The sequence below is a fragment of the Gossypium arboreum genome, chromosome 2, assembly GCF_025698485.1.
Source record: "Gossypium arboreum isolate Shixiya-1 chromosome 2, ASM2569848v2, whole genome shotgun sequence".
Lineage (NCBI taxonomy): Eukaryota > Viridiplantae > Streptophyta > Magnoliopsida > Malvales > Malvaceae > Gossypium > Gossypium arboreum.
Genome location: NC_069071.1, coordinates 33,143,224 through 33,215,312, shown reverse-complemented (window position 1 = coordinate 33,215,312; position 72,089 = coordinate 33,143,224). Strand labels below are relative to the sequence as shown.

Sequence of the window (72,089 nt, the reverse complement as noted above, 5' to 3'; positions counted from 1 at the left end):
TTTGGGTATCTTGGTTGAGAGTACTACAAGTGAGGTAACTATGTTGAGTCCATTGGGGCAGTTAGTGAGGTTAGATAAACTATTTTTGGGAATAGACTTGCTGGTTAAACATTGAGTGAGCTTGGGTTGTGCTACGAAACCGATGGTACTAAGAACTGCGAAAGACATTGAGGTAGTTGTAATTGAGGAGCATCAGAATTACTTGTCAAATGTGATTTCTGCATTAAGGGCCGAGAAAATGGTTCGTAAGGGTTGTGAGGCATACTTGGCCTACATTAGTGTTCCAGATTCTGGATTTTCTACGGTGAAGGATATTAGAATAGTTAAGACTTTTTGGATGTTTCTCCTAATGAGCTACCTGGATTACCGCCAAACCGTGAAGTTGAGTTTGTGATTGAGCTCTTTCCTGGTACAACACCGGTGTCTCTCGCCCCTTATAGAATGGCACCAAAGGAGTTTGTGGAGCTTAAGGCTCAGATTTAGGAGTTATTGGATCGTGGTTTCATCTGACCTAGTGTGTCTCTATGGCGAGCACCGGTTTTGTTTGTAAAAAAGAAGGATGGATCCATGCGTATGTGCATTAATTACCGGTAATTAAATAAATTGACCGTTAAGAATAAGTATCCCCTACCGAGGATTGATGATCTGTTCAACCAGTTTCTTGGAGCTTTGATTTTCTCTAAGATTGATCTCCGATCGGGGTACCATCAACTGAGGGTTAAAGAGACTGATGTTTATAAGATAATGGTTAGGACTCATTATGGTCACTACGAGTTTCTAGTGATGCCGTTTGGACTGACGAATACAGCAGTGGCTTTTATGGATCTGGTGAACCGAGTGTTCCTGCCCTATCTAGATCGGTTCGTAGTTGTTTTTATTGATGACATTCTGGTGTATTCAAGAACTAAAGATGAACATGATGCACATCTCCGTGTGGTTCTACAGATTCTGAGGGAGAAACAACTGTACGCCAAGTTCAGTAAGTGCAAGTTCTGGTTATGAGAGGTAACATTTCTGGGCCATGTGGTATCTACTGAAGGGATTAGGGTTGGTCCTCGAAAAGTTGAAGCTATTCTGGATTGGAAGCCACCTAAGATTGTATCCGAGATTCATAGTTTTTTGGGACTGCCAGGGTATTACCGATGATCTATTGAGGGGTTTTCATTAATTACGGCACCACTGATTAAGTTGTTGCATAAGGGTGTGTCGTTTAACTAGAACGGGGTATAGCAAGAGAGTTTTGAGAAGCTTAAGAAAGTTCTGACTGAGGCCCCTGTCTTAGTACAGCCAGAGTCTAGGAAAGAGTTCACTGTCTACAGTGATGCATCATATGTTGGGTTGGGATGTGTGTTGATGCAAGAGGGTAAGGTGATTGTATATGCGTCAAGTCAGCTTAAGACTCATAAGGAAAATTATCCGATGCATGATTTGGAGTTGGCTGCGATGGTATTCACACTGAAGATTTGAAGGCATTACCTGTACAGTGAGAAGTGTATCATTCACACTGATCACAAGAGCCTCAAGTATCTCTTCACTCAGAAGGAGCTAAATCTTAGGATGCGTAGATGGATTGAGCTGCTAAAAGACTATGACTGCATGATCGAATACTATCTTGGAAAGGTCAATGTGGTGGCGGATGCGCTAAGTCATAGAGTTATGACTGATCTGTGGACAATGTTTGCTCACCTCAGTTTATTTGATGATGGCAGTTAGTTGGCCGAGCTTCAAGTTAAACCGACGTGGGTTAAGCAGATTAAGTGTAAATAGTTGGAAGATGAGTCACTGGGTCTTCGTTTTCGATAGGTTAAGAGTGGAAATACTGTAGATTTTGGACTGAATAGCGAAGAGGTGCTCTGTTTCCGTGGGAGAATCTGCTTATCAAAGGATACTAATTTGAGGCAGTCTATACTACGAGAGGCGTATAGTAGCCCTTATGCTATGCATCCTGGTGGAAACAAGATGTATCGTGACCTTCGTGAGTTGTATTGGTGGCTGGGTCTTAAGCGTGAAGTTACCGACTTTGTGGGTAAATGTCTAACTTGTCAACAAGTTAAGGCTGAACATCAGTTACCTTCAGGGTTACTTCAGCCAGTTAAGATTCCACTTTGGAAGTGAGAGAGAGTGACTATGGACTTCGTTAGTGGGCTATCCTTAACGTATACTAAAAAGGATTCAGTATGGGCCATCGTGGATCGATTGACCAAATCTGCCCATTTCATTCCAGTTCGTACTAATTACTCCTTGCAGAAGCTGGCTAAACTGTATATGTCTAAGATAGTGAGACTGCATGGGGTACTGGTTTCCGTAATTCCTGATAAGGATCCTCGCTTCACTCTCAATTCTAGAAGAAGCTGCATGAAGCTCTGGGTATAAGGTTGGACTTCAGTACTGCGTTCCATCTTCAGACAAATGGTCAGTCAGAGAGGGTGATTCAGATACTGGAGGACATGTTGAGGAGTTGTATGTTGATTTCTAAGGTAGTTGGGAGGCTTACTTGCCGTTAGCACAGGTTGCTTATAATAATAGCTATCAGTCTAGCATACAGATGGCACCTTACGAGGCATTATATGGTCGTAGGTGTCGTATTCCTTCGTGTTGGACTGAATTGGGCAAGCGGTGTGTTCTGAACCCTGAATTGGTTTCTGATACCGAGGATAAAGGTAGACTAATTCGAGATTGACTGAAGGCTGCATCAGATAGATAGAAGCCGTATTCAGATATGAAGCATAAGGAGATTGAGTATTCTGTGGGGGACTTCGTTTTTCTCAAGGTCTCGCCATAAAAGAAGGTACTAAGGTTTGGACGAAAGGGCAAGTTGAGCCCTAGCTTTATTGGGCCTTACCGCATACTGAAACGTGTAAGGCTAATTACAAATCAGTTAGAGTTACCTCCTGAGTTAGATCGAATTCACGATGTATTTCACGTCTCTATGCTGAAGCGCTACCGCTCTGATCCCACACATGTTATTTCAGTTGAGGAGATTGAGGTTAAGCCAGATCTAACTTTTGAGGAAGAGCCGGTTCAGATATTAGATCGCAATGTAAAGATTTTAAAAAAGAAGTCTATTCCACTGGTTAAAGTTCTTTGGCATAATCATAGCTCTCTAAGGAGGCCACATGGGAACCCGATGAGGCGATGTGACAACAATACCCTCATCTGTTCTGATCAGGTAAATTTCGACGCCGAAATTTTTTTTGAGGGGGTAGAATTGTAACGCCCCAAAATCCTAAATATTTATTTTTTTATGGTGGACACAAGTGTGTATATGCTTCATTGGTTAAGTGTTCTGTGAAGAGTTTGAGAAGTCTTGGGTTCAAGCCTTGGCTTGTGCGAAATTTTTGTTTTTAATTTGAATAAGTCTTGTCTCTAGTCAGTAGGTTCTTAAATAAATGTGGGTATTTTATGTCAGAAAGGGCCTGTTGGTCTAAGGGATAAGTGGCGTGTTACTCTTACTGAGGGTCTTGAGTTCGAGTCCTACTTTGAGCAAGGATTGTTTTATTTTGCTACCCTTGCCATGTGGGAAGTGGAGGTTGACCGAAACACTACTGAGTTGAGTGGAGTTTGAATTTGGTGGTTTAGGAGATTATGATGGAAGGATTTTATGAGGAAAATGGGGGATTTTGAAGTGTGGGAGAGTTAGTGCCGAATTGGTACGCTAGATACTCAATAATTTTGGCTGAGGTGGGTTATCTCTCTAGTTTTCGGTTTCTGGCAATTTTGTTTTCACTTTTGGTGGCCGAGTTAAGGTAGGGTTGTGCTTGTATCGCTCGTTTTTGTTTTTGTTTTGTCTTGCTTTGTATGGCTCTTCTTTTCATTTATCTATTCCCTATTCTTCCTTTACTCTTCTTTCAAGTGTACCTCCCTTGTTACCTTTGGCTGAATATTGCATAAGATCATTCGGGCATTCTCATGTTTTTGTTTCTTTGCTTTGGCTGAATAGTCATCCTTCCTTTTTCCCCCAATCGATTTTCCTCTTGACCGATTACTTCTTCTCCTCCTCTCTCTCAAGCTTTGACCGAATACTCTCCCTCTCTTTTCTTTCTCTCAATTCTCTTCTCCTTTCACCTTTTGTGTTAGCCAAATACTCTATCTTAGGTTTGAGTGCACAGTTATTTTTTTCCCTCTCTTTCTACTGTAATAGTCTTATACTTGACACACTTCTTTGCTACTGATTTTTGCTAGGGGTGTGGTTGTGCTAGCCGTTGCTTCTGTCTAATAGTGTGCTTTCAGGTTTTGTTGGGGGTGTGGGCCAATTGCTTTTTCTCCTATTATAAGTTTGGCACTTTTCGGCAAGTGGTTATGTAGTTGATGCAAACCATTGGTATAATCAATAAATTGTTTAGGTTATTAAGTCTCGGTTGTGTTGCAGGATATCTCTAAAAGGGATCAGTCTCATGTAACGGATTAAGTGTGCGATCCTCAGTCATTCGACCAAGGTAAGTATTAATGAATATTTTGGGATAAATGTTAAGAGGGGTTGTTTAACCCTATTGTCAAATGACTAATAGAATGTCTTGTTGAATATAGGTTTTGGCGCTCGTAGGCTTTTCGCACATCTTCGTAAACGAGGTGTGTAATCACCACTCCAACTATGGAAATCGACAAAAAGCCGAAATAAATGAATGATGATACTACACGAGCGTACGTTCGCTTGTGTTGTAGTCTATATGACTAAGTTTGGGCGTAAGATCGTTGAGACCGGCCATGTGAGATTTCATGGGCCGAGTTTGTATTGGGCCATGTTGGGCTGAAATTGGCTGTGTAGGCCCCACAGGTATGTGGGTCCCACATAGACGTGTGGAAGTTATTGGGCCAAGCTATGTAATCCACACGAACAAGGCCATTTTTGGGCTATGTGGGCCACACGGATGTGTGGGCCTACATAGGCCCGTATTATGGGCCTTGGGCCTATTTTCACTATTTGACTGTTAAGGTTGCATAGGTCACCCGAGACGACTGTGGACCTACTGTTGGGCCAGTAAGTGTACCTGTAACACCCCGAACCGAGACCGTCGCCGGAGTCGAACACGAGGTGTTAACAGACTTCAAACCACTTATTGAAAAGTTCCAGACAAGCTGCCAATCTGTGTACTAGTCGCTTCAAAAATCATAACTCGAGTTTTAGAACTCGAAAATCAGTTTCGTAAATTTTTTCTGAAACTAGACTCACATTTCCGTCTACATATTTTTTTCTAGAATTTTTGGTTGGGCCAATTGGTACAGTTTATTAGTTAAAGTCACCCATGTTACAGGGTCCGACTACACTGACCTTCACGCGTTACAACTCAAATAACTCCCTGTGCGGGACTTCAATACTGGTACCGTTTGTTTCTATAGAAACTAGACTCAAAGAGGAATTCATACATATATGGTATGACTCCTAATTATTTCTGGTTAATTTATAATGAATTTTCAAAGTCCGAGCAGGGAATCCAGAAACCGTTCTGGCCCCGTTCCACTAAAACCCAAATATCTCTCAACATACAACTCATATAACCGTTTCGTTTCCTCCATACGAAAATAGACTCATCAAGGTTCATTTACATAATTTATTCGCTATTTAATTCTCTTCCTACTATTTTTAGTGATTTTTCACATCCACGTCACTGTTGCTGCCAGCATCATATTCTAGGATAGACTTTCTCTAACACATAGTCTCTATGATTCAACCACCCCTTTTTCATATATGGTCCAAAATATAAGCATGATGACCCATTCTAATGGCTGGTCATTGCCAAACACTTCCATGCCTCTTAATGAGCATATACATACCAAATAATTATAACATTATGCTCAAAACATTCATAAGCCATTTTCGCATGGCTAGGCAATATTTTACATACCGAGTTCAAACAAAACATAATAGCCTATACATGCCGAAATGTTTTCTTAAACCATCTAAGAAGAAGATACCAAAAAGTCGCTAGACGGTGTGATGACTTCGATGACAGTCCCGAGCACGCAAAATGGATCAAGAACCTAAATAAACAACAAATAAGCACACCAAATGAGTACATAACTCAGTAAGTCGTAAGCACTACTCTACCATCAACAATAACAATCATAAGTGAATAATCAAATAATACAAAATAGATGTTTCCAGCCATATCAAACTATACTGCAATTTCTAAAATTTTGGTTCGATCTCATGCCCAATCCTTCAACCAAATCAAACGACAAGTCAGCCCAATCGATTTGAACCCGCTTTCCTCAAGTTGGAACAACAATGCACTAGATAATTTTATGCGTACACCGTACAATCCCAATTTCGATATTTAGCTAGTAACTCAATCACTTACCTCGTTCATGCACAATTTATTTCCACAATCGAATGTGACTATAGCAAATCGCACACATAGTGCTATAGCAAATCGCACACATAGTGCCATAGTAAATCGCACACACAGTGCCATAGTAAATCGCACACATAGTGCCATAGTAAATCGCACACATAGTGCCATAGTGAATCGCACACATAGTGCCATAGTGAATCGCACACATAGTGCCATAGTAAATCGCACACATAGTGCCATAGTAAATCGCACACACAGTGCCATAGTGAATCGCACACATAGTGCCATATGGTCTTTGCACACATTGTGCCTTATGTCAATTCATCATGGTAAAGCAACTTACTAAATTCAATTTGTACATATAATCATAATAATAAATAGGAGAATCACTCCAAAAATATCTATCCAAGGAGTTCTCACAACAAGTGCTTAAGGACTTACCTTGTGTTGAGTATAACGGTTTCGACCCGGCTACTCGATGTCCTTGGCTTTGCCCTTGCTTGTTTCTCCTTCTTTAACTTCTCGGCTTAATAGATAAATAAACTAGTTTAATCATCTTGCTATACATTTTATAGTTCAATTACACATGCATATGTATATTTGTATATTCGCAACCATCCTCACTTATTACCCATTTGGTCAACAATCTAAGCCAAGATAAGGCTTCAATATGGTTGCCTCTAACCGAATACATGCACACCAATCTACTTCCTTTGGCCGAATATGCATGTCTATGTGGAGGCAAATTTTACACCTTATACTACACAAAAAAACAGCATACATTTTCCTAATTAACGATTACATATTGTAGTTCTATACACATCTCTCATTTATTTCATAACCAAACAACATCACAAGCAAATAGACACCTCAAAATAGTATACATGTCATACCAATTCATCATGTGCAAACATATATTCATGTAGGTGCAATGGCGAATTCTCAAGTGGCTTATATCCAAATATACACACATATCCAAAGCTTAAATCTTACTCACCATGCAACATGCATGAATCATATTTATGGATACAACATGGCCGAATACCACAACACCATACCGTTTCAATTTGGTCATGGTTAAACAAAGAACTTAGTATCTCATTCAAAAATGCTAAAAGAAAATCTAAGAACCCTCAATCTACCATCACATGAATCATTATCAAGCTTGATATTTAGCATGCAATGGCATTAACACCATAACAACTTTGGCCAAATACCATTTCCATGGCATAACAAAGATTTGAGCCATGGCTAACATGCACATCAAGTTAGCAACCAAGACATGCATGAAACCCCTAACACAACCTCATACATACCTTAATCTTGATGCAAACTTAGCCAAATCTCCTTCTAGATCTCTTCCAAACCAAGCATGAAGCAAAAATCCTCCCCCTTTTTCCTTAGTATTTTCGGCCAAGAAGTGAAAATGGATGAGCAAAATTTTTCTTTTCTTTCCTTAGGACATTCGGCCAAGAGCAATGGTGAAAGATGAACACTTTTTTTTCCTTTTTTTTTTTTCATACTCTTATTTTATTATTTCTAACATGCACCACTAGCAAAACATGTTTGAAACATGTTTTCTTTTGCCCATATTCATCACCATGGCCGCCACTATAGTCAAATTTGGGAATTTGACATGCAAGGACAACATTTCCTAGTGTGCATCAATAGGCCACTTCCACATTTGCCTATCTCAATTCTAAATTTTCTCACACAAGTCCTTTCTAGTGAAATTCACCTTTATAACACTAAATCAATCATCAAAAAATGTCATACATGAATACTCACATATTATAGGCATCGAAATAAATTTTAAATTATTGTTATGCCTCGGTTTTGTGGTCCCGAAACCACATTCCGGCTAGGGTCTATTTTGGGCTGTCACAGTACCTGGACCTTTAATCGATAAAATGACTGTTATGCCCCTATGAGATGTATGATTATATTTGAGCATGCCACTTTAAACCTATTAAATACACGTATGTTATTATGACATGACATGACATGTTGCATGATATGTAGCATGGGGATGGGTTATATTATGATCAGAGGAAGTGTGCTATACTAGCAGCTCTACTGCAAATACTGTTTCGTGCCGCAACCGGTACTATTTTGGAGTGTAGGGATGGGTGGGTTGATTATATCCCCACATGGAGTGCAGGGTTGGACGGAGATAGAGTGTAAAGGTTGGTTGGGTAGGATCTATGATTGCATATCGGTACTGTACTGTCTCTGAAATGGGCTCTAACCCAACTGATACTGATACTGTAATGGGTTAAGGCCCTAACTGATACTGAATTGTCACAGGATTGGGCTTAGGCCCAGACTGTATATGCTTTTTGTTTGATTATTTGATATGGGATTAGACACTGAGCTTTTCATAACTCACCCATCCGTTTATCTGTACAGGTAATCTCCGGACTTAGGCGGATCGGTGTTGCGAGGGACTCAAAGGTGGCCACATAACCACACGTACTTCCGTATTTAATTTGAAAATTATAAGTAATTTTATTTATGGGTATTTTTAATGTAATAAGGCCTCTTTGGAATATATTTTTAATTTGGGATTTTAATTTGATTTGGTTATAACTGCTAGTATTAGGAACTCGAGTTTTAAAAAGAAACAATGTTTTTCAAAGTAAATGCAAGAACGTAATTGATTTAGAAAGCTTCCGCTATAAAACAATGTCTTGACATTCAAATAGTTTTTAAAATAAATACCTTTTGATTGGGTCACAAGTTTAATGACTCGTTTTAAAAATCATCATTAAGAGAACACACCAAAGATAAATATGGAAAGGGTTTTTTTTCAATGATATCACACTTTGTGAAAAACATTTCAATGTGACATCGCCAGATAAGGCCATAACGTCTAGGCCGAGTTTTGGGGTGTTACAAGATCAAGCAAGATCTTATTAGATCTGTAAGGTTGAAGTGTGGAGGATAAGATCTAGTGTCATGAGACCTTTATTCCAGGTGTGAGTTTTAACCTACTGAAGTTTTGTATGACTTGTCCATTAATATTATATAATTATATTTAATAAAAAATTATTTAAATCTACTCCAAATATTGGCTAAATGAATACATTAAGTATTTTTTGTGATTGATAAATCCTTTATTAGGATTGATTTCAATTAAGTGCATTTAACATCCCTAACCCAGCCTAGATGTTATGGCCGAATTTTGAAGGTTACATTGTTTTTTAAATATCAATTTAAGCAGTTTAAAACTTAATGTCTTGCAAATCAAAATAATAATCTCCAAAATAAAGTATCATACTACAATCCAAATAAAAATTAATATAGTCCCAAAATAATTATTAAAATTGAGTTTTAAGTACTTAAAAAGTAAAAAACAAAATTCGAGAAACTCCTCCGATAGATGTATCTAAGTCCTAACCTCAGGGTTACCTATAAAAATAGTAAACTAAGGGGGTGAGCCAAAAACCTTAGTGTGAGCCTTAACTCAAATATACAGTAATAAATAGTAAAAATAAACATCAAGCCAGTCAATAACAGAGAATTTTAAAATAATACAGAATCACAATTTTAGCATGCATGAACATGTCAATGAAATATTTTTGTGAGGTTCCTTCCCAACTCCGTAACACACCATAAAAAGAGTTCCCCAAAACTCATTTATCGAATAACACGCCAGTTTGTGGACACGCCAATAACTTAGCCTCAAAATCTGTTATCCCTCTTTTCAAATCGACCACCACACTTCTACTGCGCAACTTGATTCTAATGCAATTCTAGACAACACTTCTCCTTAAACCTTTAAAAAACTTCTCTTGAAGATCTAATTCACTATTGTGTACTATCCCAAAGGACTGACTACAATAACTTCACTAACAGTTTTCTCTACCCCAAATTTCCAGTTTAAAAGAAACACTACTAACAACAAACAATTGGGTAAAACCAGTCTCAGTCAATGCAAGGTACAAATTAGAATGTGTCGCAAAAGTACTTGCAACAACGTCAAATGCATCTCAAAACTCTTGACACCTATCTGTATAAACCAATGCCAGGTGTCCAGCCTTAGTTCTGACCATACCCCTTAGAGGTAGCTATCCAGCTCTCTAATTTTGAGTCTAACCTCGAGTTCGCATTAGACCAGGGGGATGATGTGGACAATCCTTCATAGGATGGTCAGTAGACCCACATCTCAAACACGCAGTAGACTTTTTTCAACACTTATCCGGATGGTGCTTACTACAATACTTACAAACCAGAACTCTCCCTAATCTAATAGAACTTCCATTATTAGCTTCTTCAATATTTTCTTGTGGTCCACCCTCTTTAGTCTATTTCAAAGATTGCGAATCCAAGGTAATAGACCATAACCTCTCTTAATATGTACTTTATTCTTGTCCTTCTTCTCACAATCCAAGCGCTTACTCCCTTCCATTATCTTGTTCTTCTCGTCCATAATCTCAAAAACCCTTTCTAAAATTTTCAACCTTGCTTGGGACACTACATCTTCCCTAATCTTTTCATTTCTGCCTTTAGCAGTAGGCACATCCGTGGTGTCATTTGTCTTAAGGCCATGCATACATCCCTGAGAAGCAAATGACTCAGCTTGAGTTGCCTGACGTTGCGCTTCTCGATGTACGCATACCTCAAGTATTCATGTCGTTACCTTGAGTCTAAAGTTTTATGTATTTATCTATAATTCAGAAATAAGTTCTTATTACTAATTTATGTAAGTTCAGTCTAATAGTTTCAACTAAAATCTATAGTTTATCTATAATTTCAATAGTAAGAGTACTTATCTAGGATCAATTTTAGAGTCTTGAATTTTTGTTTTTGTAAAAAAAAACTTATAAAATAAAATATATTTCTAGCATGGTTCCCAAAATACCCCTTTAAAACATGCATGCAGATTTTAAGTAAAAACCATGGTCTGAGTTTTGAACTAGGGCTCTAGTACCACTAAGTGTAACATTCCTAACTCAACCTAAACGTTATGGTCGAATTCTGAAGGTAGCATTGGCCACCAGATTGGCAAAAAAAAAACTTCCATAATTTCAAACATTTTTTAAAACCATTTGCCTTTCTATTTAAAACTAATGAAATTGGATGTTTGTCTTTATTTCACAAAAAATATGTTAATTTTAAAAGTGAAGTGTCTTTAAAATTTCATTTGTAGAGATTAATCATTTCAAAAACAAAGTTGTATTTTATTAAAACTTATTTTCAATATGGCAGCAAAAATTAGTGATAATATCATATTATTGTTAAAACCAATTTTTCATGTATTGTCATTTAAATATCAATTTAAGTAGTTTAAAACTTAAAGTCGGAAAACCAAAATAATAATTCCCAAAATAAAGTCCCATACCATAGTCTAAATAAAAACTAATATAGTCCTAAAATAATTATTACAATTGAGTTTTAAGTACTTAAAAAAAAATCTGAGAAGCTCCTCCGATAGTCGTATCCAAGTCTTAACTTTGAGGGTTATTTGTACAAACAGTAAACTACGGGGGTGAGATAAAAACTTCAGTGTGAGGCTTAACTCAAATATATAGTAATAAATAGTAAAAATAATAGTAAAGCCAGTCAACTATAGAGAATTTTAAAATAGTACAGAATCACAATTTCAGTATGTGTGAATATGTCAATGCAATATTTTTTGTGAGATTCCTATCCAACTCCATTACATACCATTAAAATATTCCAAAGCTCATCCATCCAATAACACACCAGTTTGTGGACAAGCCACTAGTATTGCTGATAAACTGCCAGTATTGTAGACAAGTTGCCAGTTTTGTGGACAAGCCACCAGTAATACAGATAAACTACCAATATTGTGGACAAGCCACCAATAATGCAAATAAACAACTAGTACTTCCTCCTTACAAATTTATCCCAACCTTAATGCAGTATCACATGCTTAATAAATAACGGAAAACAATATAGTAGGCATGATTCAAACATTCAATCAGTACCAGATATAGTAGGCATGATTTATTTGGTAGTTTCACTACATTATTGATTATTGGTGGTTTTACCACATTGAGTATTGCTCACATACGTTGGAGTTTGGAACACGGGTTCTGGGCAACTGTGGTGCATAGCGGATGGTATGGGTAGGATCTCACATGTGCATTTTTCAAGATCATGTGCAATTGGAAATTATTATTAATAATGTTTCATTGTGTTATTGGTACCTCTATAAATTGCCTGTATGAATGCTTAATACTTGTTTAGTCTCACACTGAGCTTGTTAAGCTCACCCCATTATCTCAACTTCTCAGGTAATATCGAACTTAGGATTGGAATTGGCATGTGGATGTACTTCAAATTTTACTTTGTCATATTATTTTAATTTAATTATACTTTTTGGTTATTTTATTATTAATTCTATGTTTTTTATTGTAAAGTTTCTTTAAATTGTGGTTTGGGACTGTTTGAGATTTTGGGGTTTTTCATGCATGCATGACACACATATTTGATATAGATACATGGTTTTTATAAATATGTTGAAATGGACTATGCATGATATATGGCTAAATTAATAATTTGACTAGTAATGTTACATTTCCGCTCTAAGATGATAACAAAATGATTTTTCAAAGGCAACACCATCAGTAAGGTTTTACAAAAACTCACCTAATCCACTAATTTGACCTAAGCATGGTTGGACTACATAAATGGACATTTTCTAAAGCAAGCAATAGAAACCACGATTTTATAAAAAGAAGTTGTAACAGTTTGATTTTGGGTCTAGTCGAAACAGTAGTTTCGGGACCACGAATCTAACAAAGAAAGATTTATTTTTATTATATTTTTATGGTCTACTATTTCATGGAATTGTATCATGAAAATTTCATTTGAAAATTTTATCATTTGGGCACTCAATTTAGTTAAAAGGGCTAAATTGCAATAGGTGCAAAATATGTGTTCTAGAAGCTAGAGGTATCTAATTGCAACGAAATTTTAAATTGAAGGTCCTTAAATAGTAACTAGACATTTTACTTTAAGTTAGACAATAATGGACATGGTAGAGTAAAATTGCAAAGTTTTAAGTGAAGGGCATTTTAGTCATTTGTCAAATAAAGACAAAATTTACTAAATAAAACATCTCCGTCTTCTTCAATTTCATCCCTTGGCCGAAATTTACAAGAGGACGACATAGCTAGGGTTTGTTAAGCTTCCAAGCTCGATTATAAGTCTGTTCTAGCCCCATTTTTAATGATTTTCATGTTTTTGATATCCTTGTAACCTAATTTAGCTATTTTAAGGACTAATTTGAAAGAAAGATGAAGTTTAAAATTTTACCCATGTTAGATATTTGTGTATTTTGATGTCTAATAGTAGAAGATGTATGTTAGTTATAAGATAAACAACTTTTGCTAAGTGATTTCGGTAAAACTATCAAAAAGGATGTATTTGTAAAAGTTATAAAATAAGTAGTAAAAGTGTGATTAAGTGGAAAATTTGGGCTGGTATAAATATGAAAATAGTTTGGCTAGGCTTAGGTTTTGAAGACATTGAATACATTTTAATTTATGAGCCTAGGGACTAAATTGTAAAAATGTGAAACATTAGGGGCAAGAATGTAATTTTGCCATAATATGATTTTTGGGCTAAATTGAATAATGTGAGTATTAAATGAGTCAAATTTGTTATTATAGATCCAGAAAAATGAGTTTTGGACCTAGATCGGGGGAAAACAATGTGTTTGACGATTAGGAATAATTCTACTATTTTTGTATCGAGGTAAGTTCGTATGTAAATAATACATTGTTATATTTATGTTTTAAATGCTTTAATATTGTATGAATTGTGATTGAATCTTTGGATGTATTTGACAAAGTTTTGACAAGCGAAAAATCTCGGTTGAACCTTAGGAATAGAATAGGATACGAGTGACATGTCACTAGGAACCCATGTCTATTATGAGATATGAGGTAGCTTCAGCTACATATATGAAACTTATGTGCAAGATTTTCGAGCATCCATTAATATTCTGAGTGTTCTACGAGAATGTCAAAGTTGTGAAAAGATATGGTTATGTTGCAAGTTGGTACAGGTATGTACGTAAAACTCATAAGTAATGAGCTAGATATGTGATGAACTTTTGGTAAGATTGTGACTGAGTAAGTTATGATTATGAGATTTTAATAACGTTTATGCTAATCTGCAGCATATTAATTGTAACACCCCTATCCCGTAACCGTTGCCAGAATAGGATGAGGTGTTACTAGAAAATTTGGAAGCAGATCAAAACAGTAAAATTTTGAACATTTTTTTTTCTTTCTCGTGAATAAAGATTGTTCATTTAATTAAATTCTAAACACAAACAAAGATCAAACTTATAACTTATAAAAGTAGACTTCCAAAGGATGTCATATTCACATGGCTTATAAACAATAGTTATGATATCATTCTAGTATAATATATCCTATACATGCCATAAGCTAAATCCAAATCACAAGGTTTCCATAATAGTAGATAGTGTGATGAAGTGCTGACGATCCCCGAGCTGGTAATCAGAGTCCACAATCTATAAAACAAAGACAAAAGACAAACGGAGTAAGCTTACATAAGCTTAGTAAGTCTTAAGTAAAACGATAATTTTGCAGAATCAAATTCAATTATCATTTATCGCTCGATTTTTTTTCTAATCAATGAAGTCAATCTAGAGCTCCATAACGAACTATAATTTCAATAACCACATCATTTAGTTACCACAAATTATTTCATGATAATGACCAAAATGGTCAAATATTCGTATGCTCACAAGGTACACTTAGCTCATAAATACACTCCAATCTAAATGCCTCTATTATAGTTTAATCGAATACATTCTTATGGCATAACACATTGGCCAAATGTATCATAGTCACATGGACTGTGGTCACATTTGCATTCATACACTTATTCACATATGCATCGCTTTGTATACTTTTGATCTAATCCGAATTGAAAATCACATACGAGTACCTGATACATACCTGGCCAACTTAATGTATTGAACATCTTTAACTGTCGTTTCATTACTAAGCCTCATCGTCTTAGACCTTGCGAAACCCCTGTTTAACAATATCAAGAGATCTCACCATTCCGTCAAATAGTTCAAACCTCATGCACGCATATATAGTTTATCTATTTCTTCCAAATTTGATTCACATAGTCTTTCGCATCTAGAAACCTCATATCTACTTCTAATTCAATCAATCAAACTAAAACATAATACTTTTACCACGCTTAGTTTCCATATTTAGAAGCACATAGTAATATCATAATCTATCATGAATAGATTCATAGAGTCACTACTCATTTAGCATAACATATACTCTTTCAATAATCATAATCACTTGCTCAAACGTACTCGTTTCATGCACATACATGAATATATATATATATAAAAAAACTTAATTCCTTATTTCATAATCGCATCAAAACTTTCGAGTATTTCAACGTGGCATGTATTGAATTACAGTATGGGTACGCAAAGAACCAGACATAAACCTTATCACATATACGTAGGTTGACAAAATACAATCCTTCCCTTGCATTTGTACATCTAGCCGAATACAATTTATTCTCAATTTATAAGGCCTTTTTGGCCGAATATGCACAATTACATATATAAATCTCAGCACATACTTTTCTTTACTTAAAGCTCATACGATAAATTTAAATCGAATACTTTGTCATACTAACAACCTTTGACCGAATAGATTATTCCCTTATTCAAAGATATAATAATCATTCCCACATATGTATCGTTCTTTAATACTAATAATTCACCGAATCGTTGGTAATGTACACGTACATACATGAAAGCTTAGTATATACTACATTATACAAGCATACCAAGATCGATTAGGTCATCCTCATTTTCGCAATATAATAATCAATCACATATCGTTTTCTTGAATGCTAGTGATTCACTTTAGGTAAACTTACAAATGAGGAGGTAATATGTATCGAACATCTTAAATGTATAGTACTTACTTGATGGTAGCTCATTGCGAACATTCAAGATCATAATCTTACTTAATTCACCAAAGATTAAGCTCGGGACTTTAAACCGGATACAATCCCAAAGATAAAGCCGTGGTCTCTAACCCGGATGCAATCTCAAAGACAATTCATTTAATATATATTTATATTTTTACTAACTTTGGCCTCATTAAATATCTAATATTGCACACTTTTCACAATTGGTCATTCGGCCTTATCACATATTCACTTACACATATATCACATTGGCCATTCGCCTTATCACATATACACACTTTCACATTCATCACATTGGCCATTCGATCTTAAGCTAGATATTACGCCTTGTCATTTTATTTCGTCTTAGGTAAAAATCACATTAGTAAATTGATTCAAATACGTAAAATTTTCCATTCGCCTTAGAACATATCATGGCCACGTCATATTTTTCAATTTAGCCATTTCTATAATAGTATCCATTAATCAAAACTCAAAATAAGTTTAATTACTTAGAGACTTACCTCGAATGTCGTCGAACGATTACGGATCGGCTATTTGGTTAGTTTAGCTTTTCCCTTATCCGAATTAGGCTCCTTAAGCTCTTGAGCTTAATCTAAAACAAATTTAACTTATTAAAATCCCATTGTGCTTGCTTATGGCCGAATACCACAAGAAATTTAATAGGCCATATAACTACTTTTAGCTTAATATAAAATAATCGTACACATCTTTAATCACCTTAAACAAATTACTAAGTATTATAGAAAATCAAAGCATACTCATCGTTAGCCTTATTCGCCATCTCAATACGTTCTAAGTGACCATATGTATATCGTCTATACTAAAGTGCTTTACATTAATAGCACCATATCAACAATGTATAATGCCAACCCTTTAAACCAATTATCCATACAAGTATTATTTGTACACATTTCCTTACCTAAATTTCACATTCGGCAACCACTTAATCAACTTAACAAATTTTCTATACTTCAAAACCACAAGTAAATATCATAATTTGTATCATTACATCGATTAAACTAAATCATGCATTAGCTTTTATCACATTCGGCCATTAAAGAGACAACCCAATTAACATTCAAACCTTTTTAAGCTTAGATTTCCCAAGGCCGAATATCACATAAAAACCTTTAATACACATGCAAAGTTTACACTTTAACTAATTATACATATACTAATAAACCGAATTTATTTAAACAACCATTTAAATTGTAACTCCCCGCACCCGAGACCGTTGCCAGAGTCGAACACGAGGTGTTAACGAACTTAATTCATTTATTTTCACAGTTAATTTTAAAATTTCCAGACAAGCTGGCTAACTGCGTCACTGTCACCTTAAAAATCATATCTTGAGTTCCAAAACTCGAAAACTGATTCTGTAAATTTTCCCTGAAACTAGACTCATATATTCATCTAAAAATTTTTTTCTAGAATTTTTGGTCTGGCCAATTAGTACAGTTTATTAGTTAAAGTCTCCCCTGTTTCAGGGTTCGACTACTCTGACCTTCATGCATTATGACTTAGATATCTCCCTGTACAGGGCTTCAATACTTATGCCATTTGTCTCTAATGAAACTAGACTCAGAAAGGAATCTGTGCATATAAAGCATGACTTCTAATTATTTCTGGTTAATTAATGGTAAATTTCCAAAGTCAGAACAGGGGATCCAGTAACCGTTCTGGCCCTGTTTCACGAAAACTTAAACATCTCATAAAATACGGCTCATATGGTCGTTTCGCTTCTTCCATATGGAAATAGACTCATCAAGGTTCAATTACATAATTTATTAATTATTTAATTAAATTCCTACTATTTTTAGTGATTTTTCCAACTTACATCACTGCTGCTGTCAGCATCTATTTTAAGGTAGATTTTACCTATTTCATAATTTTCCATGAATCAACTAGCAAATTGACATACATTATTTTCAAGGGAAATCCCGATTAGCCATGACGTACGTAGCACCAATAGGACCATGATTGGCCATTCCAATGGCTAGTCATTACCAAACATTTCCATACCACTTAGCAACCATATCACAAGACCATCTTAACTCATTTCTCATCTTGTTAACAAAAACATAGTAAAGCAAATCTTTATACACAATTATTATCAATTCATCCATCCACTAGGGACTTAGCCTAACGTTCAATAACAAACTCCTCCTTTATCAATTACATATTCGGCAAGAACATGGTAACTTATACTACATCAATTTTAAGTACATAAATTACTCAAACATAATCAAATTCACATTCGGTCTTGGTACATAATAAGGTAGCCGATTCTTTTCCCTTAGCACCCAATGCTCACATATGCTCATTTGTATAGTTCAAACACTCATCTACCATTGTTCATCTAAATTTATCATGAAACAACAACCATCACCCTTATTAATTACCATAGCCGAAAGCCCTACTCATTCCCACAATCAAAAATTCAACATGGGTTACTAAAATAACTTGATACCTCATTCAAGATTAACCAAAATTTCAAGAATTAACATAACTTCTTACCTTAATGCTCACTTAAGATGACCGAATGTCTTTCTCCCATCTTCCTCTTTACATTCGGCCAAGAAGAAAGAAACTCAAGCTTTGTTTTCATCACCCTTCATTTCCTTATTTCAATTACTTTTTCCTTTTTTATTTATTTATTTATGTTATAATATAAAGCTACTAACTAATAATTAATACATATTGCATGTATATAACCCATCATGGCCGGCCACTACTTGTCATAGGTGGAAATTTGACATGCAAACCCATTATTTTCATAACATGCACTAATAGATCCTTATAGATTAACCTATCACATTTCAAAAGTGTCACACATAAGTCCTATTAACTAAATTCACATGCAATTCACTAAATTCAAACATGAAATTTTCACACATGCATATATACACATAATAAGCATCAAATATGACGGTTAATTATTTTTGTGACTCGGTTTTGTGGTCCCGAAACCACTTTCCGACTAGAGTCAATTTAGGGCTGTCACATTAATTATATGTTAAATGTGTATTTATGATGCTTATTATTTGTATAGGAACTTACTAAGCTATATAGCTTACTCCCCTTACATTCCCTTATCTTATAGTGTCACCAAGCTAGCTCGAGATCCGGAGACCGTCAGAGACCCACTCACACTATCAACAATTATTTTGGTATCAATCAATTCAACATTTTGAGTTATGGCATGTATATGGGACTTGGTTATTTTGTTATGTGTCATATTGATTTGGCCAAATGTGTTGGTTTATGTTGGTTAGATGTTCTTTTTGTATAAAGCCATTGGAAATGGGATAAAATTGGCTATAAGTATATTTATAAAATGATGCCTTTCATGAATAAAGTTTAGATGTCTTAGTTGTGGATGTTAGTAATATGTATATGCTTGGATTGGTGTTATGTTATGTTGTGTAGATGTGTGCATTAAAGGGTGGCAAAATGGCTTGGTAAATAGCCTTGTTTTTGTCCACACGGATAAACATACAGGTGTGTGTCTAGGCAATGTGCAACACACGACTTTCCCCACGGGCATGTGTTTAGGCTGTGTGTCCCCTGCACCTTAGTTTTGGAGAAATAGAATGCTCAGAATCTAGCACATGAGTAGAGACATGGGCATGTGTCTTAACCGTATGGACAGCACAGCCTCAAACATGGGCGTGTGCCCTGGCCGTGTGAAGTTTGCACCTATTTAATGAAAACTCATAAATTTTAAATGGACTACAAGGCCTAGCACATGGGCGTGTGACTTGGCCCAGTGTCTTCAATTTGTTCTTGGGTGACAAACAGAGAGTTACACAGGTTTGAGACACAGGCGGGTCCTATATCCACACGAGCGTGTGACCCCTATTTAGTGAAAAAATTTCTAAGTATTTGTAAAATTTTCTAAAGTTCTCGGTTTAGTCCCAAACCACTTCCAAAGCATGTTTTGGGCCTCACAGACTTTTATTAGGGACTTTATCATTAAATGCAAATGATTTTAAATTGGGCGCAAATTTATAAATCTGAAATTGTATGTTTAACAATGTGACAAGTCCAGTAATGCCTCGTACCCTATTTCGGTGTTGAATACAGGTAAGGGGTGTTACATTTAGTGGTATCAAAGTACGGTTTAGTCGATTCTTGGGCTAGCGTAGCATGTGTAAGAGTCTAGCTATACATGCCATATATAAACTGTGATAGTGTGATGACTCTTGAAAATTTTAAACTAAGTTTTCATATAGTAAATGGATCCTGACCAAGCTGTAACGAAAGATGTAGAAACTAATGCGCCAGCTCACGCTCAAGGGGTAACGTCATCAAAAAATAGACCTCCCACGGTCAGTCAGGGAGGAGGGGCTAGGGAAGCCTTCCTCCACATGATGAACGATGGTATTCGGAGTTTGTTCGAACAAATCTAAATGCTCAACATCCTCCACCCCCTCCGTATCCCCAACCGATTCCTGTAGTTCCTCAATATGTGGATTTGCAAGACTAAATAAGCCTCCGGTTGATAAGATTCGAAAGCAAAGAGCGGAGGACTTCAGGGCTAATGTAGATGATGACTCCGAAAGAACCGAGTTTTGGCTTGAGAATACTATCAAGGTATTTGATGAGTTATCATGTACACCCGAAGAATGCATGAAATGTGCTATTTCATTATTGAGGGACACATCATATCACTGGTGGAAGACACTAGTATCTGTGGTACCGAGAGAGAGGATTACATGGGAATTCTTTCAAGGGGAATTCTGAAAGAAATATATCAGTCAGCAGTTCATCGATCAAAAACGTAAAGAATTTCTTGAGCTGAAACAGGGTCAAATGTCAATCACAGAGTATGAGCGAGAATTTGTCAGGCTCAGTAAGTATGCCTGAGAGTGTGTTTCCTCCGAGGCTATTATGTGTAAAAGGTTCGAAGATGGGCCGAATGAGGACATCTGACTATTAGTTGCAATCTTAGAACTAAATGAATTTATTGTATTGGTTGAACGAGCTCGCAAAGCCGAAGAGCTAAGCAAAGAGAAAAGAAAGTCTAGTATGAGGCTAGAGATGCAAAAAAAAGGGCGATGAGTAAGTCATTTCAATATCAGCCAAAGAAATCTATAGAAATGTATTCTCGTTCAAATGTTTCAGCTGGGTATTCATACAGAGACCACAAGAAACAATATTCGGGTCCAAAAACTCAAGCTACTTCAATGGCAAGTGTGGGTGTTGTTAGGTCTAACAGACTTGAATGTTAGCATTATGGAAGAAGACACCCCGGCGAGTATAGGATGAATGACCAAGCTTGTTTCAAGTGTGGTCCTCGAGATCATTTTATCTGAGATTGCCTTTAGATGGCCAAGAAAGAATAATATTAGAGTGCAAGGTCGAGTAATACTACCAATAGTGGTAGGCCACCGAGAAATACCAAGAATAGAACTAGCAGTAAAGGTGTGACAAAGATATAGCCGTGAGATCTGAGGCCAAGGCACCTTCTAGAGCTTACGCCATTCATGCTCGTGAGGATGCGTCATCTCTCGATGTGATTACTAGTACAGTTTCTCTTTATGATACTAATGTTATTGCATTGATTGATCCTGGATCGACTCATTCTTATGTTTGTGTGAATTTGGTATCTAGTAAGAATTTTCCTGTTGAGTTTACTGAGATTGTGATTAAAGTGTCAAACCCCTTAAGCAAGTATGTGCTAGTTGATAAAGTTTGCAAGAATTGTCCATTGACGATTCGACGTTACTGTTTTCTGACTGACTTAATGTTGTTTCCATTTGACGAATTCGATGTTATTTGTGGTATGGACTGGTTGACATTACGTGATGCCATAGTAAATTCCAGACAAAAAACTATTGAATTGAAATGTAAAAATGGTGAAGTTTTTCAGGTTGAAATTGATGAATCAAGTGAATTGCCTATTGTGATTTCGTCTATGTCTGCTCAGAGGTACGTAAGGAAAGGTTGTGAAACTTATCTTGCTTATGTGTTAATACAAAAATGTCAGAATTGAAAATTGAATTAGTGTCAGTAATTTGTGAATATCCGGATGTGTTTCCAGAGGAGTTACTTAGGTTACCTCCGATTAGAGATGTTGAGTTTGCTATTGATTTAGTACCTGGGACTTCACCAATATCGATTGCTCTGTATAGGATGGCTCTGACTGAATTGAAAGAATTGAAAGCTCAGTTGCAAGAGTTGACAGATAAGGGTTTTGCGAGACCGAGTTTTTCTCCCTAGGGTGCTCCAGTGTTATTTGTAAAGAAGAAAAAAGGTTTGATGAGACTTTGTTTCAATTACCGACATATCAACAAAGTGACTATAAAAAACAAGTATCCTTTGCCAAGGATTGATGACTTGTTCGATCAGTTGAAAAGAGCAACGATATTCTCGAAAATTGATTCGAGATCTGGATACTATCAATTGAGAGTTAAAGAGTTGGATGTGCCAAAAACTGCCTTCAGGACAAGGTATGGGCATTATGAATTTCTTGTTATGCCTTTCGGACTAACTAAAGCAGCTGCCCTTTTTATGGACTTAATGAATGAAATTTTCTGACCGTATTTGATAGGTTTGTGGTTGCGTTCATCGATGATATTCTAATTTATTCTCGAAATGATTCTGAGCATGCGGAGCATTTGAGAACTATATTGCAGACGTTGAGAGATAAGAAATTTTTTGTTAAATTCAGTAAAAGTGAGTTTTGGATCTGAGAAGTTAGATTTTTGGGACATATCGTTTCAGGTGATGGTATTCGAGTTGATCCAAGTAAGATTTCAGTAATTGTTGAATGGAAATCGCCAAGGAATGTATATGAAGTTAGAAGCTTTTTGGGTTTAGCTAGTTATTACCGACGTTTTGTCAAAGGATTTTTGATCATTAGGACTCCTATGACCAAGTTGCTGCAAAAAAATGTTAAACTTGAATGGTTTGAAAAATGTCAGTGAAGTTTTGAGAAATTGGAAGCATTACTGACTGAGGCACCTGTTTTAGTACAACCTAAATCGGGAACAAAATTTGTAATTTTTAGCGACGCTTCATTGAATGGTTTGGGTTGTGTGTTGATGCAAGAAGGCAAAGTGATAGCTTATGCCTTGAGATAGTTGAAACCGCATGAGAAGAATTATTCGACGCATGATTTGGGATTGGCCACCATTGTTTGCTTTGAAAATTTGGCGTCATCATTTGTATGGTGAGAAACGTCATATCTTTACTGATCACAAGAGTTTAAAATACTTGATGACTTAGAAAAATCTAAACTTATGACAACGAAGATAGCTCGAGTTACTAAAGGATTATGAACTAGTGATTGACTATCATCCGGAAAAGGCAAATGTAGTCACAGATGCTTTGAGTAGAAAGTCCTTGTTTGCTTTGAGAGCTATGAATACGAAATTGACTTTGTCTAATGATGGTTCAATTTTGGCTGAGTTGAGAGCTAGACCGATATTTCATCAGTAAATTTGTGAAGCTCAAGAAAATTATAGTGAATAGAAAGCCAAAAGAGCTCAGTGTGAATTGGGTATTGAATCAAACTTTTGGATCAGTTCAAATGATTGTTTGATGTTTCGAGATAGAGTATGTGTATTGAAAAATGATGAGCTTATTCAGAAACTTTTGTACGAGGCATACAATGGTTGTTTATCAGTTCATCCAGGTAGTACGAAAATGTATAATGATTTGAAGAAATTGTATCAGTGGTCAGGTATGAAATGACATATTTCAGAGTTTGTTTCGAACTGTTTGATTTGTCAACAAGTAAAAGCCGAACATCAAATGCCTTCGGGTTTACTTCAGCCAGTGATGGTACTTGAGTGGAAATGGGATAGGCTTACGATGGACTTCGTAACGGGTTTTCCTTTAACACTGAAAAAGAAAGATGTCGTCTAGGTTGTTGTTGATAGATTGACAAAATCAACTCATTTTATTCCAGTACGTACTGACTATTCACTTGATAAGCTAGCTGAATTGTACATTGCTGAAATTGTTAGATTGCACGGAGTGCCTATTTCTATTATTTTGGATAGAGATCCAACATTTACTTTGAGATTTTGGAATAAATTACAAGAAGCTTTGGGTACGAAGTTAAATTTTAGTACCCCTTTTCATCTGCAAACTGACAGTCAATTCGGAAGAGTAATCCAATCTCTTGAAGATATGCTTCGATGTTGTGTTCTAGAATTCGAAGGTAGTTGGGAGAAATATCTACCATTGGTCGAATTTGCTTATAACAACAATTTTCAATCGAGTATAAAGATGGCACTGTATGAAGCACTGTATGGCTGCAAGTGTCAAACTCCGTTGTATTAGACAAAAATTAGAGAGAAACAAATTCATAAGGTTGACTTGGTTAGAGAAACTGAAGAAAAAGTAAAGGCAATTTCTGACTATTTGAAAGTCGCTTCTGATCGACAAAAGTCGTATACAGATTTGAAAAGAAAAAGAGATTGAATTTCAGATTGGTGGTAAGGTATTTCTGAAAGTATCTCTGTGGAAGAAGATTATAAGATTTGGCCGTAAATGCAAGTTAAGTCCACGTTTCATTGCACTGTATAAGATTACTGAAAGACTAGGGCCAGTGGCATATCGATTAACTTTACCGATAGAGTTAGAAAGGATTCATAATGTGTTTCATGTTTCGATGTTGTGATAATACCGTTCAGATCCCTCACATGTGATTTCACCAATAGAGATTAAAATTTGACCTGATATGACTTATGGTGAGGAACCGATCAAGATTTTAGCTCGGGAAGTTAAACAGTTGAAAAATAAAAGTATAGCCCTAGTGAAAGTTTTGTGGCAAAGGAATGGGGTCAAAGAAGCTACGTGGGAACCCGAGGAAGCTATGAGAAAACAGTACCCAAACCTATTTTCCGGTAAGATTTTCAGGGACGAAAATCCCTAAGGGGGAGAGTGGTAACAGTCCGATTTTGGGTCTAGTCGGAACAGTGGTGTTGAGACCATGAACCTGATGAAGAAAGATTTCTTTTTATTATATTTTTATGGTCTACTGTTTCATGGAATTATTTCGTGAAAATTTCATTTGAAAATTTTATTCTTTGGGCACCCAATTTATTTAAAAGCACTAAATTGCAATAGGTGCAAAATGTGTGTTCTAAAAGCTAGAGGTGTCTAATTGCTATGAAATTTTAAATTAGGGGACCTTAAATAGTAACTAGACCATTTTACTTTAAGTTGGACAATAATGGACATGGTAGGGTAAAATTGCAAAGTTTTAAATGAAGGCCATTTTAATCATTTGTCAAATAAAGACAAAATTTACTAAATAAAGCATCTCCATCTTCTTCAATTTCATCCCTTAGCTGAAATTTACAAGAGGAAGACATAGGTAGGGTTTTTCAAGCTTCCAAGCTCGATTGTAAGTCCATTCTAGCCACATTTTTAATGATTTTCATGTTTTTTAGATCTTTGTAACCTAATTTAGCTATTTCAAGGACTAATTTGAAAGAAAGATGAAGTTTAAAATTTTATCCATGTTAGATATTTGTTTATATTGATGTCTAATGGTAGAAAATGTATGTTAGTTGTAAGATAAACAACTTTTGCAAAGTGATTTTCGGTAAAATTGTTAAAAAGGAATTATTTGTAAAAGTTATAAAATAAGTAGTAAAAGTGTGATTAAGTGGAAAATGTGGGATGGTATAAGTATGAAAATGGTTCGGCTAAGCTTGGGTTTTGAAGAAATTGAATACATTTTAATTTACGAGCCTAGGGACTAAATTGTAAAAATGTGAAACATTAGGGGCAAGAATGTAATTTTTCCATAATATGATTTTTGGGCTAAATTGAATAAGTGAGTATTAAATGAGTTAAATTTGTTATTATAGATCAAGAAAAATGAGGTTCAGACCTAGACCGGGGGAAAAATAAAGTGTTTGACGATTAGGTCCAATTCTACTATTTTTTGTACCGAGGTAAGTTCGTATGTAAATAATGCATTGTTATATTTATATTTTAAATGCTTTAATGTTGTTTGAATTGTGATTGACTCTTTGGATGTATTAGACAAAGTTTTGACAAGCGAGAAATCTCTTTGAACATTAGGAATAGAAAAGGATACGAGTGACATGTCACTAAGAACCCATGTGTATATGTGATTATGTAATCGAGATGCTTGTCTCTTACGTCCTACCAATGACTGAGTAGTCCAGCATGTGTTATGGATACCTGACAGCTTGTGTGAGCAGCACTGTGTAGCTTCGTCCTAATTGACTGCTTGTGTGAGTAGACCCGTGAATAGCTCGAAAACGAGCCCATATGTATTATGAGATATGAGGTAGCCTCGGCTACATATATGGCACTTATGTGCAAGATTTCTAAGTATCCGTTAATATTTCGAGTGTTCAATGGGAATGTCAAAGTTGTAAAAAGATATGGTTATGTTGCGAGTTGGTACATGTATGTACGTAAAACTCATAAGTAATGAGCTCGATATGTGATGAACTTTTTGTAAGATTGTGATTGAGTAAGTTATGATTATGAGATTTTAATAACGTTTATGCTCTTCTACAGCATGTTAGTTATATGTTAAATGTGTTGTTATAATGCTTATTTTTTGCATAGGAACTTACTAAGCTATATAGCTTACTCCCCTTCCTTTCCTTTGTCTTATAGTGTCACCAAGCTAGCTCGGGGTTCAGGGACCATCAGAGATCCACTCACACTATCAACAATTATTTTGGTATCAATAAATTCAACATTTTGAGTTATGGCATGTATAGGGGACTTGGTTATTTTGTTGATTTGGCCAAATGTATTGGCTTATGTTGGTTAGATGTTCATTTTGTATATGGCCATTGGAAATGGGCTAAAATTGGCTATAAGTATATTTATAAAATGATGCCTCTCATGAATGATGTTTAGATGTCTTAGTTGTGGATGTTAGTAGTATGTATATGCTTGGATTGGTGCTATGTTATGTTGTGTAGGTGTGGGCATTAAAAGGTGGCAAAATGGCTTGGCAAATAGCCTTGTTTTTGTCCACATGGTTAGACACACGGGCGGTGTCTAGGTTGTATGTGACACACGACTTGGCCCATGGGCATCTGTTTAGGCCGTGTGTCCCCTGCACCTTAGTTTTGGAGAAATAGAATGCTCATAATTGAGACATGGGTGTGTATTTCAGCTACGTGGACGGCACGACCTCAAGCACGAGCGTGTGCCTGGCCGTGTGAAGTTTGCACCTATTTAATGAAAAATCATAAATTTTAAATCGAAGACACGGCGTAGCACATAGGCGTGTGACTTGGCTCTGTGTCTTCAATTTGTTCTTGGGTGACAAACAAAGAGTTACATAGTAGGTTCGGGACATGGACGTGTGTGACCACATAGCCTACCCACACGGGCGTGTCCCATATTGTAACACCCCTTACCCATATTCGATTTCGGAACAAGGTATGAGGTGCTACCGGACATAAACTCACACAATCATACAAAATCGAGACCTGAATTTTCGTCCAAATTTAAAAATTTTCATTCACATACATATCGTGCCTTATATGGGCCTTCGAGGCCGAAAACATACATTGGGTGTGATTCGGGACTAAATCAAGAACTCTCGGAACCTACAACATTTAGAAAATTTTCCTATTTTGGAGGGTCACATGCCCGTGTAGGTAGGTCGTGTGGTCACACACGTCCGTGTCTTCAGCCTGTGTAACTCTCTGTTTATGATGTCATCAACTAAATTGAGGTCACATGGCCAATTCACATGCCCGTGTGCTTAGGCCGTGTCCTCCACACGGCTGAGACACACGACCATGTCTCTGCCCATGTGTTTACTACTGATCATTCTGTTTTACCTAATTAGGGTGCAGGGGACACACGGTCAAATTACACGCCCATGAGGCAGACCATGTGTCACACACGGCTTAGAAACATGTCCGTGTGTCTACCCATGCGGACAACTTTGAGGCTATTTTCCAAGCCTTTTGTCGTCCTTAATAACACATGTACACTTGCACATCTCCATGACATCCTACATGGCACAAATGAGCCCTTACACATTCATAAACATGACTCATACATGTCAACTTCTTATCAATTTATACTTGCGTACCAAATCATATGCTATATGTAAAATCAATTTACTTCCATTTTATACATTCATGCCTTAGATGTTATTATGCCATTTACTCACAATTCCATCATCAAACATCCATTATCATATCCACAATTCATCCATGCCAAATGGATTTAACCACAACATGAGTGACCTTAGTACATGCATGCATATATGAATAGGATTACATCCCTATAATTTATATGAGCCATATCTCATGGCCTTATACAAATTGGACGGTAAACCATTCTTGGCCAACACATTTGGCCACATTAACAATGACACAATTTAATCAAAAGACAAAGTCCCTATACATGCCACAAACTTAAAATACTTGCATTCACTTATACCCACATGATAGCTTGATAGTGTGATGGCATCTTCGGCGATCTCCAACCCGAGCTAGCTAAATTAACCTATAAGAGATGGGAAAGCAAAAGGGGGAGTTAGCTTAAAGCTTAGTAAGTTCATATGAAAATAATGAGCAACTCATGCTAGTCATATACTATGCTTGACAATATAAGCACAAGTTAATATAATAACAGCTATAAATCTCAAGGTTGTAATATAACCTATTCACATGTTTACTCTCTTTTGATTTATCAAAATAATTTAACATTACTCAACTTTCAGTCTAGCAGCCATAATTTCTCCATTGTAGCATGTTTCATAATTAGCAAATAATTTTAAACATTTAGTAAAAGTACACGTTACGTATATATATTCATGTTTTCATGCATATAGCTCAACATATTTCAAATTGTATAAACTCTTTCTTTCCATACTTTCTTAACCATTTTAATAGGCAATGAGGCCAATATTTCCTTTCACTCATAACCGATCAATCACAATTCAAATGAACAACATTTACTATCTCACCAATCAATTAGGCCTCCAAGGCCTAAATATAGTCATCAACCGTGTTTACATACATTTATACATCATGTCCATAAATCAAAAATTATAGGGCTATCTCAAAGTCACTTTCATAGTGATCATAACTTACAATATCATGAAGTCAATACTTAAAATCTTTACATACGTACCTGTACCATCTCGTAACATAACCACTTACTTTGTCATTTTGGCATACTTGTTGAACACTTGGAATACTAATGGATACATGAAAAGTCTTTGCAAATAAGTGCCACATATGTAGCTAAAGCTATCTTATATCTTATATCACATAAATTCTCGCTCTCGAGCAAATCTCGGGCCTGCTCACATAAGCTGATGGTCAAGATGCAACTACGGAGTGCTGCTCACACAAGTTGTCAGGTATCTGCAACACATGCCAGACTATCTTGCCACTAGTAGACGTACGAGAACAGTACCCGAATCATATAATCACACATACATCACAAATATCCTTAGTGATGTGTCACTCGTATCCTATTCTATTCTTAAGGTTCAAACGGGATTTTTCTCACTTATCTGAACATCATCAAATACAACCATAGAAGCAATCATTTATTTCATACATTATCACAGCATTTATAATATTTAAAACACAAACATAACATAACATTATTTACATACGAACTTACGTCGACACCAAAATGGCAAAGAGGGACCTAACCGTCAATTACTCGTTTTCCCTCGTTCTAGGCCCGAATCTCATTTTCTTTGATCTATAACATCACATTTAGCCCACTTATTAATCACATTACTCAATGTGACCCAAAAATCATACAGTGGAAAAATTACATTTTTGCCCCTAAAGTTTATCACAAATACACTTTTGCCCCTAGGCTCGTAAAATGAAATTTATTCAATTTCTTTAACATGCAAGCCTATCCGAATCATTTTCATAACTATAGCAGCCCAAAATTTCTATTAAAACACACTTTTACTACACATTTTATAACTTTTACAATTTAGTCCTTTTGGACTTTTTCACCGAAAATCACTTAGTAAAAGTTGTTTCTCTAACCATAAACATGCATAATCCACCATTAAACATCAAAATATAAATTTCTAACTTGGTTCAAAACTTATACCTTCATCATATCTCAAATTAATGGTAGAAATAGCTAGATCGTGCTACAAGGATTTCAAAAACGTGAAAATCATTAAAATTGGGGATAGAACAGACTTACAATCGAGCTTGAAAGCTTGAAAAACTCTATCCATGGATTCCTCTTGCAAATTTCGGCCAAGGAGGAAGATGGACAAATTTTTGGGCCTTTATTTTTGTTTTTAATTCATTTTAATAACTAAATAACCAAAATGCCCTTAATGAAAAACTTTGGAAACATGCCTAACCATGTCCATTTTTGTCCACCAACTTAACCAATGGTCTAATTACCATATAAGGATCTTCAATTTAAAATTTCATAACAATTGGACACCTCTAGCATGTAGAACTCAACTTTTTCACTTTTTACTATTTAGTCCTTTTGACTAATTTGAGTGCCCAAACGTCAAAATTTTCAAACGAAATTTTCACGAAATCATTTAGTGAAATCGTAGACCATAAAAATATAATAAAAATTGGGCTGTTACACATATCCACCCGAGCGTGGGTGTAATATCCTGATTTTGGGCCTAGTCGAAATAGTGGTTTCGTGACCACAAAATCCGAGATATAAATAATTATTTTATGATTATTTTAAGGTCTATGATATGATTGCATGATTGTGAAAATTTCGATAAGAAATTTTATGCATAAAGTGCTTAATTTGAAATTTGGGACTAAATTGAATAAATTGCAAAACTTGTGTTCTAGAAGTATTTTGCATAAAATTGAATTAGATTATTAATTAGAGGTCCTTAAAGAGTAATTTTACCAATTTCTAAGTCTATGGACAAAAATTAGGACATGGAAGGAATTTTGGAAAGTTTAGTAGTAAGGGCATTTTGGTCATTTAGGGTAAAATGAATTAAAATAAAAATTAAAAGCCAATTTTGCTCATCTTCAACCCCATGGCCGAATATAGCAAGGAGAAACCATGGCTAGGGTTTTCAAGCTTCCAAGCTCGATTGTAAGTCCGTTCTAGCCTCGTTTTTAATGATTTTTACGCTTTTGGAGTCCCTAGCTCGATTTAGCTTATGCTAGCAATAATTTAACCTAGGGTTTATATTTGGAAAAATACCCATAGGTGAAATTTGTGTATTTTGGTGTTTTATGATAGGATGTGAGGTTTTAAATTATGTTAGACAACTTGTGCTACTCGGTTTTAAGTGAAAACGAGCAAAAGGGCTTAATCGGTAAAAATACCTAATAGTCATAAGTACATGTTAGAGTGAGAATTTGATGTTGCCATAGAAGGAAAAATGATCAGCATGTCATAAAACATAAGAAAATAGGCTGAATTTTAATTTACGAGCTTTGGGGAAAAAGTGTAAATATGCAAAAGTTTAGGGGCAAAATTGTAATTTTTCCAAAATATGATTTTGGGTCAATTTGAATAATGTGAGTCCTAATTAGACTATATTTTAAATGATAGAGCAAGGAAAACTGAAATTGGGCTAAAATGGGAAAATACCAAGTTGTGGACGAAATGGTAAAAATAGCCATTTTAGCATACGAGGTAAGTTCATATGTAAATGTTGGTAACATAGTTATTATTTTAAATGTTTTAATGTTTTTAAATGATATGATAATTACTATGAAATATTATACTTGTGATAATTGTTTGATAATATGTCAAATTATGTGATATACTTGGAAAATGTGAAATACTACCGAGTATCGATATCGGCATTCCGTAGAAGATGGTTGAGACACATGATTGGGAAAAAGGTCCGTTGAACCTCGGGAATGGATTAGGATACAAGTGACATGTCACTGGGATATTTGGGCATCCGAACTCGTTGAGTTGAGTCCGAGTTCACTTATGGATGCGAGCGTCCAACTCGTTGAGTTGAGTCCGAGTTCGTGAGATGTAACTAGGCATCCGAACTCGTTGAGTTGAGTCCGAGTTCACTTATGGATGCGAACGCCCGAGCTCGTTGAGTTGAGTCCGAGTTCACTTATGGGCGGGTTACATGGTAGCTTGGCTACATATGTGGCACTTATGTGCAAGTTATCCATGTATCCGAATTATATTCGATGTGTTCAACGGGTAAAGTTCTACTCAAATGGAGGAATACTCAAGATGAAAGGGACGTATTGGTAAGTGTTGTGAAATGGATACTTTGAACAGGTATGTACTTAACCCTCGGGTTGAAAACTCGATATAACAACAATATGGTAAGATGATAAATGAAAAGGTGATATGAATGTCTTGGTGATGATTATGCAAATGATGTTTTATGTTTGCTTATATGGTTATGTTACTTGCTATTTGCATGTGAGCTTACTAAGCATTTATGCTTACTCCTCCTTTTCATTCCTTGTAGTGTTGACAAGCCAGCTCGAAAATCGGAAACGGTTTGAGGCACGCTCACACTATCCGTATACCATCTTGGCATAATGGCTTGTATATTTTGAGTATGGCATGTATAGCATTATAATCATTTTATATATATGGTCTTATGATATGGTTATTGAGTGGTATGGAAATAGAAATGCTTGGTAATGATTAGCCATTGGAATGGCTAATCATGATCATATTTGGTATTATGTATGTCAAATTGCTAGCTAATCCATGGAAACCATGAAATAGGTAAAATTTACCATAAAATAGATTCAGACAGCAGCAGTGACGTGAGTTTGAAAAATCACTAAAAATAGTAGAAATGGAATTAAATAATGAATAAGTTATGGAATCAAAGCTTGATGAGTCTATTTTCATATGGAATAAGCGACACAGGTATATGAGCTATATTTTATGAGATGTTTAAATTTTTATGAAACAGGGCCAGAGCGATTTCTGGATCCCCTGTTATGACTTTGGAAATTCACCATAAATTTTACAAAGATAATTAGAAGTCACGCTTTATATGTACAGATTCCTTATTGAGTCTAGTTTTATTAGAGACAAACGGCATAGTCATTGAAGGTCTGTATAGGGAGATATCTGATTCGTAATACACAGAGGTCAGAGTAGTTGAACCCTGAAACAGGGGAGACTTTAACTAATAAACTGTACTAATTGGCCCAACCAAAAATTCTAGAAAAAAATTAGTAGATATATATATGAGTCTAGTTTCAGGAAAAATTTACGGAATTGGATTTCGAGTTTTGTAACTCGAGATATGATTTTTAAAGCGACTGTGATGCAGTTAGCCAGCTTGTCTGGAAATTTTAAAATGAATTGTATGAGCTGTTTAATTAATGAATTAAGTCCGTTAACACCTCGTGTTCGACTCCGGAAACGGTCTCGGGTACGGGGTGTTACATTTAGTGGTATCAGAGCAGGTTTAGTCGGTTCTCGGACTAACCTAGCATGTGTAAAAGTTTAGCTATACATGCCACTGATCTGTGATAGTGTGATGTCTTCCGACGCGTATAAGTACCGTCTTATTTAGACAGGGTACTCTCCAACCGAGCTGTGCCGACCATGTTCAATGTTATGTGAAGGTATTTGAGTAAAATTATGATTATGATAAGTCTCGGTTCAGAAAAGTATGAATAAAGGTTTATGATACATATGTGATAATATGTGAGATGAAAGTTCATGTTGTGATAAATATTCATATTTGCTTAATGCTCATATGATGTAGTGTATGTGGCTTACTTGATAAGATGAACGGAATAAATAGAAAGTAGTAGAGGTATGAATAAAGGTCATAATATTATGATACAAATGAAAATGTCCTTGTCTTGATTGGATGTCGAATGTTGATGAATGTTAATGGTATATAATTTTTATGAGGTAAAGGATTATAATGAAATGAACTTATTTATGTTAAATTGTTGGACTGAATTATATGATTGTAATGATATGTACATGATGATGCACGAAATGAAAGTTGTGATTGTGATGCAAATATTTATGTTTGTTTGGCCTTATATAATGTCATGAGCATGAATTAATTTAATTAAATGAATGGATAAGTAAAGCTATCTAGAAAACATAGAATGTATGCATAAGTATATTGTCTAAATGGGACAATAGGAAAATTGGTGTAAGCCAACATGAATGAATGACATGATTTTGATGATGTTACTATGATGATGGAAGTTGTGTCATATGTGTATGTATAAGAAAGTCGAGTCGAGGTCCTACAACCCTCCCCTTACCAAAGTGGTACTTATAATGGAATTTCATGAGATTTGTATTGAATAAGTTTCTGTTGAAAACCCAAAGAGTTCAATGATAGAATAATTATAAGTATGATCCGAGATTGAAAATGAGCTGATAAGTAAAGTCGAGCGAAAGTATCGATTGATATAAAGATTATTGGAATTATGCACCTTCCCAGTTAGAGAAGGAATTCTCTTTGGTAAATCGAATTACTCAAGTGCAAGGTCGAGAAAAGTGTAAATCGAAATTTATTCGAACCCACATTCTTTAGTGAATGATTTAATATGAAATTTGTGACGGCAGAACTAGTTGGGGAAATGATATTTCAAATGTGAATTATCTGAGTGTGACAGATTATGACCGGATGATTTAGCGATCTCTTTTGAGATGTTCTATGTGTTCACCCGTTCTCGTAAATATTTCTATGGCTATTGATCTTCGAAGAAATTCTTGTTATATGGGAATGTCTTCTAATTCGGTGTTGGATGAAAGCATTGGTAGTCCTGATGGTTTATAATTTATATTGCTCTATTTTATCGGGTATTCTATTTCATTTCGTCGATAAGAATTGATGAGAGAATTCATATGATATTATGATTATGTTTCTTCTACTTGATGCTTCATCGATATATATGTATGGGAAGATATATTGATCTTGTTATATTTGATTTCGATGGGATTAAATGATGTTTTCTTTTGGACTTTCTTTCTTTGAAGAATTATCGTGGTATTCTGTATTTTCTTTATGAATTTGGTTTTCGATTCTCCGGCATAGTATCGTATCTTGGGTTTCTTTATCTTGGATCTCTTTATTCTGGATTTCTTTATTCCGGGTTTCTCTATCTTGGATTTCTTTATTCGGTTTTCTTGTTATCTTTGTTCCATAATTTGTCAATTACGACTCATGTTCGAAGTACGTTCTTCAGCTCGTGATAATCATGTCAAATATGACTATACTTCTAATTTGATCTTGGTAATGTGGTGATTTTAGTATTGGGATTTTTTCTAATTTCTATGTAAGGATTTGACATCAGTAAAGGCATAGGTGATAAAAGCGCGAGTTTTAGTCGGTATGGTAAATTATTTATTTGAAAGATTTCATGTGACAATTATGTCGGGATTATTTTCCCAAGTTTGATAATAGAATTTCATTTTGTACAGATCAAAGAGTAAATAGTTTGAACGAGAAGTCTATATTTATTAGAAAGAGTTGAATATTAGTTTAAGTCACTACGAATGATAAGGTTTCCATCTTGTGAAAGCTGAAAAGTTTATTACATGTTGACAGAGTTCGGATAGATGAGAATATTGGTAACCAAGCGTCCGAACTAGACTAGTCTACATTGAGCAAAGACTTCGACTTTCAAGAATGTATTGTTGTATGAATTGTGATGTGTTTCAAGACGGTGAGGTAATGTGATAGTTTAGAGCATCCGATGTTACATAAAATCGGAGTTGTTAAAGGGGTTAAAGCCGAGCATTGGGATCTATCAAAATTATCCTTGTCAATGTTGATATTGGGATGGAAATGAGAAGGATTATTCTTGAGGCCATATCGTAATTATTTCTATGGTGGAAAGAGGAAAATGTGATGTATCCTATTGTTAAATGTTTGGCGAGATCTATAAATCACATCAGTATTGAATGAATTCCTACTCATCGATTCATGGAATTTCGTGTCTCTTTGATTGTTGGATTTCTTGGAATTCGGTCTCCATTAAATCAAGTTGAGATCCGGGTTTTATGTCATGATATCATGGGAAATTAAGAAGGGTTGAAAATTTAAGAACAGTTGAGAGTTGAGACGTAAGCTTTTAGATCATATGAGAAATTGAAGAGATGTATTGGAGGTACAGTCTAAGTGCAAGTTCTTGACACCAAATATGAGATTAAAAGTGAAGACCACTTTTCGGTAAGATTTTGGGACGAAAATCCCTGAAGGGGGGAGAGTTGTAATATCCTAATTTTGGGCCTAGTCAAAATAGTGGTTTCGTGACCACAAAATCCGAGATATAAATAATAATTTTATGATTATTTTAAGGTCTATGATATGATTGCATGATTGTGTGAAAATTTCGTGAAGAAATTTTATGCATAAAGTGCTTAATTTGAAATTTGGGACTAAATTGAATAAATTGCAAAACTTGTGTTCTAGAAGTATTTTGCATAAAATTGAATTAGATTATTAATTAGAGGTCCTTAAAGAGTAATTTTACCAATTTATAAGTCTATGGACAAAAATTAGGACATGGAAGGAATTTTTGGAAAGTTTAGTAGTAAGGGCATTTTGGTCATTTAGGGTAAAATGAATTAAAATACAAAATTAAAAGCCAATTTTGCTCATCTTCAACCCCATGGCCGAATATAGCAAGGAGAAACCATGGCTAGGGTTTTCAAGCTTCCAAGCTCGATTGTAAGTCCGTTCTAGCCTCGCTTTTAATGATTTTTACGTTTTTGGAGTCCCTAGCTCGATTTAGCTTATGCTAGCAATAATTTAACCTAGGGTTTATATTTGGAAAAATACCCATAGGTGAAATTTGTGTATTTTGTGTTTTATGATAGAATATGAGGTTTTAAATTATGTTAGACAACTTGTGCTACTCGGTTTTAAGTGAAAACGAGCAAAAGGGCTTAATCGGTAAAAATACCTAATAGTCATAAGTACATGTTAGAGTGAGAATTTGATGTTGCCATAGAAGGAAAAATGATCAGCATGTCATAAAACATAAGAAAATAGGCTGAATTTTAATTTACGAGCTTTGGGGCAAAAGTGTAAATATGCAAAAGTTTAGGGGCAAAATTGTAATTTTTCCAAAATATGATTTTGGGTCAAATTGAATAATGTGAGTCCTAATTAGACTATATTTTAAATGATAGAGTAAGGAAAACTGAAATTGGGCTAAAATGGGGAAAATACCAAGTTGTGGACGAAATGGTAAAAATAGCCATTTTCAGCATACGAGGTAAGTTCATATGTAAATGTTGGTAACATAGTTATTATTTTAAATGTTTTAATGTTTTTAAATGATATGATAATTATTATGAAATATTATACTTGTGATAATTGTTTGATAATATGTCAAATTATGTGATATACTTGGAAAATGTGAAATACTACCGAGTATCGATATCGGCATTCCGTAGAAGATGGTTGAGACACATGATTGGGAAAAGGTCCGTTGAACCTCGTGAATGGATTAGGATACAAGTGACATGTCACTGGGATATTTGGGCATCCGAACTCGTTGAGTTGAGTCCGAGTTCACTTATGGATGCGAGCGTCCAACTCGTTGAGTTGAGTCCGAGTTCGTGAGATGTAACTAGGCATCCGAACTCGTTGAGTTGAGTCCGAGTTCACTTATGGATGCGAACTCCCGAGCTCATTGAGTTGAGTCCGAGTTCACTTATGGGCGGGTTACATGGTAGCTTGGCTACATATGTGGCACTTATGTGCAAGTTATCCATGTATCCGAATTATATTCCGATGTGTTCAACGGGTAAAGTTCTACTCAAATGGAGGAATACTCAAGATGAAAGGGACGTATTGGTAAGTGTTGTGAAATGGATACTTTGAACAGGTATGTACTTAACCCTCGGGTTGAAAACTCGATATAACAACAATATGGTAAGATGATAAATGAAAAGGTGATATGAATGTCTTGGTGATGATTATGCAAATGATGTTTTATGTTTGCTTATATGGTTATGTTACTTGCTATTTGCATGTGAGCTTACTAAGCATTTATGCTTACTCCCTCCTTTTCATTCCTTGTAGTGTTGACAAGCCAGCTCGGAAATCGGAAACGGTCGGAGGCACGCTCACACTATCCGTATACCATCTTGGCATAATGGCTTGTATATTTTGAGTATGGCATGTATAGCATTATAATCATTTTATATGTATGGTCTTATGATATGGTTATTGAGTGGTATGAAAATAGAAATGCTTGGTAATGATTAGCCATTGGAATGGCTAATCATGATCATATTTGGTATTATGTATGTCAAATTGCTAGCTAATCCATGGAAACCATGAAATAGGTAAAATTTACCATAAATAGATTCAGACAGCAGCAATGACATGAGTTTGAAAAATCACTAAAAATAGTAGAAATGTAATTAAATAATGAATAAGTTATGGAATCGAAGCTTGATGAGTCTATTTTCATATGGAATAAGCGAAACAGGTATATGAGCTATATTTTATGAGATGTTTAAATTTTTGTGAAACAGGGCCAGAGCGATTTCTGGATCCCCTGTTATGACTTTGGAAATTCACCATAAATTTTACAAAGATAATTAGAAGTCACGCTTTATATGTACAGATTCCTTATTGAGTCTAGTTTTATTAGAGACAAACGGCATAGTCATTGAAGGTCTGTATAGGGAGATATCTGATTCGTAATACACAGAGGTCAGAGTAGTTGAACCCTGAAACAGGGGAGACTTTAACTAATAAACTTTACTAATTGGCCCAACCAAAAATTCTAGAAAAAAATTAGTAGATATATATATGAGTCTAGTTTCAGGAAAAATTTACGGAATTGGATTTCAAGTTTCGTAACTCGAGATATGATTTTTAAAACGACTGTGATGCAGTTAGCCAGCTTGTCTGGAAATTTTAAAATGAATTGTATGAGCTGTTTAATTAATGAATTAAGTCCGTTAACACCTCGTGTTCGACTCCGGAAACGGTCTCGGGTACGGGGTGTTACAGTGTGACCCCTATTTAGTGAAAAATTTTCTAAGTTTCTGTAAAATTTTCTAAAGTTTTTGGTTTAGTCCCGAACCACTTCCAAAGCATGTTTTGGGCCTCATAGGCTCGTATTAGGGACTTTATGATTAAATGCAAATAGTTTTAACTTGGGAGTAAATTTATGTAAGTTTAATCTATGATAAGTCTGGTAATACCTCGTACCTTATTCCGGCATTTAATACGGGTAAGGGGTGTTACAGGAGTACTTAAAGGTTTTTAACTGTCATTAGGGTAGGTTCGACACAAAGGTGTCCAATGTGGCCTTCCTAATTCGATCATAACATCTAGGCCAGGTTTGAGAGGTTACATTTAATGGTATTAGAGCCTTAGTTCAAAACCTCGGACTGAGATTTTAAATCTACTTAAGTTAGTCTGCATGTATCAGTACATGAAAAGGGAAAATTTAAGGGAAAACAAACCACAATGGATTTGGAAAATGTTTTATACAAGAAACAATGAAGTTCGAAGGTCCGATGCCAAGTCGATAGTAATAGTACTAAAAATCTATTAAGACTATAGAGATTATTGCAAAAAAATTTTATAAAAGAAATATAAAATGTGAGTGCATAAAAGACTAAAACAAGGTAATAAAAGCTCTTACTTGTAAAATTGTAGATCCATAAAACACCGAAATGAATGTACGTGGAATGATAACTCATGGTAGGAGGGGCCGTAGGGGGTGACCTCTGAGGGCTCCAATTGAGTCAGATGCATCGTTAGGGCCGGAACTGGATAATGAATAGAATGTGGTTAATAATGAACCCACTACTGAGGGTGGGAATATGAAAAATAGGAATATTAATTATGACCATGTTGGGAATGACCCAGTAACTCAGGCTTTATTGAGAACTTTGAATAGGGTTGCTGGGGTTCCAATAGGAGGTGTTGGTCGTGGGACGATCGGTGAAAGGCTCCGCTCTAGTTGGGTAGAATTGTTTAAGGGCATTGCTGAAACTACTCCTACTATGGCTGAGTAGCGGATGGAAACCACTGAACAAATTTGGAGGATTTGGAATGCACTCTTGAGTAAAAACTTAAGGGTATCGTATCTCTGTTGAAAGATGAGACATATCGGTGGTGGGCATCAATGGTTAGAGGAACACTACCAGATTATATTGATTGGGCTTATTTTCAAGAGGCCTTTTAGGGTAAGTATGTGGGCCCTCACTGTGTGGAGGCCCGAAGGTTGGAATTTATTGAACTTAAACAAGTGGACAAGATAGTTTCTGAGTATGAAGTAGAATTTCTAAGGTTAAGCCGCTATGCACCTAGTATGATGGCATCTGAACAGGAAAAGAGTTTTTGTTTTTAGGAAGGTCTAAGGTATGACCTCAAGGTTCAGGTAGCTCCACGCCAAGAGCGTGTGTTTGAAGCTTTGGTCAAGAAGACCAAGATTATTGAGGAGATTAAACGCGTGGAGCACGAAAGGAAAAGGAAATAGAGGGTTAGCCTAAAAGAGAAAGGGGCCCTACTGGCCCAAATTTACAACCTGTTAAGCGAACCAAAGAGGCTAGGCTACCACAGAATAGGGAAGCAGTGGACCCTACAAAATAGAAAATTCAGGTTTTCCAGTATTGTCAGAAGCGCTCTCTAGGCGAGTGTTAGAGGATGATGGGTGATTGTTTGGTATGTCTCTATGGAGCATAAGATTAGGGATTGTCTTCGTCGTCAGTATTAGGTGCAAGCTCAGGATCTAAATCAAGGACCAACTGGGGGTTAAAATCAGAGAGGTAATCAGGGTGCTTAGAAGGGTCGTAATCTGAATCAAAATGGGAATGGTAATCAATGTCAGAGAGCACCAACTCAAGGTGTAAATCGAGTTGAGACGAGACAACCTGCCTTGGTTTATGTAGCTAGGCACTGAGAGGATAAAGATGCGATTGATGTCATAGCAGGTACCTCTACTATTTACTCAATACCCTATTTTTCTTTAACTGACATAGGATTACCCATTTGTAAATTGCTTGTAATGTGGCTGTAAAATTGGGGATTGGGATAGAGGAAATTGAAAACATTGTAACTGTAGTTAGTCTCTTAGGATCCTCTACACTTGTGAATAAAAGATGCCCTTTAGAGGTTTAAGGAGAAGTATTACTTGCTAATTTGATAGAACTTCCTTTCAATGAATTTAATTTGATTTTGGGGGTGGGCTAGTTGGTTGAGCATCAAGTTTGATTAGATTATGCATTGAAGAGGATGACTTTTGTGACTGAGTCTGGGAAAGAAGTTATTATGGTAGGGGAACATTGGAATTATCTATCCAATGTAATCTCTGCTTTAGTAGCAGAAAAGATGGTGTGAAAAGGGTGCAAAGTTTTTTTGGCTTATGCTCGAGATGCAAGCTTCGTTGACCCTGTAGCTGATGGTATTTGTATAGTGAGGGAATTTCCCAATGTATTTCCCAATGAATTGCTAGTGTTACCTTCGAAGAGGGAACTGGAATTCGGAATTGAGTTGTTGCCAGGAACAACACTGGTGTCCATCGCTTCCTACCACATGGCACTGAAAAAGTTTAAGGAATTCAAGGTGCAGTTGCAAGAAATATTGGATAGGGGTTTTATTAGGCCTTATGTTTTTCCATAGAGTGCATCAGCTTTATTTGTGAAGAAGAATGATGGAACCTTACGGTTATGAATTGATTATCGACAACTAAATAAATTAACTATCCTGAATAAGTACCCTCTACCAAGGATTGATGACCTATTCAATCAGTTCAGAGGTGCAACTGTCTTTTCCAAAATTGACTTAAGATCTGGATATTACCAACTCAAAGTGAAAGAATATGATATTCCCAAAACTACTTCTAGGACTCGTTATGGACATTACAAGTTCCTTATCATGCCTTTTTGGTTGACTAATGCACCAGCAACCTTCATGGATCTTATGAATCGTGTCTTCCAACCTTTCCTGATCAGTTCATCATGGTTTTCATTGACAAAATCCTTGTTTACACCAAGTCAGAAATCGAGCATGATAAGCATTTAAAAGTGGCTTTACAGATACTCCATAAAAACAACTTTTTGCTAAACTTAGTAAATGTGAATTTTGCTTGAAGGAAGTGATGCTTTTGGTTCACATGGTGTCAGCTGATGATATTCACGTAGAGCCCAGGAAGGTTGAAGCTATCTTAGATTGGAAGCAACCGAATAACATTTTGGAAATTTAGAGTTTTCTTGTAATAGCCCAATTTAGACCCTAATCAGAATAGTAGTTTCAGGACCACAAATCCGATTCAGAAAAATATTTTAAAATTATTTTTGGTGTTTATAGTATGTGAAGATATGTGTGATAGTTTCGTGTGAAAATTTTATCGTTTGTGTGCTCGATTAAATAAAAGGACTTTATCGCGTAAAATGTAAAAGTTATGGTTTAATTGATTATGTGCTGAATTGATGTGTTCTTTTAATGTGGGGTCCTTATGTTTATAATATACCATTCAAATTATGGATGGACATAGAAACCTAAGGTTAGTGGATTTTAAATGAAATTAAGAAGGCTAATTTTGGTAGTTATGAAAATAAATGATAATATAATAAACATAAAATTAAAACCATGCATGTTCATCTTATTCATGGCTGAATATTGATAGAAAAAGAAGCCATGGTTGTATAAACATTTCGGCAGTTTGAAGCTTTAAATTAGGTATGTTCTTTGCTCGGTTTTTGATAATTTTTACGTTTTTCAGATCGTTGCTTCGAGTACTAGCTAGCTCATTCTTGAACTTTTTGAAATTGATGATGAATTTGAGATTTACCATTGTTGATAGCTTGTTTTTTGTGTGGTTTGATGATGAAAAATAAATATGTGTTGATAGATTACCATATTTAATTAAGTTATTTTTAGTAAAAATGCCTATTTAGGATTAAATTGTGAATTTTGTAAATTTAGGGGTCAAAATGTAATATAAATGAAATAAATGGGCTACTATGAACCTTAGTAAAATTCGGCTATACTTGAGTTTGGTGAAATTTTAAATATTTTGTGTTTTGTGAAATAAGGGCTAAATTGTGAAAAATGTAAAATGTTAGTGGCTAAAGTGTAAATTGACATTTTATGTGTTTTTGGATGAATTTGAGTAAATATGTGATTAAATAAGTTAATTTTGTATTAAATTAGATCAAGAAAAGAAGAAATCAGATTTGGATCGGGGGAAGTCAAAGTTGTTGATCAGTCGTTCCGGTTCGTTCGTCTCCGTACGAGGTAAGTTCGTAAGTGAATAAATGATGTTAAATTGAATGTATTTATTTTTTACATAGCCGAAATGAATTGTATGTACGTATAACTACATTGCCGAATTGAATTTAGCATGGAATGATTTGTTACGAGCATGAATCGATTGAATTACGATGTTCAAAACCCCGTACGAACCATAGGAATAGTTAGGATACATATGTCATGACATAGGATTCTAGTATGTGATTTTGTGTAAGACCATGTCTGGGACATTGGCAACAATTTGAGATTTACGTGTAAGACCCTGTCCAGGATAGTGGCATCGATATTCGATTATATGTAAGACCACGTCTGGGACGTTGGCACTGTACAAGCTTTTCGAGCTATTTGATTATCCTTATTGATTCCAAATGGTTTAACAAGCAATGTTGAGTTAAGATCGAATGTGAAATCAAGCTAAATAGTTTAGGTATGTGCGAAGTTAAATGTTCATGAAAATAAGGTAAGTATAGTACTTGAGATGATTATATAAATTATGCATATTAAAAGAGTGATTTATATGTAAATGGGATTGTTCATATTCGGCCAAGCTGAAATTATAATGCTAATATTTTTTTGATAATTTATTTGCTTATGACTTACTAAGCTATTTAAGCTTACACTGTGTGTGTTCGTTCATTGTTTTATAGATTTTGAAAGCTAGTTATGAGCTCAGGGGTCGTTAAGGAACTTCATCACAATATCGATTGCTATTTCAGTATTTTAAAAGCTTGAATTATGAACATATGGCATGTATAGGCTAGCATTTATTTTGGTTGGTTTTGAAAGTATATATATGTATAAGCTAGTCTTAATGTGTTTGAGTTTGAAAGTGTATATAAAAAGCTATGCGAAAATGGCTTCATCATTATGCTTACATTCGGTTATATTTGATCATGGTTTAATCTCATTTTGGTAAGTATGTTGTATGACATGTATGAATGGTGTTTGGTTATACGTCTTGATTTGAGTAATGATATGAATAACTTATAACTAGCTCATTTAATAAGCTTGGTATATAGTTTGATTTGCATATGTGGTTAGTCTTGTAATTTGGCTTTGTAATGGAGTAAATGATGAGTTTATAGCCAATTGTATAATGGTTATTTTGATTCAATTGTATTGGTTAAGTACGCACATATTGTATGTTTGAATGAAAAATTTTTATGTATGGTTCAGGATGGATGTGGTATGAATTTTTGGAGGCTAAATAGATGACCGATTATAGAGCTGAATGATATGGATGAACATATGAATTTTGACATGATACATAGCATAAGAAATTGGTATATTTGAATTTGGTTAATGTACTTGAATACGACTATTCGAATATTAAATTATGTAATGTTAAAATATAATGGTTGCATGCAAATTAGGTAAGTTTGATTTGTCTTTTGTAATTTAATGATAAAGTTTACTAAGGAGGAATGGGTAAAATCATAAGTTATTTTGATAGCCATATGGATGAGTAATGATTTGGTTGTATATTTGTGAAAATTTAATTTGTTATTTAGCATATGAAATAGGTAGGTTGAATTGGTTACATTTGCAATTAAATTTCGGTCTTTTGGAAATATTTGTATGTACTTGTATAATTTTTGCCCATTTTGTCGTGTGGTATAATTCAACTTAAGCTAATATGTGCATGTACAAAGCTCATAAATAACATATATTGATATTAGTTAATTTTATGATTTGATAGGGCTGGTTGTGGTTTAAATATGCACAAGTGGGTAAGTTTTATAATGGATGTATTGTTGTAAATTGAGTATATGAAAGTGACATATTATTGATGATTAAGTAGGTGTCCAAATGCTTTACTATATAGTCATAAGATTCGGCTAATGGAAATATAATGTATATGTATTACGATATGATGTTTTATAATAGTAAAATATGTTTGGTTCGTTGGTTAAGTAGTACATGTGTATGAATGTTATAAATTTGTGATGTATGGTTTCAGTGTTGTTATTATAAAGCAAGTATAATATTGACTTAATGCATGTTAATTGGTTCGAATTTTGGGAATAGATTCTTGATTTCGAAATGGGTGTGTTATGAAGTATGATTCACCTATGTGTGGAGTGGCTAGTGAAACATGATTAGTTTTGGTTGGTTACGTAATTAATATGTGCAAATTTTGATTTATATAATTGAACTAATAATTGCTATTCAAGTTTTAAAATTCTTGGAAATAAACTGATATATATATATATATATATATTGTACTTGTAAATGTATTATATGAACGTGCTGAGTTGAATTTCGTCCGGTAATGCCTTGTAACCTTAAGCTGGTGATGGATACGGGTTAGGGGTGATACATTTGATTGGTATCAAAGCTACGGTTTAGTCGGTTCTAGGACTAACGTAGCGTGTCTGAGTCTAGCTATACATGCCCTATTGATATATTGTGATAGTGTGATGATTCCTGACAATTAAAATGTGTTTCATATAGTAAATGGATCCTGATCAAGCTGTAGCAGATGATGTGGAAAGTAATGCACCCGCTCCCGCTCAAAGGGTAGTGCATCTGATTCTAGAGTGCATCTGATTCTACACCTATTATGAGTAGCCATGAGGGAGAGGCTAAACAAACCTTCTTCTAGATGATGAACGATTGGTTCACACAATATATCCATACAAATCCAACTGTTCAACAACCCCTACTGTAACACCCCAAACCCAGCCCAGACATTATGGCCAAATCTGGCGTGTCACATTGAACTGTTTTAGCAAAAACCTTATTTTCATTGAAAACCCTTCCTTGAAAAAAATATGAAACCTTAATAAACTTATTAAACTCTCTTTTCAATCACAAAAACCTGTTTATAACATATGATTTTATGAAAACCTATGGAAACCTATCATTTTGAAATTTAGTTGCGGAAACGTAGAAAAGACATACTATAGTTTAAGAAACCATGTTCAACTTATTATAATTACAATGAAAATAATAATAATAATTCAAGTAATAATAACATAATGAAAACCTTATTACAATCTAATCTGAACACACTTAAAAAGAAATAAAAACTTAAATTCTTAAAAAAACCCAAGTCTGAATTATTTTGCTAGCCAGCCACCCAGAGTCCCTCCAAACATCGAACCTTCTACTGAGCATCACCTGAAATTAAAATAAAAGAGGGGGTGAGTTTTCGCAAACTCAGTGTGTACAACCCTCAATGAAAAACAAGCATTCAAAGAGAAATCATCAAACATGCAATGCAATCCCATCCAAATTATCCATCCGCTACACACCAGCTCCGTCCCTCGTCACACCATGTGGGGATATAAATATCGACCCACCCAGCCCACACACCAATAATAGCCCGGTTGCGAAACTACCTTCATTTACATATTGGGCTTTAAAAGCCGTTGGTGGATCCACGATTGTCAGGCAACCATGAGATCCTCATATACTTCCTCCGTTCCATAGTTCCTACCCCATATGCAACCAAAGCAGAACTTCATATGTATGCATGCCACATCCATAAAACTTACATTCAACACCTAGGGGTATTTTGGTCATTTTCGCCCTTAGGGGTATTTCGATATTTTTCCCTTAATTATGGTTTTCACTTACCTTGACCCGTTAACAAGTCCCGCGAGCTAAGATGAACGAATACTATGCACCAGGTAGGATTCCAGAGAAGAGGAGGTGGGTCATTACGACCGCTTAAGTACCAACCTCTCCCTAGATCTAGTCCTAGACATGCATATACCCGTTGCCACACCTTAACCCTTTAACTTGTCCACGGTCGCAATATATTAATTAAGTCTTATGTAGTTATCATATACTAGGCCCTAAACCCCTTACAACGCCCAAACAAATTCACATACCTGTATCTGGCCCATTAAGCCCAATCATATTCATATGGCCCATTAGGCCCAAATCACCTGTATATGACCCATTAGGCCCAAATCACATTTATATGGCTCGTTAGGCCCAGTCACATTCATATTTATGCTCACATACAAATTCCTATCATATAGCATCCATATTCAGTTTTTGCCTACTATGGGCCCAACAGTCTATCAGGCCCATTTAGCCCATTTTAGCCCATATGGCCAAATCACAACCCAAGTCCAGGAAATCGCCCATGGGTCTCAGGCAACCTATTGGTCTCCCCCTTACAAGTTTTTGGGCACTCGCAAGACTACCGTAGCCAAACTTTCTGCATTTCGGCATTTCAGCTTTTGTCGATCCATAGTGTGTGTGCAGTGTATGTACACACCTGGTAAGCAAGCGTGATGCGATCTCCTTAGCCTCAAGCCTACAATCGTTATCACCCTTCAATTAATCACACGTTTAATACATATCTTACTAAAAACCGAAACCTCACCTTAACCTTACCTTGAACACAAATCCCTAATAGCTTTTCCTTGATCACGTACTCCTTAGATCTGCATTAATCTTAACTATTAAACCGGAATAAGAGATGAATCATATCCAACACAAGTCCCCTTACCTTAACTATAAACATTCGACCACCTTAGCAATGAGAGAGAGGGATAATTACCAAAATCGCAACACCTAAAGAGCAATTTCAGTAGAAAGCTAAGATCCAGGATTCGATACTAATTCCCTACCACAGTTGATTAGAAAGAGTGAGGAAAGAATAGCGTAATAGATTCTTAGCAAAACTGATTGGAAGAACAATACTTACAGTAGATTTTACCGAAGTAGAAGGAGTAGTGGTTGCACCAAGGGTATTCGGCCAAAGAGGTTTGGCCCTTTACGATTTTGTATAGCAAAAGAGGGTTATTTGGCTCCAAGGAAAAAGAAAGAAAAGTCAGCAATGAGGTAGAGGAAGAATAGAATTCGGCACAAGGAAGAAGAAAAAGAAAAGAAAGGCAGAGGATTTTCGGCTTTTAGAGTAAAGAGTTTCTGGTAACAGGGTGAAAGAAATTTGGCATTAGCTTCATACCCTAGCATTAGGCCCTTATTTATAAGCCTTATAGCCGAATTCTCCCATGCCCAATTCCCCATTCGGCTCCATCACTTCTCCCTTCTCATCTCCTCATTTTTCTCCCTGATAACCCCTTGATCCTTTCTTTAATTTTCTCTTCTGAACACTCCCCTTGGAGTCCATCTTTACACCCCTTCCATCCTTCTAGAAGGCCAAAATTAAACTTCTAAAAACACTAAGCTAGAATTCGAACCTTGGATCTCCTTGCTAGCTACTAACGCCACCTCCCTACACTCTAAGTGGCGTCACTTAGCCACTCTTCCACAAGGCTTTTTGATGCCATTTGCCCTTATCTTTATTTAAAAGCCCACTACTTGCCAAAAAGGTCCTTTTAATAATTTTAATAATTAAACTATAATTTCATTTACCCCTAGGTTCAAACTCAAAACTTGACCAAGACCTACCATCACATAATTAGCACTTAACCAAAAATGCTAAGTACAAAATAAAAGAAAATTTTGAGATTTCGGGATTTTTGGGCATTACAACTCTACCCCTTAAAAGAAATTTCATCCTCGAAATTCCCAACTATTAGTACAGCTGTATAACATAGACTATCACACCACGCTCTCGCTGCGCACTCTAATTTCAACCTAAGTAAATAACACCTCATCGATAAAGTACGTACCAATATCCGCCTCTGGAGCGTCTCCATCCTCTTGACAACGTGCTGCATAGACCAATGTTGGCTATCTCGCCAAGATGACCAAAGACTTCGCCTGTGCTCCACAAATTTCAAACCGCTTCCACCCCGGCACGACCACGACCTCTCGGTGGTTGCTGACCACTCATTGGTGGCTGCACACCACCTCGGTCCACAACTGGCACCAGACTTGACATTCTAGGGCAATTCCTGATCCTATGCTCCATAGATCCACAAGCTAAACAAGCTCTCGTCCTCTTCCAACACTCGCCTCTATGGCTTCTCCCACAATCAGCACAAGGTGGTACCCCTGGATTAGTAGCAGAGTGCCCTGCTTTAACCAGCCCATTAACTCTGGCCCTAGCCCTAGGCCTCTGTCCAGCACCAGGACTCTCAGCCTCCCTTTTATTCTTACCCATTTCCTTTTCTCGATTTAGGCACTCAGTGCGCTTCACTTGTTCCGCTATCTTTGCTTTCTCCACCAATTTCGAGAAAACTCGCCCCCTTTGTGGAGCTATCAATACCCTGAGGCTATCTCTTAGCCCATCCTCAAACCTAACGCGATGCTCGTAGTCCGTTCCCACCACAACCCTTGCGTACCTACTAAGACATAGAAATTCCGCCTCATACTCTGCCACCGATTTGTTTCCCTGGGTCATGTTCAGGAACTCCTTCCTTCTAGCATCCACATAACTCGCTCCTACATACTTCCCTTGGAACGCAGCCTTGAAGAACTCCCAAGTGACCTGCTCGGGTTGAGTGGCTTCTTTAACTGTCAGCCACCACTGGTAAGCTTTTTCCTTAAGAAGTAAGACTGCCCCTTTCAGCTTTTGTTCCGGTGAATAGTCCAAATCCTCCATTATCCTTTCTGTGGCCTCCAACCAATATTCAGCCACGTTAGGAGCCACACTAGCCACGCCCTTAAAGATCTCAGCCCCATTTGATCGAAGTCGCTCTGAAATGGACCCCCGATTTCCCGTGCCATTATTGGGCCTAGCGACCCTCTCCAAAATCCTTAGCATTGCCTGCAACAATGCAGTTTCTCCTGCAGCCCGATCATACAGCCCAGTCCTAGCTACGGGTGAAGCCGGAGCCTCTTCTACTCCAACATCGGGTATATGGCCTGACGCTGATGGCTCAGCCCTAACACTACGGCGACCTCGGCCACGGCCTCCCGTACCTCTTCTAGCACTCATTATCGATTCACGTATTTTCTAGATTAAAAATCTTATGAAGTTTTCGTTAGTTTCAATAATTAACCTGATGTTTTATGAAAGCATTTAAAGAGAGAGTTGTTTTCGTAAATCCTCTACAGTTCAAGATCCTACGGGCTTTAGTTCCATTCTAACAAAATTGTCTAAAGTAGCCCTCTAACTATCTACTGTATAACAATTTAAATAGGCTCAAGAACATAAGAACTTACTTGGTTCGACGTTGGAGACTCGGTGTGCCGCTCAGTAAGACTTCCCCTTTTCCAAAACATTGTAATTCAATCAAAAAAAATTTTAAACACAAAAAAGAACCAAGTAATAAAACCCACTTCACAGCCCGAGTTTTGCAACCTGGGCTCTGATACCACTAAATGTAACACCCCAAACTCGGCCCAGACGTTATGGCCGAATCTGACGAGTCATATTGAAGTGTTTTAGCGAAAACCTTGTTTTCATTGAAAACCCCTCCTTAAAAAAATATGAAACCTTAGTAAACTTATTAAACTCTCTTTTCAGTCACAAAAACCTGTTTATAACATATGATTTTATGAAAACCTATGGAAACCTATCATTTTGAAATTTAGTTACAGAAACGTAGAAAAGACATACTATAGTTTAAGAAACCATGTTCAACTTCTTATAATTACAATGAAAATAATAATAATTATCCAGGTAATGATAACATAATGAAAACCTTATTACAATCTGATCTGAACACACTTAAAAAGAAATAAAAACTTAAATGCTTAAAAAAAAACCAAGTCCGAATTATTTTGCTAGCCAGCCACCCAGAGTCCCTCCAAACATTGAACCTTTTACTAAGCATCACCTGAAAATAAAATAAAAGAGGGGGTGAGTTTTTGCAAACTCAGTGTGTACAACCCTCAATGAAAAACAAGCATTCAAAGAGAAATCATCAAACATGCAATGCAATCCCATCCAAATTATCCATCCGCTACACACCAGATCCGTCCCCTGTCACACCATGTGGGGATATAAATATCGACCCACCCAGCCCACACACCAATAATAGCCCAGTTGCGAAACTACTTTCATTTGCATATTGGGCTTTAAATGCCGTCGGTGGATCCACGATTGGCAGGCAACTATGCGATCCTCATATACTTCCTCCGTTCCATAGTTCCCACCCCATATGCAACCTAAGCAGAACATCATATGTATGTATGTCACATCCATAAAACTTACATTCAACACCTAGGGGTATTTTGGTCATTTTTGCCCTTAGGGGCATTTCAGTAATTTTCCCTTAATTATGGTTTTCACTTATCTTGACCCGTTAACAAGTCCCGCGAGCTAAGATTAATGAATACTATGCATCAGGTAGGATTCCAGAGAAGAGGAGGTGGGTCATGAAGACCGCTTAAGTACCAAGATCTCCCTAGATCCAGTCATAGACATGCATATACCCGTTGCCACACCTTAACCCTTTAGCTTGTCCACAGTCGTAATATATTAATTAAGTCTTATGTAGTTATCATATACTAGGCCCTAAACCCCTTGCAACGCCCAAACAAATTCACATACTTATATCTGGCCCATTAAGCCTAATCATATTCATATAGCCCACTAGGCCTAAATCACCTATATATGGCCCATTAGGCCTAAATCACATTTATATGGCCCGTTAGGCCCAGTCACATTCATATATATGCTCACATATAAATTCCTATCACATAGCATCCATATTCAGTTTTTGCCTACTATGGGCCCCATAGCCCATCGGGCCCATTTAGCTCATTCTGGCCCATATGGCCAAATCACAACCCAAGTCCACGGAATCACCTATGGGTCTCAGGTAACCTATTGGTCTTCCCCTTACAAGTGTTCGCGCACTCGCAAGACTACCGTAGCAAACTTTCGGCATTTCGACTTTTGTCGATCCATAGTGTGTGTGCAGTGTATGTATACACCCGGTAAGCAAGCGTGATGCGATCTCCTTAGCCTCACACCTACAATCGTTATCAACATTCAATTAATCGCATGTTTATCTTACTAAAAATCGAAACCTTACCTTAACCTTACCTTGAACACAAATCCCTAATAGCTTTTCCTTGATCACGTACTCTTTAGATCTGCATTAATCTTAACTATTAAACCGAAATAAGAGATGACTCATATCCAACACAAGTCCCCTTACCTTAACTATAAACATTTGGCCAACTTAGCCATTCAAAGAGAGGGATACTTACCAAAATTGCAACACCTAAAGAGCAATTTTGGCAGAGAGCTAAGATCCAGGATCCGATACTAATTCCCTACCACAATTGATTAGAAAGAGTGAGAAAAGAATAGCGTAATAGATTCTTAGCAAAACCGATTGGAAGAACAATAGTTACACTAGATTTGACCGAAGTAGAAGGAGTAATGATTGCACCAAGTGTATTTGGCCAAAGAGGTTTGGCCTTTTACAATTTTTTATGGCAAAAGAAGGTTATTTGGCTCCAAGAAAAAAGAAAGAAAAGTTAGCAATGGGGTACAGGAAGAATAGAATTTGACACAAGGAAGAAGAAAAAGAAAAAAAAGGCAGAGGGTTTTTAGCTTTTAGAGAAAAGAGTTTCTGGTAACAAGGTGAAGGAAATTCGGCATTAGCTTCATAACCTAGCATTCGGCCCTTATTTATAAGCTTTATAGCCGAATTCTCCCATACTCAATTCCCCATTCGACTCCATCACTTCTCCCTTCTCATCTCCTCGTTTTTCTCCCTGATAACCCCTTGATCTTTTTCTTAATTTTCTCTTCTGAACACTCCCCTTAGAGCCCATCTTCACGCCACTTTCATCCTTCTAGAATGCCAAAATTAAACTTCTAAAAACACTAAGCTAGGATTCGAACCTTGGATCTCCTTACTAGTTACTAATGCCACCTCCATACACTCTAAGTGGCGTCACTTAGCCACTCTTCCAGAAGGCTTTTTGATGCCATTTTCCCTCATCTTTATTTAAAAGCCCACTATTTACCAAAAAGGTCCTTTTAATAATTTTAATAATTAAACTATAATTTCTTTTACCCCTAGGTTCAAACTCAAACATTGTCCAAGACCTACCATCACATAATTAGCACTTAACCAAAAATGTTAAGCACAAAATAAAAGAAAATTTTGAGATTTCGGGATTTTGGGGGCATTACACCTACCCCCACCTAATCCTCTTCAAGCACTTGTGATACCTCAAGTTATTGTTCTGATAAGATTAAATAAGTCGTCGATTGATAAAATCAAAAAATACGAGGCTGAAGAATTCAGAGCCACTGTTGATGATGATGCTGAGCGAGCTGAATTCTGTCTTGATAATACTATCCGTGTTTTTGATGAATTATCATGTACCCCTGATGAGTGTATAAAATGTGTTGTATCCTTGTTATGAGACACCACATATCACTAGTGGAATACACTAGTATCCGTTGTCCTAAAAGAACGGGTTACTTGGGAGTTCTTTCAGATTAAATTCCGGAAGAAATATATTAGTCAGCGGTTTATTGATAAAAATGCAAAGAATTCCTCAAGTTAAAAAAGGGTCACATGACAGTTACAGAATACAAACGGGAATTTGTGAGACTCAGTAGGTATGCCTGAGAATGTGATCAACTAAAGCAATAATGTGTAAAAGATTCAAAGATAGGTTGAATGAAGATATTAAGATATTTGTCAGGATTCTTGAAATAAAAGGGTTCGTGGTACTAGTAGAGCGAGCATGCAAAGCTGAAGAGCTCGAGAAAGAGAAAAGAAAGGCTGACTTTGAAGCTAGAGATTCACGAAAAAAGATTATCGAGTAAGTCATTTCAGTCGGCATCAAAGAAATTTAGAGGTGACTTTAGCCGTTCAAAGGCTACTGTGGGCTATTCTAGATGTGATCGAGACAGACTACCTATGAGCTCGAGAGTTACCTCAGTAGATAGTGTTGGTAACATCTGACCAAACCAACCTGAATGCAAACATTGTGGTAAATGCCATCCCGACAATTGTAGAGTGAATGATCAGGCTTGTTTTAAATGTGGATCGATGGATCACTTCATTTGTGAATGCCCTGAGTTAGCTCAGCAAAAGATAGTGCAGAATATGAGACCGGGTAACATGTCAGCTCGAGGTAGACCACCCAGAAACATGGGTAATGTGAGTGGTAGCTAGAGGGGAACTAAAGATAGCTGTTAGATCTAAGGCTCGCGCACCGGCTAGAGCTTATGCTATTCGCGCTCGCGAAGAGGCTTCGTGTTTAGATGTTATTACTGGTACTTTCATTCTCTATGATACTAGTGTTGTCGCATTGATTGATCCTGGATCGACTCATTCTTATGTATGTGAAACTTTAGTATCTAGTAAGCCTTTACCTGTAGAGTCTACTGAATTTGTGATTAGAGTATCAAACCCCTTAGGCTGGTGTATCTTGGTTGATAAAGTATGTAAGAATTGCCCGTTGATGATTAGAGATTCATGTTTTCCGGCTGATTTGATGTTGCTGCCATTCGATGAATTTGATATAATTCTGGGTGTGGATTGGCTAATGTTGCATGATGCTATTGTGAATTGCAAACGAGAGATTACTGATTTACAATGCCAGAATAATGAAATAATTCAGATTGAGTCTAATGATCTGAATGGTTTACCAGCAGTGATTTCTTCGATGTTGCTCAAAAATATGTAAGAAAGGGTTGTAAAGATTACTTTGCCTATGTACTCGATTCTAAAGTGACCGAAAGGAAGATTGAATTAGTACCAGTCATGTGTGAGTATCTGGATGTGCTTCCTAAAGAATTACCAGGTTTGCCACTGATCCGAGAGGTAGAGTTTGGCTTTAAGTTAGTGCCAGGGACAACTCCATAACACCCCTAACCCGTAACTATCATCGGATTAGGGTTACGAGGCATTACCAGATAGACAAAACATTTCAGACTAATTCAGAATCACATAATATTAATACATATGCAATCATCAACCATTCATCCCTTATGAAGGTCTACGAGACCTAAAACAAACTTTTAAGGACAGTCAGGATTAAACCGAACACATTCATAAATTTTAGAACTCAAAAAATTGTTCGATCCTGTTGAAGTCACACGCCCGTGTAACCAGGCCGTGTGCCTCACACGGGCACTAGACACACCCATGTGAACCAGTCATGCCAAACAAGGCATACATACTGACTTTCACCCACAGCCAACAGACACGCCCGTGTGCTATAGTCGTGTGAAACTTAGCTAGCTACTGACTTGAGCCCACAGCCATATAACATGCCCATGTGCTATCGTCGTGTGGATCTTAAGAGGTTATACTTTACATACACGACCACAAGACACGCCCGTGGTTCCTAATCGTGTGGCACAATGCAGGTTTGATTTAAGCCAACTTGCCACCCCTATTTGGGCCATTCTTACAAGCAACATTAAACAACATTCATGCCACAATTTTCAGCCAATTCCATGCTTAAAATGACCAATTCATATTAGATCGTAAAACATTACCAATATACACCATTAGGCATTACCAACCAAATATCAAAACTATGCACAAAAATATCATTTGCTAGCCAACTCTCATGGCATAACATATATATATATCAAAGCTTTAAATAAATAGACATTCTAACCTATACATGCCATACTTAGACATATTTACACTTTCAAAAGTACCAAAATGAGTTCGATAGTGTGGTGACGATCCTCGACTATTCCCGAGCCTTTAGTAGCTACGATAACTGTAAAACAGACAAATATCACACAAAGTAAGCTACAAAGAGCTTAGTAAGCCAAATTCAACGAGCCGAACTATTAAAGCATATAAAGTAAAAGTCATTAACAAGAATTCATACTCATTTTACACAATAACTCATGAGCCTAACCATGCTTATTTGCTTGTATACATATCACATTTCATTTCCATTATTTCGTACATACTTCATATTCACTACTTCTCAGAAACAGAATCTTTCATATTCATAAATTTAGTACGATACAAATGTATCTGTGTAGATTATACATTTCATATATTCGTTCCTATATCTCGTACTTTATCATTAGATAGTTCAGAAATGATATAGATACTCATAAACGGGTACGATGCCGACGTCCCAGACGTGGTCTTACATGTAATTCAGTATCAATGCCTCTGTCCCAGACAGGGTCTTACACAAAATCAGATACGATGCCAATGTCCCAGACATGATCTTACACAATATCTCAGATTGATGTCAACATTTCTTTGGAGACAGATAGAGCTTTTCAAATACTAACATATTATTAGAATTTACTCGAAATTCATTCATCAGACTCTCAAGGCATTCCAATATAGATTACAGTTTATATGTGCAAAATTTAGTCAATTTAACACGAAATTGTAATTTGACTTACCTTGTACGAATTTCGGAAGGAAACAAGTCGACTATTCAACTATCTTGGACTTCCCTCGATCTAAGTCGATTTTCTTTATTCTTGATCTAATACAATTCAAATTCAACCATTCAATCATTCATTTCATTGAAAATAATCCATGAACACATAGTTAGGGCACTTTGCATTTTAGGCCTTACATTTTCACACTTTGACAATTCAATCCATTTTTCACAAAATCACAAATATGCAAAATTTCTTTACAGCAAGGGCTAGCCAAATTTTCATGGCTTCTATATAATCCTACACAACATGTTTATTTCACATTTTTGTCCCCAAAATATTATTTTCACAATTTAGCCGAAATAGCTCAATTTCAACAAAAATTCAAAGACAAAACTTATGAACCATCTACCAAGCCTTCATAATTCATCCAAAAACATCACAAAACTCATGATATCAACAATGGCATTTCATGAAATCATTAACAGAAACATAAATTCAAACATGGGCTCAGTAGAACACGAAGCAACGATCATAGAAACGTAAAAATCATCAAAAATCGAGCAAAATAAGCTCACCTATTTAGACATGCACTAGCCGAACATCAAAATGCTTCAATGGCTTCTTCTTTCTCTTAATTTCTGCTGAACAAAGTGTCACTACAAGAAAATAGGGCTTTAGCGGCGTTTTTAGCGGTGTTTTATCAAAAAATACTGTAAAAATTGTAAAACACAGAGCATAGCAGCGTTTTTGGTAAAACGCCGCTAAAAATAGAGAAATAGCGGTGTTTTGTGTTAAAACGCCGCTAAAAACAGAGCAATAGCAGCATTTTTTGTTAAAACAACGCTAAAAATATAGTAATAGCAGCGTTTTACCAAAAAAGCTGCTAAAAACCAAAGAATTAGCGGCGCTTTCTGTAAAACGCTGCTAAAAACCAGAGCATTAGGGGTGCTTTCTATAAAACGCCGCTAAAAACCAGAGCATTAGCGGCGCTTTCGGTAAAACACCGCTAAAAGTCATATAACCCCTAAAACCCTAAACCCCCAAAAAATCATAAACACTAATATATAACCCCTAAAACACTAAACCACTAAACTTTAAACACTAAATTATAACCTTTAAAACCCTAAACCCCAAAAAACATCATATGGATGTTGATGTGTATATACATAGATATTAATGTAAAAGCTTATGTTCATAATAAATTATGGAAGCAATACTTAATATTGATTAAAATTATTTTTGGGTTTAGGGTTTAATATTTAAGGTTTAAGGTCTATGGTTTAGGTTTTATGGTTTAAGTTTAATGGCCATGGGTATATAGTATGTTAATCTCAAGTGAATCATATTCAATAATTAAATCCTAAACCCTATAATTAATAAGGTGTTATATTGTTTAATGTATTGAAGGGATATTTTGTGGAAAACGTTTTAAATGATAAGTTTACCTTTAAATTTTATTAATAGTTTTTGTTTATACTATTTTAATATTTATCTATACTGATTAATTAAAATATATATTTATTTATACGAATGAAAATCCTCTACACTCATTTGTGTCTCCACGCTTTTTAATTGTTATTCATTTTCTTTTTATAAAACAGTGAGTTTTCCTTTATTCATAAATCAATCTTCTTATTAAAAGTTGCAACTCTTTTTTGTTTTTAAATAAGTGTTGTTTTAGTTCCAACTTGTTTTATAGAGTGTTTCTTTATTCTTTTAAGGTTGATGCATGGTTTATATTTTATGATTTAGGGTTTGGAGACTATAATTAAGGGTTTAAGGTTTAGATTAATTAGTGTTTTTAATTTATATATTAAATAATCTCTTATATATATAATTAGAAAAGAGATAATATTAATTTTAAACTATTGAATTAATTATCATTATAGTTTAGGGTTTATGGTTTAGGCCGTATATGGTTTAGGTTTAAAGTATATGAGTTAATATTTTAAGGTTTATGGATTATGGGTTTAGGGGTTATGATTAATTTATGGTTATGTAAGAGATAATTTCCCCCTTTTCCCTAATCCGAATCCTTAAAATAATCACCCCTTTTTCCCCAATTCGAAAAACGCCGCAAAAAGTTTCAACATAACCCCAACCTTTTTTGTTGAGCATTACTATCATTAGAGTTTATGGGTTATGGTTTAGGGTTTATATATAGTTTACAGTTTAGGGCTTAGAGTTTAGGGTTTATGGTTTATAGTCTGAGTTTATGGTTTGGGGTTTGGGGTTTATGGTTTGGGGTTTGAGGTTTATGGTTTGGGGTTTGGAATTTGGAATTTAAGGTTAGGGGTTTAAGGGTAAATATGGTGAACTACTTAACTTGTGTATCTTAGATTTTTTTATAATATAAATCTAAATAATAAATATAAATTATTATTATAAAAGAATATATATCAAAATGGGTTAAATCCCAAAAGCATACATGAACAATGGTTTAGTGTGCAATGGGTTAAATCCCAAAAGCATAAGTTATGAACACAATATTTATTTGAACCTTAAATATTTTAAAATATTTTTTAAATAATTTCTTATATAATCGTAAAAAGAGATAGTATTAATTTTAAAATATTGAACTAATTATCATTATAGTTTAAGGTTTATGGTTTAGGGTATATGGTTTAGGGTTTAAAGTGTATGAGTTACTATTTTAAGGTTTATGAATTATGGGTTTAGGGTTTAGGGTGTATGATTTAAGGGTTGGAGATTAAGGTTTAGAGGTTAGGGTTAAGTGTTAGGGTTTAGGGTTTAGAGATCAATTATGTTTTATGATTCAGGGTTTAGGGATAGGGTTAGGGTTTAAGGTATAGAGTAATTAGTGTTTTGTAATTTATATATTAAATAATTTCTTATATAATTGTAAAGAGATAATATTAATTTTAATATATTAAAATTAATATTATAGTTTAAATTATGTAAGAGATAATAGATAAATTTTATATATATATTAAATGGTTTAGGATTTAAGGTTTACTTGAGATTTGTTAAATGATGAAATTTTATACAATCAATTAATGCTTTTATATTTAAAAATATTTAATCTAAACCATTTGATATATTTAAATATTAGATTTAAAAAAAAAACATTGGATTTAGCAGCTCTAGGGTATAAACGCTGTAACACCCCGAACCCGAGACCATCACCGGTGTCGGACACGAGGGGTTAACAAGTCAAATCCACATATTTCACCCACCAATTTGACATTTCCAGACAGGCTGGAAATCTGCGTCACTGTCACCTTAAAAATCATATCTCGAGTTTCAAAACTCGGAAACTGATTCCGTAAATTTTCCCTGAATTTAGACTCATATATCCATCCATGGATTTATTTCTAGAATTTTTGGTCGGGCCAATTGGTACAGTTTATTAGTTAAAGTCACCCATGTGACAGGGATCGACTGCTCTGACCTTCGCGTGTTACAACTTGAATATCTCTCTGTACAGGGCTTTAATACTGGTGCCGTTTATTTCTAATGAAACTAGACTCAAAATGGAATCTGTACATATAAGGCATGACTCCTAATTCTTTCTGGATAATTTATAATAAATTTTTAAAGTTGCGACAGGGGACCCAGAAACCGTTCTGGCCCTATCTCACAATAGCTTTAATATCTCTTAACATGTAACTCCTATGACTGTTTCGTTTATTCCACATGAAAGTAGACTCATTAAGGTTCATTTACATAATTTATTCACTATTTAATACCATTCCTACAAATTTTGGTGATTTTTCAAAACCACACCACTGCTGCTGCCAGCATCTGTTTTCAAAGTAACCATTACCTATTTCATGATTTCCACGATTCAAATGGCCCTTTTTGCACACATAGCACAAAGTGTGATTATGATTAACCATTCCAATGGCTAATCCTTTCAAACAATTTCATACCCCATAATGATTATCATACAAACTATTATAGAATCATACTAAAACGATATATAAGCCATTTTCGCATGCCTATCCAAGCTTACACAAAACCGAAAGGTACATGACCTTCAACATTAGGGTAGTCCTATACATGCCATTTCAAAGTTCAACCAAAATTATACCAAAATGGAGGCTTTGATAGTGTAGATGACTTCGACTTTAATGATCCCGAATCCGATTGCTACCGAGCAAAATCTATAAAACAGAGAGCCAAAGCAACGGAGTAAGCATTTTTATGCTTAGTAAGTCTCAAGCAATAAAATCAGCTTTACCCAAAGCATTACATTCACATAGCCAAATGAATCATTTCATTAATACACATTCACATAATCATACTTACTTCACCATCCCAACTCTTATGTTCATACACAAATAACGGCTTCATAAGGCCGATAACTCGTTCCATCATAGGAGCGAATATTCATACGCTCTTACTCCTAGCGCAAAGCACACACAACACATACCTTGTTATTGGGAAGTTTCATAAGTGCATTAGCTGAAAATTTTCCAGCAAGCTTATAATTTTCAAATCACATACCTTCGAGTTTAACCGGATATAGCTACTGCTCAAACGTCTTCGGACATAGCCCGGTTATGGTAACCCGCACAAAGGCCTTCGGGACTTAACCCGGATTTCACAATTTGCACAAATGCCTTCGGGTCTTAGCCCGGATGTAGTCACTAGCACAATTGCCTTCGGGTCTTAACCTGGATGTAATTACCAGCATAAATGTCTTCGGGACTTAGCCCGGATATCATTCAATTGCTCATGCACACATATACATCAATAATCATTTCCCATTCATATTTCATTTTCGTTACTAAGGCTCAAACACAAACATATCACTAGCATAATCGCCTTCGGAACTTAGCCCGGGTATCATTCAAATACTCATACACACATAAATCAATAGTCATTACACATCAATTTTTCATTTCACATAATTCGAGTAGGGTCATTTCTTGAGGACTTACCTCGGATGTTGTCGAACGGCTTTGACGGCTATTCGATCACTTTTTCCTTCCCCTTATCCAATTGTGGCCCTCTAAGCTCTTGAGCTAATTCAAACAAATTCAATTTATTAAAGTCTCGCTTGCTAGCCTTGGCCGAATACACATATCATTGATTCAACATCACATAATTAAGCACTTTAGTCAATTTTCTTTAATTACGCACACATTCGGCCTTAGCTCACAACAAGGTAGCCGATTACCTAAGTCAAGAATAGGCATCATTAAGCTTGCCTCTAACCGAATGCATGCACAATAATTCCCCTCATGTGGCCGATTATGCTTAGTCATTCTTGCATAAAATCAAAATAAATTGCAAGATTTTCACAAGATATGTGTACTAGGCCGAATGTACATGCAAATTTCACAACATTCTTCAACAAACTTCTTCTTTAAACAACATATTCATCACTTTCTTCATAATCAAAATATCATGTGCAATCATATATACACATATAAGTGCAAGGTCAATTTCAAGGTGTCCATAGCCATCCAAAACACAAATTTTAACTAACATGCAAGAAGCATGAACCATGCTCATGAATGCATCATGGCCGAATACATCACAATCATGCCCTTTCAACTTCAATCATGGTTAAACAAAAAAAACTCAATGTCTTACTTAAAATTGGTACAAAGAAGTTTCAAGAGTAGTCAATCCATCATTGCATGCATCATTAGCAAGCTTCACATTTAGCATGCAATGGCTTTAACACAATAACAACTTTGGCGGATGCCATTTCCATGGCATAACAAGGATTTGAACCATGGCTAACATGCACATCAAGTTAGCAACCAAAACATGCATGAAACTCCTAACACAACCTCATACATACCTTAATCTTGATGCAAATTTAGCCAAATCTCCTTCTAGATCTCTTCTAAACCAAGCATGAAGCAAAAATCCTATCTCCTCCCTTAGTATTTTCGGCCAAAAGGAAAGAACAAGGATGAACAATTTTTTCTTGTTTTTCTTTCACTTGCACGCAATGGGGAAAGGATGTGCTATTTTTTGATTTTTTTTTTTTTGTTTCTCATCCAACATCATTAATTATTTTATCATTTAATTCATCATGCATTAACAAAACATGTTTCAACATGTTTTCTTTCCCCATAAACCATGTCATGGCCGGCCACTAGCTTGTTTTGGGGAAATTTGACATGCAAGTCCATAGTTTTGCATGCATGCTTTAATTAGTCATCACACATTTCCCTATCGTACTTTCAAAGTTCACTACTAAGTCTCTTCTAGTGAAATTCACCTTTATAACACTAAATCAATCATCAAAAATGTCACACATGAGCACACACATATTATAGGCATCAAAATAAATTTTAAATTATTTTTATGCCTCAGTTTTGTGGTCCCGAAACCACATCCCGACTAGGGTCAATTTTGGGCTGTCACAAACGCCGCTAAAGGTTATTCTATTATACAAGACGACATCGTTTTTTTTTGGATTTTTAGTGGCATTTTAGGTTAAAATGCCGCAATAGGTTTGATTTAGCGGCGCAAGGTTATAAACACCACTAATGGTTATTTTGTTTATATCAAAACGGTGTAGTTTTTATCGATTTTTAGTGGCGTTTTGGTTAAAACGCCACAATAGGTTAGATTTAGCGGCGCTAGGGTATAAACGCCACTAATGGTTATTTTGTTTATATCAAAATGATGTAGTTTTATTGGATTCTTAGTGGCGTTTTAAGGTAAAATGCCGCAATAGTTTCGCCTTTAGCGGCGCTTGGAGATAAAACGCCACTAAATGTTATTCTGTTTATATGAAAACGCCGTCATTTTTTTTGGATTTTTAGTGGCATTTTAGGGTTAAACGCCGCAATTGATTTGCCTTTAGCGGTGCTAGGGGAAAAACGCCACTAAAGTTTATTTTGTTTATGTCAAAATGGCATTGTTTTGTTTGATTTTTAGTGGCGTTTATGTTAAAACACCGCAATTGGTTTGCCTTTAGCGGCGTTAGGAGAAAACGTGGCAAATGTTAATTTATTTTGTGCTAAACGGTGTCGTTTTGCTCTCTTCTTTTTTACCCACACCGAGTTATTCATTTTCCCCCTTCTCTCTGGTTTATTTCCCCCATTTTCCCTTCTCTGAATCCCTAAAATAATCACCCCTTTCTCCCTAGTTTATTTGCCCCCCTTTTCCCTAATTTGAAACCCTAAAATAATTACCCCTTTTCCCCAATTCAAAATCCAAAATCCCCAGTAAATGTTCAGTTAAAGGAAGCGGTAGTAAGAAAAGGGAAGGAGAACATTTGAAGCTAGGAATGGTTTGAAAGAAATTCTAGTAAGTTCTCTTTTAGACTGTTTTTTTTATTTTCATGCATCGTTTGAGTCGGAATTTTGCTGTCATTATGTGTTTGCTTTGCAATATTAATATCAGTACCGTTATTCTGTGTTTATTTTTTGATTGTTGATTTTACAGTCTTCCCATGTGATAGTGATCAAAAAGCCCTCATTCATCTTTTAAGATTATCGTGATTACTTTCTCATTGTCATTGTTTTTATTTGAGTGTACCACTTCATCTGTACCTTTTGTGCTATGATCATGGCAAAATATATACCTTTGCTTCTTTTTGTATGTTAATCTTATTATCCTTTCATTTGATTCCTGCCAATGGTTTGTCGGATCACTCATCGACTACCATCTGTACTTATCAGCCTACCATTGTCTGGTATGTGAAACAAAAGAAGCTGCTACCATGTTAGGTAGATTTTGTGGTGCTCTTCATTTACTCTCAAGTCTTGTTATGAATCTTTTTATCCTTCATGTCACCTTAACCATTTTTAGCAGGCACTAATTAACAATTTTATTTACAAGATAAAAGCCAATAGCTTGGTTTACCGATATTACTTTGGCAAACCTTCAAGTTCTGCCGTATGTATATTGTAAAATATGTCACAGTAACATAGTTGTGTCCTTAACATTTGGTTGTATTTTGGAATTGGTCGATTAGCTCACCCTCTTCTTGGTTGTGTCCTTGGGGAGGTTTTCTTTTCTAATTGAAAACATAACTTGAACTGGTGGAGTTTAGACTGGTGGATAGTGCAGTCTTCATGGTAGGAAACAGTTTTTCATAGTGGAGTTACCTTAAAGGATGGTTTAGCCGCTTAGGTAATTAAGCATAGTTAGCATTTAAGATAAAATAATTGAGACAATATCTTCTCTTTATGTTGGTCTTACTTTAAATGAAGCTGAAATACTCATGTCAGACACACACTCATGTGCAACACTTACACCTAAGTAACATAGGTTGTAGGTGTTATAAACTCTATTCTGGTTTTGTCTTTGTTTCCAGGTAGTGGCTTTTCTTAACCTAATTATCTTTCATCAATGATGCATTTCCTCTCACTCTCTCATACATTCAGAAAATGAAAGATATAATCTTATGCTGCTGTGACTTCATTCCGTAAGCTTTTGATAGTACAATAATGAATTACAATGTTCTGCTATAAGTTTATTTTGGTTATTCTTTTGTATTTTTGTTTGGTTAATTTGCATTGATGGCTTATGAGTTTATAATGATATTAGATTTAAACCTCTCTAAAATGCTGTTGTATTACACAATGATGTCGTCCTGTTTTTTATGATTTAATGATGTCCGTTTGGAGCATTTTAAAACTATCCAAAATTGAGGACAATCCTGCTGTTCAATTGCTAAATTTTAATGCTGTCGAAAGCTAGATCTTCAAGAATTGTTTTTATTTTAATGTGACTTAACGATGCTGCTATTTTGTCTTGTTTATGTCCTGCTATGTTGATGGATTTATGCTGTCCAAAGAAGGTATTATGAGTAAGTGAAAATGGCTTTCCAGAATTTTGGAAGGGTTGATTGGAGTTTAAACGAAAGAGAGTAATAAACATTTTGTAAGTTAAGAACTCATGCCTTCTCATCTTTAAGGTTGCTAAGTGCCCCAAATGCACATTGTTTGTGAAATTGAGATCTCACTTTTTTATTTTATAAAGTTGCTAAATTTCATTCCGTGTTATGGGTTATTATTGCTGAACTTTGACTGTTGAATGCCATATGCTTTGATCTTTAGGTGCATTATCTATTGACAAAAGTTGCAATGAAGCTGATTGTTGAAACACATGTAGACAGTTCTTGCTGAAGTCTTTTTTTTTTTAATGTCTATTATAGCTGTTGAGTTATAAAATCTAGTTTTTTCATGTTACAGGATTGAATTTATCTTGGGCTCGAGTCAAATTGATCTCAGACTCTGATCTATTACGATCTTCGGCCTTCTCGGGCTCACATTTTGTCGAATTCACATTTTCTGAAGTTTGGATTTTTTCTGACTCCCTTTGTTACAGGTTTGGGTTTTCTCGAACTCTAGTTAGAAGTTTTGACTATTTAATCCAATTTTTATTATTTATTTTAGTTTTGATTCTAAAATTTTATTTTTATTAATAAAAATAATTATAATTCAAAGATATACAATTAGTTATTTTTATTTATTTAATAACATATTACTAGTTCATGTAATATAAAACAATTAAGGTATTTTATAATATGATATTTGTTTACTTATAAATTTTAATAGTTTCAATTATAAAAAAGAAGTGTAATTAAATATTATCAGATTTAAAATGTTTTATTTTTTATTTTTTGCTTTAATGTATTTCAATATTTATCAATTTTAAAATGATTTACTTATATTTCATTTATCAATATTTTAAATATATTTCAATATTTCAATATTTATCAATTAATATAATTTCATTTATCATGTAAATTTTAAATAAATTTAAAATTTTCTATTATATTGATCCAAAATTTTAAATATTTTATTTTATGTCACTTTAATTTAATTGCAGTGCTATAGCAACTTGAATTAAATTAAATTGTATTTAAAGTTTTATTTTAAATATTTTATTTTATTTCACTTTAATTTAATCACGACATATATATTTTGGATTAATTTATTTAAATTTTAAATTAAATATTTTGGATTAATTTATTTTGGATTAATCAGACACAATTTTTTTAAATTACGACACATATTTTGCAATTTAATCACGACACAATTTTTTAAATTACATATTTTGGATTAATTTATTTAAATTTTATTTAATTAAAATAAATTTTTAAAGGAAATAATATTTATCTTAATGTTTATTATATATCATATAATAACTTACATAACTTACAAAACTTACATAATACATAAATATATATCATATCATAACTTAACTTACATAATACTCCAAATATATATCATAAATATATATCTTATCATTACTTACACAACTTACATAATACATAAATATATATCATATCATAACTTACATACCTTACATAAATGTATATCATAACATAACTTACATAACTTACAAAGCTTACTTAACTTACGTAATACATAAATATACACTTGAAAATCCCCACTCAATTAGTTTACACCTATTAGATAATTTATACTTGATATATATTATCTATTTTAGTAAACGTAATTTATTGTTAACTTTAGACTTTAAGAACTACGAAATGGATAGGAGTTGGATGAAATTGTCAAGGCTAAGCAATGCCTATCGAAATGGAGTACAAACTTTTCTAAATTTTGCATTTCAAAATGCAAGCCAAGAGAATATGATTCTTTGCCCGTGTAAGAAGTGTGGTAACATCAATTGGCATTTTCGTGAAGTTGTCTACGAACATCTAATTGTTGACGGCTTTATTCGGGGGTATAAAAAATGGATTTTCCATGGAGAGTGTACATCTAGTGGAACTTCTTCAATGATTAATCCGACTTATTCTGATACTACTTACCATCAGTATGTTAGACAAGATGACATGGAAGGTATATTGCGGTATGCATTTAATATGCATAGTCATGGTGAGCAATCGTTTCCACCTGACTTTATTCCATCCGATGATTGTAATATTGGTGGAAATGTTTTTTTGCGAAACGGGAACAAGTGCACCTAATGAGGAGCCAAATCAAGAAGCGGAGAAGTTTTACAATTTACTTAATGAAATGAACGAAGAACTTTACGAGGGATCAAAATATTTGAAATTGTCCTTCTGCATTCGTCTATTTCACTTAAAATGTTTGGGAGGGTGGACCGGAAACTCTTTTACAATGTTGCCAGAGTTTCTGATAGAGATGTTTCCGTTTGCAAAAATCCCCCAGTCTTGTCAACATATGAAGAGACTAATAAAAGATATGGGCCTTAGGTACGATAAAATTCATAGTTGCCCAAATGACTGCATGTTGTACTGGGGTGATCAGAAAAACCAACAATCCTATCATGTTTGCGGTAAGTCTCGTTGGAATGATAGAAATACAGAAGATGTGAATGCGGAAGAAGGTGGGGAACAGTTAAGAAAGAAGCCAGTCAAGGTTTTGCGATATTTTCCCCTAATACCAAGACTTCAAAGCCTTTTCATGTCGTCAAAGGCAGCCGATTCTATGAGGTGGCATAATGATGAACGGACCGATGATGGATTATTAAGGCATCCTGCTAATTCTTTAGCTTGGAAATCGTTTGACAGTAAATTTCCAAGCTTTGCAAGCGATCCTCGGAATGTGAGGCTTGGGCTAGCAGCTGACGGCTTTAATCCTTTTAAAATCATGAGTACTTCCTATAGTACTTGGACTGTAGTGCTTGTTCCTTATAATTTGCCTCCATGGATTTGCATGAAATAATCTTCTTTTATATTATCTATGATTATCCTTGGAGAGAAAGGTCCCAGAAATGATATTGACATCTATTTGCAGCCACTTATTGAAGAGTTAAAATAGTTATGGTCGAGTGTTGAGACATATGATGTATTGAGAAAGAAGAACTTTAATTTACGTGCAGCTTTATTATGGACAATTAATGATTTCCCTGCTTATGTTAATTTATCGGGTTGGAGTACTAAAGGACATTATGCTTGTCCTTGTTGTGCTGCGCAAACTTGTTCGAAATGGTTGTATAATGGGAAGAAGTTCTCTTACATGGGCCATCGTCGGTGGTTAGATGAAAATCATAAATTTAGATTTCAGAGGACTCTATTTGACGGTACTAAAGAGTACAGATGAGCTCCTGAGTAGACCATTGGATCTGAAATCTTGTTTATGTTAAAAGATATCAATTTTAGTTATGGGAAAATGAATCAACCACCTAACATGCAAACAAAGAGAAGATCGAGGGATGAACCTGATGAAGAGGATGTTCCTAATACGAACTTGTGGAAAAAAAAGGAGTATTTTTTTAGTTGCCTTATTGGGAGCACAACATTTTACACCACAATCTTGATGTCATGCATATTGAGAAGAATATCTGTGAGAACATAATTGGGACAATTTTGAATGTCAATAGAAAATCAAAAGACAATCTTCAGAGTCGACTTGATTTAGTTGACATGAGAATTCGGCGTGATCTTCATCCTCAAGTACTTCCAAATAGGAAATATCGGTTGTCGCCTTCTATTTTTTCAATGTCAATGGAAGAGAAAGAAGTGTTCTGTATGGTGTTAAAGGATATAAAGGTCCCAGATGCGTATGCGTCAAATATATCTCGATGTGTGAGTATTAAAGATCGAAGATTATATTCATTAAAATCACATGATTACCACATCTTGATGCAAGATTTACTCCTAGTTGCTTTACGATGCTGTATGTCAAAAAATGTAACGTCCTGTATAATTAAACTATCCAATATAATGAAAGCTATTTGTGGAAAAGTTTTGGATGTTGAAGAACTTGAGAAAGTACAGGATCGAGCCGCTTTGACTTTATGCAATTTGGAAAAGATCTTTCCACCTTCCTTCTTCACTATTATGGTGCACTTGGTAATCCATCTCCCTCACGAAGCAATACTTGGTGGACTGGTTTTTTATCGATGGATGTATCCTATAAAAAGGTGCTAATTTATTTGTCAAGTATTCATTCATTCACCTCTATACATTTGGTTACAACTTTTGATAAATATTGTATATCGTGTTTAGGTTCCTAAGCAAATTGAAATCTTATTGTCGCAATAAGCGTTATCCAGAAGGATCAACTGCTGAAGGCTACTTGGCAGAGGAGTGCATGACCTTCTGTTCTAGATATTTAGAAGATGTTGAAACACGATTGAATAGAACAAGTAGAAATGCTGGGCTCAATGATCATAACTTGACCGAAACTTATTTATTCCAAAGTTATGGAGAACCAATCGGCAAAGTTGAAATTGCAGAATTAGATGATATATCGTGGATACAAGCACATCGATATGTCCTTTTTCACCACGATTCAATTGAACCGTTACGTAAGTAAGTTCTAAAATTTCCTCACATATTCGTCTTTTTGATTTGTTTATTTTCTAACCAATTAAACTTGTTTTTAACATAGTGAATACAAACAAATTTTGAGATCTCGTGCACGCTCTCGAAGATTATAGCATCGAAAGATTAATAAGTTATTCACAGAATCTTTTCATGAATGGTTAAGCCAAACGGTATGTAACTAAAGTTAACAAGTTACATATAATCGCGAAATTTAGTTAATCAAATAAGAATATTTTTACATAATACAATTATAATTTCTCAATTTACTCTCGATTCAATAGGTTTGGAGTGGGAAGGACGTCAATGACGAAGTTAAATGGCTTTCCCAAGGTCCAAACAGAGTAATAAAAAGATATAGTGCCTTCCTCATCAATGGATACAGATTTCATACAAAATATCGCGAGAGAATGAGGAGAACTCAAAATTGTGGAATTGTTGTTAATTCTTCAATTACAAGTTATGCTAGTGTTAGGGACAGTTATCCGGTTGAGGGTAATGTAGAGTATTACGGACTTCTTACCGACATTATTGAGTTGGATTACTATGGTAGATGGAAAGTTGTCTTATTCCAGTGTGATTGGGCTGATGTTAATACTGCTCGCGGAATTAAAAAAGATCAATTTGGTTTTACAATGGTTAATTTCTCTCGTTTGATTCACACTGGACAACAATTGATGGATGAGCCATATGTATTTTCTTCTCAAGTGAAACAAGTTTTTTATTCGAAAGATCCAACTGATGAGGGTTGGTATGACCCCTAGAGACTTGTTTGACATGGGAAATGGAAGTAGAGATGACATTGTCAAAAGATCAGAAACATTGCATTTTCCAGAACAAAACTTAGATGAAAATGCAACATCCTGATTTTCGGGTTTTTTGTGATTTTTGAGATTTTGGTAAAGTTTTTAAAATTTGGTATTTGGTTGTGAAATTCATAATTGGAGGGTGTAAATGGGCTTATGGAAGGATAGGTGGTCTTATTAAAAATTGTGGGTTAAATGTATCACAAAAGAGCCTCCGGTAAAGTGGCTAAGTGATGCTACTAGGGAGCTAAAAAGGTGGCGTGTAAGTGGTTGGGGGAAGACTTGGGTTCGATTCCCTGTGATGGCAAAGGTCATGTTAATTTTTATGCTTTGAGTAAGCAGGAGTTGTAGCCGAATGGAACTCTGTGGGAGAGAGTTTGAATCAGTCAAACGCACGGATTAAGGAGGATAAGGGAGAGATTTTAGGATTTGAGAGGAGATAGAGTTAGCCGATTAGAGGGATTAGGGAGGGGATTTCGGCAGAGGGGTGTTAGGGTAGTATTTTCGGCATTTAGGAATTTAGCTGTGCCGTTTTCTTCTGTAAACCATAGTTTTATTCTTTTCTTCTTTCTTTCTTCTTCTCTAGCCGAACCACCGCCCTTCCATCCACTTTTCCTTCCTTTTCTTTTCCAAAACCTATTCACTATTCCCTTCTGTTCATCTACTACTTCTATCTTTACTTTTGCCGAAAAGTCACAAAAGCCGAAACCTATGGTGTCGATTTCTTGTTGATCAACAACTCTCTGTTTTCCTTCACATTTTGGTGGCCAATCCCTTTATCTTCTAGGCTTTAAATGGATTCAAGAAGAGAAACTATGGTAAGTATTCGTACTCTAAATTGATTTCAATAGTAACTGTTGACAAATGCCGAAACCCCTATAGTTTAGGGAGGTGGCCGATTAGAGATATAAGCCTTATTCGGCTTCTTCATTTGTTTTATGGGTTTTATGGTGGAGTAGATACGTTGGAGGAGCAGCAAGGCGTGGGGTGTCGATTTGGATAAGCTTGGATCATTGGAGTGACTAAATCTAGATCTAGTCATCAATTTCGGCAAAGGTATGAATTCTAGGGCCATTATGGATGGTGGCCGAATATGTAAGTGTTAATAGGTAGTCTTTGACTTGGTTTAATTACTAACATGATCTAATCTATAAGCGGTTGATTATAGGAGAAATCGCGTAGGAGATCCCATCAAGGAATATTGCAAATTAGGTGTGTAACAAACCCTCTTTCATAGCTTAACTCGATATTTGCCGAAAAGCTGAAATGCCGAAATTCTGGCATTTCGAGGACTTGTGAGCAAGCGAACACTCATTAGTTAGTTAGATTTGCTAAGTTGATGATCGGGGTCATTGGAGCAGTAAGAGCACGATTTTTAGCATCACGGTAAGTTGGGCCTCGAAGAAATTTGAAATCGGCCCAATAGGCTTCCTGCCCATTTGGATAAATTTTGTAGAAATTG

The 72,089-nt window shown here is 35.5% G+C and overlaps 2 long non-coding RNA genes across 2 annotated transcripts; one reads left to right on the top strand and one right to left on the bottom strand.

The window, feature by feature from the left end:
- Positions 1-37,943: 37,943 nt before the first annotated feature.
- Positions 37,944-38,397, top strand: LOC128285431 (uncharacterized). The gene is made up of 2 exons (XR_008275916.1): positions 37,944-38,022; positions 38,251-38,397. It is a non-coding gene; the product is annotated as an uncharacterized LOC128285431 (long non-coding RNA).
- A 22,102-nt stretch (positions 38,398-60,499) lies between these two features.
- On the bottom strand, positions 60,500-62,484 carry LOC128283580 (uncharacterized). Its single transcript, XR_008273964.1, has 3 exons — positions 62,394-62,484; positions 61,522-61,605; positions 60,500-60,741 (listed from the first exon to the last, which is right to left on the bottom strand). It is a non-coding gene; the product is annotated as an uncharacterized LOC128283580 (long non-coding RNA).
- Between the last annotated feature and the right edge of the window lie 9,605 nt (positions 62,485-72,089).